General features: G+C 38.8%; 6 protein-coding genes and 1 non-coding gene across 8 annotated transcripts; 5 read left to right on the plus strand and 2 right to left on the minus strand.

The window, feature by feature from the left end:
* Positions 1-393: 393 nt before the first annotated feature.
* Positions 394-3768, plus strand: LOC113731057 (probable amidase At4g34880). Of its 2 annotated transcripts, none has more exons than XM_072079056.1 (5): positions 394-965; positions 1932-2146; positions 2326-2565; positions 2905-3103; positions 3247-3768. In XM_072079056.1, exons 1-5 carry the CDS (start codon positions 489-491, stop codon positions 3601-3603), a joined length of 1488 nt encoding a protein of 495 aa, XP_071935157.1. In that variant the 5' UTR covers positions 394-488; the 3' UTR covers positions 3604-3768. The 2 variants fall into 2 exon arrangements, with proteins under 2 accessions (XP_071935157.1, XP_027111895.1); XM_027256094.2 differs by having other exon boundaries at positions 2338-2565.
* Positions 3769-9645: 5877 nt separating this feature from the next.
* On the plus strand, positions 9646-10164 carry LOC140036111 (uncharacterized). The gene has a single exon (XM_072077390.1). It carries the CDS (start codon positions 9646-9648, stop codon positions 10162-10164), a length of 519 nt encoding a protein of 172 aa, XP_071933491.1.
* Positions 10165-13952: 3788 nt separating this feature from the next.
* LOC113728592 (GDSL esterase/lipase At5g03980-like) lies at positions 13953-15878 on the plus strand. The gene is made up of 5 exons (XM_072077391.1): positions 13953-14238; positions 14683-14889; positions 15015-15175; positions 15277-15561; positions 15678-15878. The coding sequence occupies exons 1-5, from the start codon at positions 13953-13955 to the stop codon at positions 15876-15878; spliced, it is 1140 nt and encodes a 379-aa protein (XP_071933492.1).
* Positions 15879-28872: 12994 nt separating this feature from the next.
* LOC113728593 (uncharacterized) lies at positions 28873-29355 on the minus strand. Its single transcript, XM_027252982.2, has 2 exons — positions 29070-29355; positions 28873-29006 (listed from the first exon to the last, which is right to left on the minus strand). Exons 1-2 carry the CDS (start codon positions 29353-29355, stop codon positions 28873-28875), a joined length of 420 nt encoding a protein of 139 aa, XP_027108783.2.
* Positions 29356-31899: 2544 nt separating this feature from the next.
* LOC113728594 (uncharacterized) lies at positions 31900-33450 on the minus strand. Its single transcript, XM_027252983.2, has one exon. The coding sequence runs from the start codon at positions 33448-33450 to the stop codon at positions 31900-31902; it is 1551 nt and encodes a 516-aa protein (XP_027108784.2).
* Positions 33451-33580: 130 nt separating this feature from the next.
* Positions 33581-33687, plus strand: LOC113733521 (small nucleolar RNA R71). Its single transcript, XR_003459033.2, has one exon. It is a non-coding gene; the product is annotated as a small nucleolar RNA R71 (small nucleolar RNA).
* Positions 33688-37531: 3844 nt separating this feature from the next.
* LOC113728596 (uncharacterized) lies at positions 37532-39713 on the plus strand. Its single transcript, XM_072081383.1, has 2 exons — positions 37532-38495; positions 39322-39713. Exons 1-2 carry the CDS (start codon positions 37574-37576, stop codon positions 39402-39404), a joined length of 1005 nt encoding a protein of 334 aa, XP_071937484.1. The 5' UTR covers positions 37532-37573; the 3' UTR covers positions 39405-39713.
* The last annotated feature ends 32376 nt before the right edge of the window (positions 39714-72089 follow it).

Raw genomic sequence — 72089 nt, forward strand, 5'->3', positions numbered from 1 at the left:
ATCCTTTCGTTCTATTGAAAGTGTCATACTTTCCATTTTAGTATATTCCAAAATAATTTTCAGATTGGAGAAGTTAAAGCACTTTTTAGTTTCTCTTTTCAATATAATCCTTCTTTTTAATCATACGTATATTATCATTCAAATTTAAAATTTGAATTTATGAGGATAAAATTAAAAATAAAAGTATAAAACATCACAATCAAATCATTATTTTTAAAAAGTTGAATTCGCAGACATGACTAAATAATTGGGATGAGTGAGTATCACAAATAATCAACTGTCCAATCACGCTCAGTAATGTCCCGAATGTACCTTCCGTGCTGGATCGGTTGACTTTCTTTGTATCGTTGTACTTCAAGTGTAGTCTTTACTTCAACCTTTGCCAAAGCAACACATCAAAGCAAGATCCGCATTAGATACCACCTTTCTTCACACCATTCAGTATCAATCAAGAAAAAATTTTCTGTGGAAAAAGCACGCAAAAAACAATGGATAGCAGCAATTCCTTTACAATAGAAGAAGCCACCATCCAAGAAATCCACCAAGCATATGCAGAAAACAAGCTCACAACGAGGCAGCTAGTCGATTTCTACTTGCAGAAAATCGACACCCTCAATCCCATTTTGCGAGGTGTGATTGAAGTTAATCCTGATGCGAGGGTGCTAGCAGACAAGGCTGATCAAGAAAGGCAGAAAAATGGCGGTGGATCTCTTGGGACATTGGGAGACTTGCATGGGATTCCAGTGCTGCTAAAAGACGTATTTGGGACCAAAGATGAGATGAATACAACTGCAGGGTCCTATGCTTTGATGGGCTCAAAAGTTGCTAGGGATGCTGGAGTGGTGGAGAAGCTGAGGAAGGCAGGGGCTATCATTTTGGGTAAAGCTAGTATGAGTGAATGGTATAAATTTCGTTCTCTAAGTGGAGTTCCTAATGGTTGGTGTGCCAGAGCCGGCCAAGGAGTGGTAAGTACTAGTCGCATTTATGCTGAATACTAGCATTTCTTTTTTTACCAAAATCTCCCCCTTTATATAGCTTCCCTTGATTTGCATTCCTTTCCATGCCCTGTACTAACTTATGTTCGTTGATGCTCTGCCTGAAAGGCATTGTTACCTTTGATTTCGACTCAAAGTTTATGGAAAAAAATATTAGTGTAAGAGTAAAGGGTTTCAATACATTTACATTAAAATGTTTGTAGCTGGTGTTCTCTTATATGGATAAGTAAAGATCTGTAAGTTGTAGGAGGTTATTAATTTTAAAAACATCGGAAGTTTATCAAGTCTGACATTTTTTTGGCAAAGGGAGAGTTAAAATTTGTGTAAGTCCTAAAATTGGTAATGTGAGGAAGATAGTACTTTGATTTAGTTCATCATCCCAAAATGTACAAGACTGTCTTTTTGTTTTTGTGTATGCACTAGCCAAAGAGTTTTGCGAAAAGAGAATCAGGGCATGTACTATTTTCAAGAATTATTGAAAATGGCGTAGTAGCTAGTATAGTTGGATGAACATTAAGATGGTTCCATGCTGGGACAAGCAGACCAAAGATTCTCTACGAGATTTTAGTGTTCTTAAGCATCTCCAGCTAATCTGGTGTCTAAATTGGGATCTCATGAATTCTTGTTTGATTTGTATCATGCCTAAATTGGGATCTCACGAATCCGACCTGGACAGTACGTTCAAAAGTCAAGGTTGTGAAGATTCCAGCTCAACTAAGGGGTTACACAAATATTTCCCTTGCGATGGCTCATTTTCTTTGACGGCTACTCTGCTATATTTGTTGTCATCTCTTTCAGAATCTTTATATGGATCTTTCCAACTTGTGGATATTAATTTACCTCCTGAATATACAATAAATTCTGTAATCTGATTTTGGATTTAATTAATAACATGGTGAAATCCAGTTAATGTTTTTTTTTCCTGAAAATATGCAGAATCCTTATGTTCACTCTGAAACACCTTGTGGGTCAAGCAGTGGATCAGCAATATCTGTAGCTGCAAATATGGTGGCAGTCTCTTTAGGAACGGAGACTCACAGCTCCATCATCTGTCCAGCGGATCACAACTCCGTGGTAGGTTTCAAACCTACTGTTGGGCTTACCAGTCGAGCAGGTGTCATACCAATGGCACCACGCTGGGACACCGTTGGGTAAACACATGCTTCTAATGCTTCATAAATCTGCAAATTTTTCACTAAAGGATGATTGTTTTGTGATTATGTGATCATGAATCCAAATGTGTTCTAGACTCTAAAATGTGCCTGAGTTGAACAGCTCTCGCACTTACTTTTAACTGAGAACACTCTTCTTATATGGTTTTACAATGCAGGCCGATATGCAGGACCGTGTCAGATGCAGTTTATCTGCTTGATGTGATTGCAGGTTATGATCCAAGAGATGCAGCGACCATTGAAGCTTCTAAATTTTTTCCCAATGGAGGTTATAAACAATTTCTTAGACGAGATGGTTTAAGAGGAAAGAGATTAGGCATTGTTACACATCCATTTCTGGAAAAGATACATGATTCCGCTGAGAGTGCATCCTTCAAGCATCATGTTGACAAAATAAGGTTAGAAATTAATACGGCTATTATTACTGTAGGGATAAATGAAGGAGGCAGTCGTAACTAAATGGCATGCAAATAAAAGAGCACCATGACCGTTTAAACATAAAAACGGCTAGTGATCAGTTAGAAACAACCACCAACAACCTTTATTGTACTAAAAATTAGCAGGCTATTCCTAATTTTATGTCTATGGTCTATAGAGGAGCAATTGCGCTGAAGACTATAAGGGCTACAAGACCCAAACCGCTTGAAATGTTGACATATTTCTATACCTTGGCTGTGATGTTTTCTTGTGCTTCTATATCTGTAAATGCCAACTGAATCTTCTTGAAACTTTTAAAGACAGGAAGGTGCAGTGGTAGCGGATAATCTGAAAATAGCAGATGTTGAGACAATTCTAGAACCCAATCACAGTGGCGAAATATTGGTAATGATGGCTGAATTCAAGACTTCCATTAATGCTTACCTGAAAGAGCTGATTGATTCTCCTGTCAGTTCACTGGCTGACATAATTGCCTTCAATGAGAACAACCCTGAATTGGTATTCCACATGACTTTATGTTGTTATATCATCACATATGCACTATTTCAAATGAGCTTCTTAACTTTTGTGCCTCTGCAATGCTCTTTTCATGCCTTCGTTAGAAGAGTAAAACATTAGTCTGTGTCGCATTTGTATACTAGGAAAAGCTCAATGATCATGATCAGCACACTTTTATCAGTGCCGAAGGAACAGAAGGATTTGGGGACCAAGTGAAGGCTGCAGCGGAGATGCTGGATAATCTTTCTAAAAATGGATTCGAGAAAATGATGCAAGAATATCAGTTGGATGCAATGGTAACACCAGGATCGCGTGGCTGTGCTGTTCTCGCAATTGGGGGTTTTCCAGGAATAACTGTTCCAGCTGGTTATGGAAAGGATGGCATGCCATTTGGGATCTGTTTTGGAGGGTTGAAGGGCAGTGAGCCGAAGCTGATTGAAATTGCTTATGCCTTTGAACAAGCTACTAGGGTACGGAGGCCTCCTCCTTCCTTTGTATAGGAAAAAGCATACATGCATTGATTAGGTTAATCCTGCCACCATCATCTTGAAATTTTTCGAGTGCAGCGTGGAGCGACGCTGATGCTTCCAATTTCCTTTATGAATCTGTCTTTGGATTTTCTAGCATAACCAAAACAGAACTGAAAATCTGGTTGAGACACATAACATGTTGAAAGTATTTAGCCCTTTGATTTTCTATAATCCATGTTGAAGCCAGATAATGTGTGTGCTTTTAATGCTGTTTAACATCAAGTGCTTTGTACTTTCGCCAGGGTGCACTGGCAGTGTCAAGTAGTGAATAACAGAACTGCAAAGAGAAATGATAGCTAAATTTCCCCATTCTCAGCAGTGGGCAAATTTTGAAGCAAGACTTGTTCCCTCATTTGTGTGGTTCCCTTTTGCTTTTGGTTCAAAATTCAGTTCATTTCAACTTGCATTTCATTCTCTCACTATGAGAGCCTTTTCTCTCTATTCTAGAGAGAGAAATCTCCCTTCTGTGGGAGTCGTGCTTTTCTAACAACTTTTCAAACATTCCGTATCTCAACATAACAGATCCTCTTCATCAAATCTCCATTTCTTTTTAGCATCCTTTCTATATTAGTCGCTTCGATTAAGTTCGTCAATCTTCTTTTGATTAGCCTTAACATTTACAGTTGATAGTCATATAACTCATCATTAAGTTCGCGGGTAGTTTTGCTTCGTGTTCGCTGCGGAGATTTCCTCTTTTCTTTGTTGTTTTGTGTCTTCTGTTTGTCTGGTGCTTTTCAGGTTTCTCAGCTAGATTGTTGATCTAGGGGCGTAGCAGTGTGGTCTGGGAGGCGAAGCTTGGAAGGCTGGATAACGGTGACGGTTTCTGAGGCTGAGTTGGTTCTGCAACAATCTGGAATTGGCGGCAGCTTGGACTGTGGAATTTTCGAAGATGGAGCACATTGAAGAGGTAATGAGGAAATTTACTTTATCTGCGAATGAGAAGGAGGGAGTTTGTTTAGGTCTTGAGGATTTGGAAAAAGGCGTGAAGGAATGCAGGTTGAGTCTGATAGGGAGAGTTTGGGGGGATAGAACAGCTAACATAACTGGTATGAGGAGTTTTGCTACTAATGTGTGGCCTCAGTTGAAAAACGTTAAAATTACTGAGATTAAGGTAAATATGTTTCAGTTTATTTTCGAGTCCAGGAAGGATATTGAATTAGTGCTTAGCAAAAGACCTTGGATCTATGATGGCCAGCCTCTGGTGTTACTGGAATGGCAGGCGGATTTAGAGGAGAAAGAGCAGGCGTTTTGTAGGACTTTAATGTGGGTTCAGATTTGGAACTTACCTCTTCACTGGGTAACTAAGGAGGCTGGGCGTAAAATAGGGGGAATATTTGCAGGCGTAAGGGAGGTCATTATTCCTCAGGGAGGGGGTAAGGAAGGTAAACACCTTAAAATTTTAGCTGAAGTGAATCTTAAGGAACCTCTGCCTAGAGGTTCTATGGTTAAAAGTAATGGAGGAACTAGATGGATTGAATTTAAGTATGAAAAATGCCCTGATTTCTGCTTTTGTTGTGGACTGATAGGACATAATGAGCGAATTTGTAACAGGAAAGGGGTTGATGTGGATAGGGAGAATCAGTATGGCAACTGGCTTCGAGCCAGTTTCCCTAGGAGCCCAAGGAAAAAAGGCAGGAATGATGGGGATCAGGAAACATCAGGGAATGGGAGGTATAGATATCAGAGCTCAGATGGGGAAACTGGGAGCCTGCCGTATCCTTTGCTCACCTATACTAATGAATTTCATAGGGGGCAAGGGAAGCCAGATATTGAATCCAATGAGAAGGCAAACTGGGGAACAGCAACTAGGGGGGCCAAGGAGAAGAGTGGAATGGGATGCAGGAGGGTGCGGGGATTGGTGAGGATTTGGTAGGAGGGTTAGGTAGTATGCATGCAGGGCAGATCCTAGAGGAGGTAAAGGAGGTAGCTGAAGTAGTGAAGGGAGGGGACTTGCTGATGTTCAAGGCAGTGGATGAGGGGAGTACAGGGGGGGGATGTAGTGGTAAGGATAAGATGTGGGTTGATGGTGAGAACAATCACTGTGTGCACAAGGGTAGGAATATGAAGGAAGGGGAAAGGGGTGGGAAGGAAGATCAGCAGGACGACCAGGATAATAAAACTAGCAAGGGGAAGTATAAGGTTAGCAAGACATGGAAAAGACTGGTGCAGGAGGTGAGTAAGAGGAGGCCTCTGGCTGAGATTGGAACTGTTCAGAATGGTATGGGAATTGGGAAGAGGAGAAAGGGAATAGGTGGGGATGAGCTGGACAGGAACCTGAGGGAGGTTGATGGCAAGAAGAAAGCCAGGTTGATTGCAGTGAATGAGGATGTGGTGATGCTGACTGAGGTGGTGGAGTCCTCCCTTAATGGGGCTCCCATCCCTCAATGAGAGCTCTAGTGTGGAACTGTCGAGGTGTGGGGAGCCCCTTGACAGTTCCCCAACTTAAGGAACTTGTTCAAGTCCACTCTCCATCTCTGATATTCTTATCAGAGACAAAAAAGAAAAAGACCTTTATAAATAGTGTTAAGCAATGGGTAAGGTTTGATGATCTGTTTGTAGTAGATCCCGTGGGGATTGCAGGTGGTTTAGCTGTAATCTGGAAGAGGGATATACAGGTGAAAAGTATCCTGTTTACTAGTTTTACTATAGAATTACTTATAGGGGATCAGGGAGGAAGTAGGGATTGGTGGTGTGTGTGTGCCTATACTAGCTCAGATGATAAAATTAGGGAGCAGCAATGGAGGGTGCTAGAGAAGAGAACACAGATTTGGGGTGATTGTTGGGCATTAATGGGAGACTTGAATGATATCACCTCTAATGGGGAGAAGTGGGGGGGGGGTAGAATCAGGCCTGCTAGCAGTTTTGATTGTTTCACTGGTTTCATTAATAGGACTGGCCTGATAGATATTGGTTTTGAGGGAGTGCCTTGGACCTGGTGTAATAACAGGGACAATGATGGAGTGATTAAGGAAAGGATTGATAGAGTGATGGGTACTAAGCAGTGGTGTGGAAATTTTGAAAAAGCTAAAGTTACTCATATTGAAACAGAAGCCTCTGATCATTGTGCCTTGGTTCTGGATCTGGCTCCTGTGAATATACCAAGGAAAAGGAGATTTGTCTTTGATAAGAGGTGGATTACACAGGAGGGGGTTAGGGAGGTGATCAAGGAGGCATGGGGGAAGGAGCAGCAGGGGTCTAGGTTGTATAGAATGCAGAATAAAATTAAACAAGTTCGTATGAATCTTCTGCATTGGAGCAAAAAAATGAATCTAAACTCAAAAAAACAGATAGAACAGATTAAAAAGGAACTTAAAGAGGTGCGGGAAAGTCTGTGCAGAGAGGATAGAACAAAGATTATAGGACTAAAGAGGAAGCTGGTGGAGGCTTACAAGAGAGAGGAGGTTTATTGGAGTCAGAAGGCTAGAATTAAATGGCTCCAAGAGGGTGACAAAAATACTAGCTTCTTCCATGCTAGTGTTATGAGCAGGAGGAAGCAGAATAGGATTAATGGGCTGAAAAGGAGAAGTGGGGAGTGGTGTAGGAATGAGGAGGAGGTTAGGGAGGAAATTGTGGACTATTTCCAACAATTGTTCACTTCTGATGATCCAACTGACTTCAATGCTATTTTGGAGGAGATTCCACAGTCTATAACTGCTGATATGAACAGAAAGTTGACAAGGCCTGTCTCGGACCAAGAAATCAGTCATGCTGTAAACTCCATGCACCCAAACAAGTCTCCTGGCCCAGATGGTATGCCCCCTATCTTTTTTCAAAAATTTTGGCCTGATGTCAAATGTGATGTTATTAGTGCAGTTCAAAGCTTTTTTCACTCTGGTCATATCCTAAAGTCTATAAATGAGACTTTGATCAGCCTTATCCCTAAAAATGAGTCATCCAATCTAATTACTGAGTTTAGACCTATCAGTTTGTGTAATGTCACTTACAAGATTATCTCAAAAGTTCTTGTCAACAGATTTAAAACTGTCTTAGACTGCTGCATTAGCTCTTCTCAGTCTGCCTTTGTGCCTAATAGGCAGATTCTGGACAATGTAATAGTGGCACATGAGAGTATTCATTTTTTAAATAATAGGAGAACTGGCAAAGATGGTTATATGGCTATCAAGCTCGATATGTCTAAGGCTTATGATAGGGTTGAATGGGTGTTTCTGGCTAAAATGATGCAACAAATGGGGTTTTGTCCAGTTTGGATTCAGTGGATTTTAGAGTGCATCACTAGTGTCACATATTCTGTGAATGTTAATGGGGAAAAAAGGGGGTTTATCAAGCCTTCTAGAGGCTTAAGGCAGGGGGATCCCCTATCCCCCTACCTTTTTCTGATATGTGCAGAAGGTTTTTCTGCTCTGCTCAGAAGAGCTAATAGACAAGGTAGAATGTCTGGAATGAAGATTGCTAATGAAGCTCCTAGCTTGTCTCATCTCTTCTTTGCAGATGATTCACTGATTTTCTGCAGAGCCAAGGTTGGGGAGGCGGTGCAGCTCATGCAGGTGTTGGAAGAATATGGGCGAGCATCTGATCAGTTGATCAACAAAGATAAATCCTCCATCTTTTTCAGCAAAAATGTCAAAGGAAGGAGAAAGGAAGAGGTGCTTAAGGAGCTGGAAGGCATGAGGGAGGTTCATCAGAGCAAATATCTTGGGCTTCCTATGGTTATAGGAAGATCAAAGAGGCAAGTATTCGAGTTCATCAGACAGAAAGCAGTTAAAAGACTTGGGGGTTGGAAGGAAAAACTTCTCAGTCAAGCAGGAAAGGAGACTTTACTGAAATCTGTCATCCTAGCTCTCCCTGCATATGCCATGTCTTGCTGTAGACTGCCAAAGGCATTGTGCTAGAATGTGTGCTCAGAAATGGCTAAATTCTGGTGGGGACAGAGGGAGGATGAAAAGAAAATTCATTGGATAAAATGGTGTAGAATGACAGACATCAAAGCTGAAGGGGGTCTGGGATTTCGAGACTTGCAGGATTTCAACTTAGCATTATTGGGGAAGCAGCTATGGAGAATTTTGATGCAGCCTAATTTGCTGATGAGCAGAGTTATGAAAGCAAGGTACTTTGGTAGGAAATCTATTTGGAATATACAACCAAAAGGCTCAGATTCTTGGTGTTGGAAAAGTTTATTGAGTGCCAGAGAAGTGTTGGAGGAAGGACTAAGAAGGAGAGTGGGAGATGGGGAATCTATTAAAATCTGGGAAGATAGGTGGCTGCCAGGAATAGAGGATGGGAAGATAAGATCTCAGAGGAAGGATGATAGCAAGATCCAGAGGGTTAGTGAATTGATCAGGGATGGCAAGTGGGATAGAGAGCTGTTGAGGCAGGAATTTGAGGAGAAGGATAGGTTGCAAATACTAAAGATACCACTGAGCTTGGGGAAGGTAATGGATAGGTTCTATTGGGCAAGATCAAGTTCTGGTGTATATTCAGTTAAGACTGGTTATCAACTAATCAAGGAAATGAAGAGAAGATAGTGTCAGCAGGGAGGAACTTCAGAACCAAGCAGTAGTAGGATGCTCAAGTCTCAAAACTGGAGCTTTTTGTGGGGCTTGAGCATGCCAAACAAACTTAAACACTTTATTTGGAAATGTCTACAAGGAATATTGCCAACTAATGCAGTGGTGAAAGGAAAATGTGGTAAGGGGGATCATGAGTGCAAGTGCTGTGGCGATAGCTCTGAGACATTAGAGCATATGTTGTTTCTGTGCTGTAATGCTAGAGCAATCTGGAAGGCGGCGCCATTGAGGTGGGATGGTTTGGAGGAGTTTAGGAATAATTTCTGGCACTGGTGGGAAGAGCTTAGGGGGGCAGTGACTCAAGAGCAAGGAAGGGAACACATAACTCTCACGGTAAACATCTTGTGGCAGATTTGGAAATCCAGGAACAATAAACAGTTCAACAATAGGAGCAGTGAGCCTATAGTGGTGGTTAATAAGGCATTAGTGGATTGGAACGAGTTCCAACTGGCACAAGAGGGGGGGGGCAAAACATGACAATTTGGCAATGGGAGAGCAGGTGAGGGGCAGGAGGTGGGAAGCACCGCAAGCTGGCTGGATTAAGCTCAATACGGATGCAGCTTTGGACCAAAAGAGCAACAAGGCAGGGTGGGGTGTAGTTGCCAGAAATAGCTTAGGGGAATTGGTAGGCGCATGGGCAAGACCAATTGATGGTTGTGCTGAGGCACAGGTGGAGGAAGCTTTAGCAATACGAGAAGCTGTGGTCATAGCTAAACGAATGGGATGGAGGAAAGTGGTGCTGGAATCGGATTGTAAGATAGTTGTGGACAAAATCAATGCAAGGGAGGAGGCAGTCAGTATAGCCACAATTCAGTGGGATATCTGGAGGTTGATGAAAGATTTTGACAAATGTTGCTGTTCCTTTACTAGAAGGAGCAACAACTATGTAAGTCATTACTTAGCAAAGTTTGCTATAACACTTATTGATGTAGCTGAATGGAAGCTTAGCTTCCTAGCGTGGTTGCTTGAGTTAGCTCAAGCTGATGTACAGGAGCAGTTGCTCTGACTCGGTATTTGGCTTTGTTTAATGCAATGTTATCGTTTGGAAAAAAAAAAAAAAACTTGCATTTCTTCTTAATATTATCATGTTTTCTCTTTTCACTTTTTTCAGTCGATTTACAATCTTACTCTCAAAGATCTACATCACGTCATAGAATGTGCTCCAGTCTTACTGTTGGACTAAAGTGTTCTTCCAACAAGAAGATTTCTTTCAATCAAGAATGCATTGGCAAAGAAGTCATTTTGGGAAAATAAAAAAAAAAACACTCCTGCTGTTAGTCAAATAATGTTGACCTTCTAATTTGGGATGATGTCAGCACAAAATTATGATAAAAACCCCAAAATGCCTATCAAAACTCTTAACATTTTTTTTGTTTCTCTTTTTCCTTCTCACAAAAAAATGCCAAAACGATGATATGTTATCACTTGTCACAGCAAGGCTCGCCGAATTAGGCGACTTAAGCAAGACCCTACAATTATCATCATTGTTAAAAAGCCTTGAAGCTTTAATCCCTCATTAAAACATTCTAGGAACAACAAATAATTAATCTCAAAATCACTATAATAACAAAGTGATTATAAGTAAGCCATATTTTCTAAAGGTCTTCAACAAAAGAGTCGTCAAGCTCCACAAGAATAGTAAAAAAAAAAAAAATGCTCATTTGATTCATTGACACAAATTTAAATAAAATTTCCCATTAACAATTAAGGCCCATTAGTTTCGTACCTCCATATTGTCTTATCTATTGTCACATGATTCTTTTAATTTCTTAACATGCCAAAATATCCACACAATCTTCCTCTGTAATGTTATTGATTGAAATTTCAGTATCACTCTTAATTAAATATTAAAGATAGCGAGGGGGCTAACCATTTTATATATATCGCAGCAAAATTATGTGTATATATACGCAACAACAACAGGGAATTTAGTGGACACTATAATCTAGTGGACATGGTTCTAGAGTTCGTCTATGTCAATTGCCATAGCCGGAGTTATTTTTCATCCATTTTCAACTTTTCATGAAACTAAAAAAAAAGATTATGTAGATTTTTTAAACATTAAAGTGGTCATGTATAATATAACAAACTATAGGGGATAAACAGTAATTTACCCCTATATTAGCACATCACAAAACCAATGAATGCACTCACTTTACAAAAAAATACAACAGAGGTGAAAATAAATCGTGAAAAAATAATCGATGAAACAACTGACTACTAAATAAAATTGCTTGTACTTACTGGAATTGAGCTCCAGACAATAATGCCTTTTTGAGTTTGATCCTTTTCGAAACAACTAGTTTTTCGGCCCTATTGGTTATGCTTGGTGGCCCTTGTTTTCTTATAACACTTGTATTGTGTTTAATAATCTCCTGAATCCAGTCCCTCATGCAAGTCGCTGGAAAATGAGTCAACGTTTATGCGAACCTGGGCTTAGCGTACTAATTTCATTAACATCTTCGAGAAAATTATTCCAATGCACAGAGACTATGAAGTCCAGAACAAAAGAAGCGCCACATCTGGAGCCGGAGGCGTTTTATATTTTACAATTTGATCTTTAAGTTCTCAAAGTCTCTAATACGTAGAGGTGAGCAAACGGCACAAATTCAGTGTTTCGGTTAGTTGAATTCGGTTAATTTGATTATTTGACTTATAAAAATCTAAACCGCTTTTAATTTCGAATTGGCTATAACCGAATTCATTTCGCTACCGATTTCGAATTCGGAAATGGTAATGAATTCGGTCTAACCGAATTCATTTATATATATATATATATAAAAAAACTGATGAGATAACCCTGTTATGGTCCTGAAGGAAGTGATTGTGTAATTTTTAATTTACAAATTGGGGCTCCTAAATTATAATACATTCATTATGCTCCTCAATGATTTAAAAATTATTACTGATTTGATCCCCAAATTTATTCATAATTTAACACATTACTTATGTTCTAATCATTTTGTGGTTTAATTGGCATTTATTTGATCACTTATACCTAGAATCCTTAGTCTATGATTTAAGGAACACATAAAAAGTGATTAATTTAAACTAGAATAAACCTTAGACTGTACAATGATTAGTGATAATTTATGAATTTATAATTTGCAATGATTAATAATAAGTAATATTAGTTACAAACTTACAAATTACAATGATTAGTGATAAGTTATATTAGTTACAAACTTATAATTTATTTCAAATCAAAATAAAACTTATTTACTTACATATGTTATTGTGAAAGTCAATACACTAATACATTGATTTGCAATTCATATGCATTCACTTACACTACTTAGTTGTCTTGTCTATACTTAAAGTCTTAAGATTAGTAAATAGAGAATATGAATTTTTATGTTAAATATGTAATGTAAATTTAGAGCATAGAAATACTTGCAAGTTACAGGTTACGCATTCAAATATTCAATAATTCAAACATGAATGATGTATCAAATTACCAATATCTAAATTCTAATTACTAATTATATTTATTGTTTAATATTTAGTATTATACATATATGTATTAATTATTATCTAATTCTAGTCATGTTACTCATGTATAAAATAATAAGTATTATAGTTATGTTATATTGTTATGTATTACTATATATTTGTATTATTATAGTCATATAACAATTAACAAATACTAAAATATGTTGTGCATTATTATATATTATTATTATTATAGGTACATGATAATACCATGTACTAACTATTATTAATAGCGTTTACCTATATAATATAATAATATATTAGTAGTATATACTAATACTAAATAGCATTTATCTATATATTATAAAATTTTATAAACTAATTTGGTATTCGAATATGATAATGCGGTACCCTATTTCATTTTACCGAATTTGAATGTGAAATCGGTTATTACCAAATTCATAATCCCATTACCTATTTCATACCATATTAGAATTCGGTGAATTCGGTACGTATCGAATTTGTACCAAATTATCAAATATCTGATTTTAAATTACCAAATTGAATTTGAATTCGGTTATGAATTCGGTATATACCGAATTTGCTCACCCCTACTAATACGCAGTTGAATTTGCAATTTGATCAGCAGCGGTACAAAACTATATTATTTAACCAATCTTTGAGCCAATATTCCATTCTCTCTTTACCAGAATGAACCAACATTGAACTCGCTTATTTTTTAGATTTACTTCACCATCCAATTAGAATAGATAAAATGTGTACTCGTCGTCAGGATCAAGAGCATCTGGGTCAAAATGTACATCCATTTTCGCCTGAAGAATTAAAAATTTAAAGGTGGGAGGGGGGGGGCATTTTTTTTAGTAATTACAACATGTTGAGCTGGAAAATAATAAAATAATATAGTATTATGTTAGTCAAACTTGAATTACAGGTGGTCTGGAATAAAATGTAGTGTAGTTTGTAAAGAAAAGGTGTTTGTCTCATTACAACTTCTATGCACTTTAATCCCTAGTGGAATTGCACCTTATACTTGAATCCTAGTAGAATTGGTGCTAGATCTGTAAGTTGATCAACAAAAGCAGGATCAGAGACCTTAATCTAAAAACAAGTCAATTCCGTCTAGGAAACTGCTTATTGTATTTTTGTATAGTGCTACTTTGGTTGTATTTTGTTTTGGCTTGACATCTGCAGAACAAATCCAGTTAGGATTCGAATTGTTGATCCAAGTTCCAACAGGTTTATAACACTTTCTCAATCCTATATAATCACATAGCAAGCAACCTTGATAGTACCACGCAGTAATATTACATAGTTAAACTTTTGGTTGTTGTCTGAGCAATAATGGGTGTCAAGGGCACGAGTATTGGTGCTGTTTTCTTTGTTATTGCATCTGCTTTGCTGCTTCTTTCTCTTTCACCATCCACTGATGCTAGTCCTCTCCTGAGTGCCTGCTGTTTTGATCAAGTGTACCAGCTTGGGGACTCCATATCAGACACTGGGAATTTGATCAGGGAATCTCCACTTGGAGCCGCTTTACCTTTCGCCAGAAACCCCTACGGTCAGACCTTCTCCCACCACGAAGCCACCGGCCGTTGCTCTGATGGACTTCTCATGATTGACTACTTTGGTAAATATATATATATATATAAGATTCTTTTGATCTCCCTCTCCCGCTGTTAATTCTTCATAGTATTGCCAACCAACTTGCAATAGCTATTTTTTTATTTGTGTGTGTGTCACAATTCAGGCTATTTTAATTTTTTCTTCGTATGGTTTATTCTTCTTTTGAACACTTGATATAGAGCTTTGCTTTTTATCAACTAACTCCATATCTGATTGTCTTTTCCGCGACAAAATCTGGCAAAGGATTTCTTTCTTTCTTTCTTCTTCTTTTTTTTTGTTATAAATAATTTGCGTGGAGGACGTAGATGCCAATGAGTTGCATGCATAATGGAAAAAATTCGAACTATCGCCGTCTGGTAGATGCCATGTTTATTTAGTTATTTTTTTTTATGTAGGCTATCATAATCACATCCGCTAACTGAATATTTGGATCGTTGTTTTAACACAGCCCAGGCGCTGGGTCTACCTCTCCTGAATCCGATCAAGGATACAAAGGCAAATTTTGAGCATGGAGCAAATTTTGCAGTAGCCGGTGCTACAGCACTATCATCAGCTATTCTCGCTCGTCATCATGTTAGAAATCCAGTGACCAACAGTTCCCTTGACGTACAGCTTCAGTGGATGAAAGATCACTTTCACAAATTTTGCCACAATGGTAGATTCAAATTTTATGTGTCATGCATTCGAATCGTGATAGCCATTCAACTTTTCTCAACTTCTATTAATTTTTTTTTTTTTGGCATGACACTGAATTTTGTCCCTTTTCTTTTTGTTTAACAGATTGTGAAAGGAAGCTTCAAAACGCTCTATTTATGGTCGGTGAAATCGGAGGCAACGATTATAATTATGCATTCCTTCAGTACTTGGATGAGGCTAGAGATACGCTTAGAATTCTAGAGTTGGTACCTCTAGTTGTTGCCAAAATTAAGCATGCTGTTGAGGTTAGCTTTTGCAGGCCCCTCCTCTTCTTGTTAGCACTCTTGCTGCTTTTAATTCTCTTGCTTCTCATTGCTTGTCCTTTTCTTTCAATGCTGTATTTCAGAAAGTGATTAGTTTTGGAGCAAGGACAATAGTGGTTCCTGGGAACTTTCCAATGGGATGTCTGCCAATTTATCTTACAAAGTTTGGGCTGGAAAGCGAAGCAGACGAGTTCGACGAGAATCATTGCATATGGCTATTGAACAGCTTTGCAACTTTCCACAATGATCACCTGAAGAAGGCGATTGCCGAGCTGCAAGAGAAGTACCCATATGTAACAATCGTCTATGGAGACTACTACGCTGCATATGAACAGCTTCTCAATCTAGGTGAAACTGAAGGTATGTTAGTTAGTATTTGCCAGTTTGAATTCTTAAAAGAAATCAATTATTTCCAGTAGGAGGAAGGGGTATCTGAAGCATCCACATCTGGTCATCTAATTTGTTTGTCTTATTAGGTTTTGAGCTACAAAAAGCTTGTTGTGGAGTTGGAGGGCTGTACAACTTCAATGAGACGCGAATGTGTGGATTTCCAGGTGTTAAGGTTTGCCGTGATCCCGATAGATACGTCAGCTGGGATGGAATTCATTTAACACAGGAGGCTTACCGCATGATAGTGGATTGGTTGCAAGCTGATCTTTTCTGGAAATTGCGTTGCCATCATTGAACAATTCTATCAACTTTATCATGTTCTTCAAGCTCCTACAGTAGTAGTACTCGAGTCCCAGTTTGCTTTTTCAGTCCAGTAGCTTAGTTTAGTTTTAGCTAATGGGAAGCTCTTGTGTGACTAATTTCGTCACCAACTGTTTGACCACTTACTTTTATATGAAACTTTTTGAGTTTTTATAATACTGGGTTCAAGATTATGATAATTTTATCTAGTTCTTGGCGAAAAGCTCTGTAAACTGCTACCAATCCAAGCATCAAGGCGTCTAACTTAAGGAGCAAAAGAATCAAACCCACAAATTTTATGTATCAAATGTCAATACTGAAACAAACGCGCCAATAAGCTGATTATCAATGTCCGGGCAGCACTGCGTATTTAATAACAAACCAAACTTTTCACATAACCGACTAATAACTCAAAAAACCCAATCTGCAATCAGGTGTCCTCAACTCTTGAATGAAACACAAAGCTCGGGAATGTAGTAGTGATGTCCAGCAGGAAGCGATGCATCAGATCTTCTGTGTACATGTAACAGAAGTAGCAGATATTCCATTTTACGCTGTTGTAGTTTTTGTATAGTTCCTTAACGAGCATTAATGGGCTTTTTCGTCTCTCCTCTCATTATGTTTGCTTGTCTAGAGAGTAGACGCGTTTTATGGTATGTTTTGGCATATCCGCAAGAAATTGCAGAGTTTCATCAGCGTCATCATGCCATAAACCGAAATACGTGAATCAACAGAACCAAATCTGTTTTTGGCAGAATATACAATGCAAAAATATACTTTGTACCCTGCAAGTGCAATCCAGATAACTAGGTAATGCCTGCATTCTGTTTTGACTTATTGGATCAATATTGTGTCTCAAAAGTACAACCATTCCTGAATTTGTCCAATCGGTATATCATAGCAAGACTAACTAGGAAAAAAGGACCAAACCGTACTAATTATATTGAGGAATGATTTGTATTGTCTGTCAACAGCTGAACCTTGAGTTTGATTTGGCTAAAAAGTGCTTGTCATGCCATTTACTTATATGAGATTGAATCCAAACTTATTCTCAAGTTTGAGCTCAATCAGCATCCATCAAATAAAATAAAGCTTGAATAATATAATTTAATATTTTTTGTCATTTTTAATAAGGCATATAATTGGCATTCTGCTAAGATAATTTAATATTTTGGATGGGGTAAGATTAAACTATGACATTCCACCAAATATTTCACCCTGACTTGTTGCTTGCTGCAACTAATACGCATGATAACATTTCCAGCAAGAGGACGAGCTGAGGCTCTGAATTGGGGGCCGAGGATCTAAAGTAGAATAGTAGGAGTACGAGATTGCCTGTTCATGACTTGTAATAAAACCACACACATGCAACGTTGACATGCTCAGTGGCACTCAGGTCTTCTTTCATGCCAGCATGTCAATCTCTTATACTTGGAAAGCCTTGGGAAGATCGAAGGTGTAGCTGTCTTAGTACTCGATTGCAACTTTGACATGCTCTGATTTCAAGCTCAGCATGCATCTCCTAGACATGGTGACCAATTGAGAACAAATGCTCAAGATACAGGAGTCGGGAGTTTTTTCGCTTGCATTGGTCAGACCAGAAACGATTGGACCTTGGTTCAATGGCCAGTTTGAAACTCTCCCGTCCACTAGGTCAGGATCTAGTACATCACATCGCACATGAAACATATGTGTTTTTTGTTCTTAAAAAAATTCAGATGGTGCAGCAGTGCACTTGTCTAGTCAGATGATTCACCCTCCAATTCTTATACAAGTCTCTTTAAGCTCCCTCTCTTCCATAGAATAGGAGTAGATTAGATAGTTGTCGTTTAAAAAAAAAAAAAAAAGCATTGGCAAGACTAGAGATTGGGCTGTCGTTTGAATTCAACTTTTTGAATTGGGCTCAACATGGTTAAGGTGTAACAGCCCCACTTTCCCCTAAAGCGAACCAAAGGGGTGAGCGGACTGCCTGCCCAGCTCTCGCCAGGACTCACGATGCAGAATAGAGCTATCTAATGCGTTTCGGAACTTACTAAAAGGTAAAATAATCCAAAGTAAAAAATGAAATCCGGAGTCGGCCATGAATAGTGACCGACCCGTCAGAACCCAACCGAAATAGCCAACAAACATTCACATCTGAACTTTAGCGATTACAATCCACAATGACATACATAAGTTTTCAAAAGTTCATACATATACACGGTTTACCAAATCAAAAGAGAAAACGCCTCAAAAGTCCACTTAGGGTTTTAATACATGAGCTATACAAAAGATATGTTCAACTAGCTCAATTTGGCAGCCATTTGTCAAATCCAGACCAAAAGTGTTTATTTTCCTGTAAGGAAAACAAAAGGGAACAGAAAGGGGTGAGCTTGCGCTCAATGAGGTACCGAACAGATAGTATTAAAATCATGGCATTTCACCTTTAACAAATCAGATACACATGTCAGATGTAAAGTAAAGTAACCAATGATTCAAAACAGAAGGATACAGGTGGCTCTCAGGAGCCAAATTTCCAGCGCAGTACTTGATCCAAACCGGTTGACTCTCCGTCAACGTATATAGAACCAACGCGTCCGTAGACCCCTCTTTACACCGAATTCTGTCCACCAAACACCCCTTTACCGGGCCCGCTCACCGTAACCGAACAGAAATGGTAATACTCGAGTATACCCAGAATCAAGGGTCTCAATACCCAAAATCCCCGAACAGACTACCGTGGTTCGTTATCTAATCGTCCAGACCCTTGCCGGCCCGACTCGAATAACTTAGCCACAGGATTGAGCTCATAGGTCACAGAAAGGTCGTTGGACACAATCTTCCAAACGACGTCAGAACAGATACAGATCCAGATACAGATAACAGATTCAGATACAGATACAGATAGCAGATTCAGATACACGTTCAAAATTGGCATATGAACAGACCAGAGAACGAGTGTGATAAAGTACACCCTCGCCTCCATTTGCTCAAAACAGTACTTGGCTTCAATAGTCATAAATCAAGTATTCAAATATTCAGATATTTCACATAAAGGGTAGCAGGCAGTGGTACACTCACCGATTCAACTTCAAAAGTTTCACTTCAGATTGGCCTTAATCGCCAAGAAATCCTAAAATAATCAAAATAAACCAATTGAAGGTTTCATATCCAAAATCGAGTCAACGGAATGCACAAGTGAGACTCGACTACACGTCGTACGCCTTGCCCAAAAAACATACTAATGCAAGGGTGCAAAAACATGATTTTCTTGGAAACAAAAAGAGAACATGAAGACCTAGGGTCAACAACCCAAAAGCCCTTCATTTCCATCAAAAGGCAAATCCAACTTAAAGAACCAAACGGCCTAGAAAATCGGGCAGCACCGTCCCTAAAATTCTTACTTTTCCAGCCATTAAGGCTTCATTATTTCCTCAAATCAGTCCCAACATGTCACACAAAAGTCATTTCATTTCCCAAAAGCCGCTCACTAGGCTCAAAGTAGTACAAGTACAAAAGTTAGCTAGGAAAAGACCGGAATGAGAGCGAGCCCTAAACATGCAAACAAGAACATGGAGACTCGATAACGAGTCATAAAGCCATACCAATCTTAACCCTAATAGGGTTTCATATGCATAAATAAGCATCATAGGCAACCAGAAATTAAGAAATGGCATTAGCTTAGGCCTTAACAAAAAAACAGTTTTCGTCATACTTTTGCGGTAATGACACAAAATGCGCTACGCTTATCGGATGAGGGTGTAAGATCCACCATCTCGAAGCTAAAAGACAGGGCTACAACAATGTAGAAGGCCACTCAATCCAAATCCTAGCACAACTAGGTCAAAAATGCAGAATACCACAACCTGAACCGTAATTGCAGGTTTACAAATCACACAAAACTGTAATTAGTCTATTTCAGTCTACACAAGTCCAAATGCATTGATTCCAAAGGCACATGAAAGCTAAGACATCAAGCTACATTTCATTAGAAGACACTAACAACCAAATCCAAACCAATTCCAGTCAAAACAGACAATTACTATCGCAGTTCGCACATTCTGTTCACCAAAAACAGCAACAGTAAAAACTGCATAACTCACTCTACACTACTCCAAATGCCCTGAAATTTTGCAGGCACGTCAAACTCATCAATACCTACAACTTTCATGTTTTGAGAAAAGTCTAATTCGGCCTCTATCTATGACCTAAAATTTCGGACAGATTAGGGGTTCATGAACCCTAACTTTTCACATTTCATTCCAAATCCAAAATTGATTGCATTTATCATCAATTCACACCTACTAGAGTCAAAGCCCCTTATTACCAACCATCAAAAATAACCACACCATCAAGATCATATGAAACCAGAAAATTCCTCATAAATATAAAACTTCACCAAATCACTTCAAATCAAGAAATAATTCACATAATCCATCACTTTAGCTACTACTAAGCATCACTTAAGCATCATTAGGTGTAGTAGGAAGTTTGAGCATCACTTACCAAGAAAACAAGAGAGAGGAAGTAGTAGGACACCTTAGCTCTCCAAGAAAGCTTCACCAAATCACTCACTATCACTAACTAAAGGGATTTTATGGAGTAATTGCAAGATCAAATGGTTGGATGGTTCACCTTGAGCAAGATTGGAGCTAAAACTTGAAGAGTTTCTTGCTTCCTTTTGGAGAGAGAGGGTCGGCCATATGAGGAGAAGAAATGGTGATTTTTGAGCAATTTTTTCAAGATATTTACTCAATTTGATCAAAAGTCAAAAGTGTGAATAGTTGCCAACAAAGTCCAACCAATGGTTGTGTGACACTTGTCACTCCATTAATGCAATCTTATCACTTCTTTTTCTCTCTCACATCAATCATTTCACACACTCTACTTATCTCTTAACACCCGATAAATTTTACACAGTATCCGAAACTTAACCTTATTGGCCGAATTTTTCCGAACTTTTCGCACTAGTGGGTCCCACGTCCAATATATATTCTTAATTTTCTAAAAACTCTCCAATACTAGAAAAATTATCTAAAAACTATAATTACCCATAAAATCCACCAAGAAAATTTTCTAAGCCAGAAAATGCAGAAAACAAGCAATTAAAGGGGAAAAACCCTAGGAAAATTCTTAGGGCAATACGGGTTCTCACATAAGGTGTCTGAATAGCCGTTCTTCATGTTTTTTTGAATTGCACTCATAGGAAATATTTCTGCACTATGCTTAAACGATAAATTTGGCTCTTAAATTGAATTAAGAAATTTGAATTTCTTTTTTGCTATTTTGATTTTGATTTTTGAGCAAATAATTTGGAATTCAATAGTTAAGAAGTTAGTGATTCCATGATGATATAATTCCAAAAGTTAAATTGATGGATGAATTTCAATACGCACTTATTCAACTCACTGCAGAACCTAAGTCCTCCAAATCCTTTTTTCTCCAATGAGATTTGGGTAGTTTTCCCCGTCAAATGGTGCCCTAATTTTTCCTAATTACTGTCCCTGGTTTGAAGAAAATTGAAGCCAATTTTAAATTTTAAATAAGCTTTGGCTTGTTCTTCCAAAATTGATAGTCTTTCATGCAGAAAAAATTGTTATCCTATGGCACCAACGGAAAAAATTATTAAAATTGAAGACAACACTTGAGGTAGAGGAGGCAAAAATACCCAAGATCGAATGGGTTCCCATACCCATATTTAATTCGGGCGGGATGGCTATAAAAATATGCGATTGAACATTATTGAAAATATACCCAATAATATCCATTTAAAATATATATCTACTTGGGACTCTCTTCAGACTCCCACGAGTATCTATCAAAATAACAAACAGTCTTTCTTTCCCATTTTCTTCAAACCTCAACCAGCCAAATTCTCCAAAGTTCAGTACCCACATCTGAAGAAAGCCCATCACGCTTCCACAAAAAGTCAGCAGACACGATGGAATTAGGGGTGGCAATCGGGTCGAGTTCGGGTTGGCGGGTCGGGTTGAGACCCGGGTATAACAGAAAACCCGCTGACTCGAACCTGACCCGCCAATCCGAAAAGGGTCAGGATACCTGACACGAACCCGAAAATTTCGGGTTGGCGGGTCGACCTGAAATGACCCGAAACTTAATTTTAATTTATTAATTTATCACTGTAATTTCTAATAAAATCAATTTCTCACAAAATTAATTACATAATCAAGTAATAAAAATTTAAATAAATAATTCCAAACCAAATCTAAAATAAATTAAACACCATAAAAGTGTTTTATCCCAAACCAAATATAAAATAAATTAAAACAGTATATAAGTAAAAAATAATATAATATATTATTTGTCCAAATATAATAATTTCAACTTCACACAAGTTAAATAAATTCATTTAGGATTAAGTAATTAATGCCTTTAAAAAAAAGAATAACTTAGTTTAGTTAGATAAATTATTTTTACGTTTATTAAATTATTTTTAATTTGTAAACAGGTCTTATCGGGTCATATCAGGTTACCCACAAGTTGAACCGAAATAGACCTGTTTTCTTTTCGGGTTCATCGGGTTCGACCCGATTCTGACCCGAACTCTCGAAACCTCAACCCAAACCCATTAATTTCGTGTTAAGTTCGTGTCGTGTTTTCGGGTCGTGTCGGAAATTGCCACCCCAAGATAGAATGACCTTAGAATTGGAAAAATTATTAGCTTGGGTCTGGAAGGTTGAGGACTAAAATAACATACATGAGTAGATGGATTGGCAGGTTGTCGAAGCCTGTACAATAATAAAATCAAATCTAATTGCCAGTTAAAATGACCAAAACCCAATTCCAAGTACTGGAGTAGGGACTCTAGGTGTGCAATGAGTTACTTGATTCACCATGTTCCCGAAGAGTTTGCTTGATCCGATATACCCGAATGGGATGGTTTTTTTTCACAAATAACTATAAATTTGTAAACAGGGCAAGTAGGGTCGTATCCTCAGGGATTGGGTATATTTGTCTCTTAAGAAATCCAAAGTAACACAAGGGGTGATTTTGTAGGAACGACGACAATCAAATAAATGTAAATAAGAAAATAAAAAAATAAATAACTAACTAGAAATTAAACAACAATTCACTGAACTCAGAGTAACAATAATTAAAGGCCTAAATCAATTAAAACACGAAAACAATTAAAAATAAAATAAAGTAGGCAACTAAAAGTCAAATAGCAATTCACTAAAATCAAGATAATAGCAATTAAAGATCTAGGCAAGGAATAATTGCAGCAATGGTTCACCTAATTGATCATCGATACACAAGCAATTTCAATTATTTATCAATAAATAGGTTATAACTGCCAACCAAGCGATGGCAGTCAACCCCTCCTTACTGTGTCGGTGATCAAGGTACGCCCGTTAATCACTGCTCTAATTGGAGAACAATCCTAGGTACGCCCGTAAGATTTAATTCCCCAATTGCCTTTCGTATTAGAGGAGCCCTCTTCTAACCAAATAACACACTACCACGGTTATTTCAGATTAGCCCGCGTATCCCCCTGACACAAATCTAATCATGCCAGTTGTCACTAATTCAAAGCAATTAAATAATTACGGATTTAATGCCCTAATTGACAATAGATTATCAGACTAACTAATCATCCGGATCCAAGACAATCAATTAATTAAACAATCATAAATACTGCAATCAAGGGATATGCAAATACTAATAAATAAAAGAAAAAGATAAAATTAAATCGATCTCACATTTTTAGGTGAACCAAAGCCTCCGTCGTTCCTTGACTAGAGTGAAGAAATTAGTTCATATTTAACGAGCAAAACCCATGGAAGATTGCAGCAAGAGTCGCGGCCATTATCACAGAAATTGGGAAAATGCAATTCGTTTGCGCGATGGAGGATAATGAAGCTACAGAGAAGAATTCAATGTTCCAAATCTTCCCTGACATGCGAGGGAAGCAAACCCACTACAAGACGAAAAGCTAAAAGCTAAATAAAAAATACTACAGAGCATAATTCAAGTCTTTTCTTTTGTTCATGACATACGTGAGCTCAATATATCCCAAAGCTCTCCATGGAAAAGTCAACAAAAGCTAGCCTCCAATCTCCTGACATGCGTGGGAACAAGCCAAGAAAGAAAAGTCCACCCCTAAGCTAAAAGACGAAAAACTCAAAAATAATCAGAGAGCTCTCATCATCTGCAATCTTCCATTTTGTATCTGATAGTCTCCTCCTTGCACTGTGCGGCGGCTCCTAGGGAAAACAAGACGTCGGTCCAATGACCGAAAAGGGCTTGTGTCCCTTTTTCCAAAAGTGCCCTTGCAAGCCTTCTAATTTATTTCTTTCCCGATGACTGTCAAAGTAGCAGTGATTGTGGTATTTTTTATCTACTCCCTGAAATAAATGTAAATTACGAAAAGTGAGTAGAATCCAGCAATTAATTCACATCAAGTCAGGTAATAGGAGAAATTAATAATAAAATAAATAGTAAAATTGCAACCTATCAATTCCCCCCACACCTAAACCATGCTTGCCCTCAAGCATAAGAAAAGCACACAGACACCAAAATTTGATAATGGTCATTGCTCTATCTACCAAACTGCCAAGATATCAAGAAAAACCATATATCGAGCACTAGTGATTAAAATCCGAGAAGCATCCCCCCAGTTAGCCTCTAAACCACAAATTCCTTCAATTTCCAAATTAGCTAATCTAAGAAAAAGGAATGGCGCATAACATTTATCAGCAAACAATCCAAATATTAACCAAAGTCTCCATATTAGGTCCATAAATCGGCAAGCTGACCTCTAACACACTAACACAACCTGCACTATTTTTCTTCTTTTTTTTATCACATTTCTATTATTTATTCTTTTTCTCTTTTTTTCCTTTTTTTTTCCTTTTTTTTTCCATTCTTTTTCCCCCTTTTTTCCTTTTATAAAAATAACAACACAAAAAGACTTAGTCTCTAGTCATTAGAGCCTTTTGACGCGAACTCCAATATTTTTAAATGAAGGAGCCCGGTTACTCAGCTCCTATTGCTATCCGACCACGTACTCATAGAAAGTACTACCTTTTGATGCGAGAATCGACACTTTTAGGTGCAGATCCCCGATTACTCAGTAGTAACTAATAGTGGAGTACAATCAAACTTATTCACAGCCAAACAACGCAAAAACGCAAAACAACACTAAAAACAAAAAAATAGGAGCAGCTCGTCTCATTATTGCCAAACATGGAGAGCTAGAGTCAATATTGGACCAATTCACATTAAAACGCCAACAGTCATTCCCTATGCCTAGAAAAGTTAACAAAGAGATCAAAAGAGTCAAGCAGTCCGATATTCACCAAGGAGATGTTTTGGACTCAACCACATTAACTCGATACACTTTTATTTTAAAAACTTGGCAAAAGTAGAGTTAGAATCAACATCCCAACATCAAGTCCAGGTGTTCACATGAGAGATAAGCACCAAAAAGAAAGAAGGAAAATGAGCGACAGATAGACAAATGATGAACTAGAAATAAAACTAAAAACTAAAAACTACTAAAACTAAAAACACTAGCACCCCATTAGACCCCCCCGCACCTATAGGACACATTGTCCTCATTGTGACAAATAAACATCAAAAGTGGGAGAAAGAGCAGCAAACTTCCCTGAAGTCGGGTCAAAGTGGTGGGCGAGGCCGAAATGGAGGAGGAAAACCCGCATGATGCAAAAATTGCGCCAAATTCTGCGCTATGCCGGCTACATTGAGGTCGATGTTGAGCATCCGAGCCTTCAAACTCTGAACCTGCTCCCGGAGTTGTTACCATTCAGGAGCCCTAGGTGGTGGAGGTGGTGGGGCGGAGGTAGACGGTCTAGCAGTGTCCTCGCCCGACCCAGGGAATGAAGAGGGTCCCGCCTGTGTCGAAGGCTGCATACCCGATGCTCGAACTGGTCCCGGAGGGGTAAACTGGTGGAATATTTTGGGCAGGCGCTCGACGACTCCCTTTTCTCTAAGTAGTCCACGTCTAGGCGCTCCATCTCGAATGCCAAATGTAGGTCGTGGTCATCCAGATTAAGAACTCCCAATTGGGTCGCCAAGTGGGTGATGTAGGACCCAAGGATCAGAGGTTTGTTCTTTTTGGTCAAAACAGTCTTGAACTATGCCGCCAATCAATACCCCAAGTTAACCTTGATATTGTTCTTCATACTCCAGATGAAGAAAAACTCAGGTCGAGAGAGTATACCGGAGCTGTCCTTGCGCCCCGAGTAGCTGTAGGCTAAGAATCGCTGAACATATCGGGCACTAGGATCCTTAAGAAAGGAGCTCCTAGACCTAGAAGGGTCGTAGCGGTGCCGATTGACGGACATGTCCTCCCACACATCATGGTAGCGGGAGAGAAATGGCTCTATGTAATCACAGGCACTCTCCGCATACTCCCTAGTCTCAGCATACTCTCTAGTAATAAATCCAAATGCCAGATTGAACTGGGTAATGGAGAAGTTGAACTCCCGACCCATTAGACGGAAATGAATGACATTCGGTATTTCAACGGTGTACCTCGTAGGCAACTCGAACTCAAAGGTGGAGTAAAACTCCCGAATCAGCTCAACAAAAGCAGGGCAAGAAATATCAAAATACGGGCGCCACCCAATGGCGGTGAACATCTGATCAACCTCCTCCCGTATACCGAGGGCAGTCAGAGAGAGTTTATCACAAGATTTACAGGATATGATACGCCTCTCACAGACCTTAACGTATCTCTGCTGATCGGCGGGTCTGGTGAAGGTCAAGTGCCCCCCAAAGTGAGCTGGGGTATCTACCTGAGCACCCCTACCCCTACCCAAGTGGGTTCGAACACTAAAAGAGGAGGGTAGGTTGGTAGGTGTATTCACAGGAATAGAGGCCTGTGGAGGGGGTTGAGACTGAGAGGCCCTAGACCTAGAGGATGATGTTGGTCTCACCATTTCGTCTAACAATAAACGCAAACCAACAAGAACCCAAATATAGAGTTGCTAGCACACAAAGCAAGTAGCACGAGCAGGGCAATAGCAAAGCAGTAGTCCCTGAATATGCACTCAACCACCAACAAATATGAATACCCAGTGCCCAACAGTGAGTCAATTGGGGCAGCAACTGGCACAATTGAATAGAGCAAAAACACAGATAGAGCCCCTCCAATTCAGAAATTGAACACAGCAACCAGGATGTTATCAAGAGGTCGATAAAACACTACTAATGCCAACAAGGAAGTCAATTGCTGAATTAACTCAACCAGAATTTCAACAATCACTACCCTGGCCGAGTTGCCTTCCAATTATCACAGACAATTGAAAAATCCACCCCACCCAAAAACTAAACAATTCCACCTCAAAAATTGAACAAATGTCCCCAGCAGTGCACCCGTAGCAAGAGCCCCAAGGAGTCAACAATCTAAGCAAGAATAGTGCAGAAGCCAACAATAACAACTTAATCCCAAGCTTTCAGCTTCCAATCAGTTAGCCCATAGAGTAGATTAAACCCAGTGAAGTCAAAATACCCACAGAGTCGAGGAAACAATTGCAACAGCTGACCCACAATAATGAAAACCCCAACTATACCAAGTACGAACGCGGAATTGGGAAATGAGTTTCAAATACCTCCACTGACCGATAGGTGAAGAAGGTGGAACTGGTGGCGGCTAACAAAGGGGCAGCTGCGTGCAGTTGACGCTGGGTTAGGCGGCGGTGAAGTAGAGCTGGGGTGGAGGTGAGCTATCCGCGCGGAGAGAGAGAGAGAGATTCGGAGGAAGAGACAGAGGCGGCGTGCGGCAGAGGCGTCGAGCGGTGGGCGGCGGCTGTCTCGCGCGAGGGCCTCTGGGTCTCGGCCAAGGGGGAACGACAGCGCAGAACTGGTCGTCTCGGTAGGGGTGCAAGGAGAGAGAGAGACGGTGGACAGCAGCTCGCGACACACAGGTGGAGAGTCGCGGCGGCGGTCGCCTTGCTGCGTGCGACGCGTGCGCAGTCAGTCGCGGTCGCGCGAGTGACCGAGAGAGAGAGAGAAACGCAAGAAGGGTCTGCGGTGGTGGGGTGAAGCGAGGCGCGCACGGGGACGGCGGACTAGACCAGGGTTGCTAGGGAGATGCGCAGAGCCGCGGCGGCACGGGTGGCTGGCTATCGCGTGCGGCTGAGAAGCTGGGTTGCGCGCGAGCTGGTGGCACGTAGCCGTGGGCAGGAGGCCGCGACTTTGGAGGAGATCGGGTGGCAGCAAGGGCGGTGGTCACCAAGCTGGAGGCGCGCGTTTAGCAGGAAGCGGCGGACCAGCAGGAGAACAGAGTAGAAGAAAGAAAGAAAAGAGAAAGAAAGCAGAAGAAGAAAGAATGAAAAAGAATGAAAAAAGAAAGAATGAAAAAAAAAGAAATTTTTTTTTCTTTTTGGAAATTTAAGCTACGGTGAAAATAAAATTTTGTTTTATTTTTTTATTTGCAAGACCTTATTATTACATAACTTATTTTCGAAATTAAAAATTAGAAAATAATAGAAAATGAATACATAATTTATGTCTTTTTTTTTTGAATCCTTACCTTTCTCGCGAACGTGGCGCGGCACGTCAAGAAGGCACGGGATAAGGAGCTCTTCAGGTCGCTTGACGTGGGCACGTCATGAGAGCAAGAGAGCTCTCTGACCATGAGCTCTTCATGGGACTTGACGCAGGCACGTCATGAGGATCGAAACCCCTTCTGATGATTCTGATCTGGAGTTTCCTATACGTTATGACGCTTGCGCTTCAAAAGGGCAGGAACCCCTTCTGACGCTTCTGATCATGAGCTCTCTACGGGCGCGTCATGAGGGCAGGAACCCCTTTTGACGATTCTGATCATGAGCTCTCTATACGTCATGACGGAAGGACACCTACAAATCATCAAAACGAAAATTGAAATCCGAAATCATTCAAATTCAAGGAAAACATATTTAAACTATCACACGAAATCAAACAAACAATTAAAAGCAACAATTGGGTTGCCTCCCAATAAGCGCCTTTCTTTAATGTCTTTGGCTAGACATGGTAAAGTGTCACTGATTAGGACACGGTGGTGCGTCTAGACTTATTGTCTCCACTTCTCCACTTGAAAAACTTTCATAATAATGTTTGAGACGGTGTCCATTCACCACAAACTTGTTGTCTGTCTTAACACTCTGGATTTCAACTGCACCATATGAAAACACGTGAGTAACAATAAAAGGTCCAATCCAACGGGAACGTAGCTTACCTGGGAAGAGCTTAAGCCTGGATTGGTACAGGAGGACCTTCTGACCAACTTCAAAGGTTTTTCTAGAGATTTGTTGGTCATGAAATACCCGACTCCTCTCCTTGTAAATTAGTGCATTTTCATAGGTTTCGTTCCGGATCTCCTCCAATTCTTGTAAATTCAACTTTCGTTGGGCACCGGCCTCTTCTAAGTTCATGTTGCATTGCTTTATCACCCAAAAAGCCTTGTGCTCGAACTCCACTGGCAGGTGACACGATTTCCCAAATACCAGTGTGTACGGTGACATCCCTATAGGGGTCTTGTAAGCCGTCCGATAAGTCCAGAGTGCATCTTCCAACCTTTGACTCCAGTCCTTTCTATCCGGTCACACCATTTTCTCCAAAATGGACTTAATCTCCCGATTCGATACCTCCGCTTGACCATTGGTCTGAGAGTGGTACGACGTTGAGACCCTTTGGAGTACACCATACTTGCAAAGCTATGGTTTTGTTGCAGAAGTGTGTTCCCTTATCACTGACAATAGCTCTTGGCATTCCAAATCGCACAAAAATATTAGACCTAATAAAATCTGTAACTACTTTCGAATCATTAGTCCGGGTGGCCTTGGCCTCCACCCATTTAGACACGTAATCGACTGCCAACAAAATATACACAAAATCAAAAGAGGTAGGAAAAGGTCCCATGAAATCGATACCCCATACATCAAAAATTTCAACAAAAATTAACGGGACTTGGGGCATCTGATCTCTACGGGCTATATTACCTACCCTTTGACAACGGTCACACGACTTACAAAACACTTAAGCATCCTTAAACAATGAAGGCCAATAAAATCCACTTTCCAATACCTTATGAGCAGTTCTCTTAGGTCCAAAATGACATCCACAGGCAAAAATATGACAAAAAGTTAAAATCGATTGAAATTCCGCTTTACTTACACACCTCCTCATCACTTGATCTGCACATCTCTTCCATAAGTACGGGTCATCCCAGATAAAATATTTGGCGTCGCTCTTCAATTTATCCCCCTTCGATTTCGGCCAACCTGCAGGAAAATTACCCGTTACTAAATAATTGACTAAATCGGCATACCAAGGCAATTGAGACTTTAAAGAAAATAGATGCTCTTCAAGGAATGCATCCTTCAATGGTTCGTTCTTCTCCCCAACTGGTATGCGACTCAGATGGTTGGCTACTAGGTTCTCTGAGCCTTTTTTATCCCTTATCTCCAGGTCAAATTCCTGTAGTAGCAATATCTACCTGATGAGCCTCGATTTTGCATCTCTCTTGGTCATTAGGTACCTTAATGCTGCATGATCAGAAAATACAATTACTTTAGCACCTAACAAATATGACCTGAATTTTTCTAAAGTAAAAATAACCACAAGAAGCTCCTTCTCAGTAGTGGAGTAATTCAACTGGGCCCCATTCAAAGCGCGGGATGCATAGTAAATGACGTGAGCCGCCTTTCCCACTCTTTGGCCCAACACAGCCCCTACAGCATGGTCACTGGCGTCGCACATAATCTCGAATAGCAAATTCCAGTCAGGAGGCTGGATGATCGGGGGTGAAGTCAACAGCTTCTTCAAAGTGTCGAAAGCTATCTCACACTGGTTATCGAACTCGAAGGTCACATCTTTTTGTAAAAGTTGGAACAACGGGGCTCCAATCTTTGAGAAGTCCTTGATGAACCTTCGAAAGAAACCTGCGTGGCCAAGAAAAGAGCGCACTTCCCGCACACTCGCGGGGTAAGGTAAAGCAGATATAATGTCTATTTTAGCTTTATCAACTTCAATACCTTTAGAGGATACAATATGCCCTAAAACTATCCCGTACTCAACCGTAAAATGATATTTTTTTCAATTAAGCACAAGATTAGTCTCTATACACCTCAATAAGATCAACCTCAGGTTATCTAGACATGTATTAAAACTATCACCATACACACTGAAATCGTCCATGAAAACCTCAATTATTTTCTCAACATACTCAGAAAAGATGCTTACCATACATCTTTGGAAAGTTGCAGGTGCATTGCACAACCCGAATGGCATCCGTCTATACGCAAAGGTCCCGAATGGGCACGTGAAGGTCGTCTTCTCTTGATCCTCCGGTGTAATTGCTATCTGAAAATATCCTGAAAATCCATCCAAAAAGCAATAGTAAGCTCCACAAGCTAAGCGTTCAACCATTTGGTCAATGAAAGGAAGAGGGAAATGATCCTTTTTGGTGACGACATTTAGCCTGTGGTAGTCAATACACTGCCTCCATCCAGTGGGTTTGCGCACTGGCACGAGCTCACCCGTTTAGTTAGCCTCTACCGTCACTCCTGCCTTCTTTGGGACTACCTGGACCGGGCTTATCCAAGGGCTTTCTGATATCGGAAAGATGATTCCCACATCTAACAGTTTCAAAATTTCTTTCTTCATCACTTCCATCATGAGGGGATTGAGCCTCCTTTGAGCCTGCCGTACAGGTTTAGTATCATCTTCAAGTCTAATCCGGTGCATACAGATGGAGGGGCTGATCCCCTTGATGTCTGCGATGGTCCAACCTATCGCCTCTTTATACTCTCTAAGAACTCGGATCAGTTTCTCCTCCTGGGTTTTTGACAGTACTGATGAGATAATCACCGGGAGTGTTTCGTTGTCACCCAGATACGCATACTTCAAGTGCTCTGGTAAGGATTTCAACTCCAATTCAGGTGCCTGCACCACAGATGGTAGTACCCTTCGGTGAGGTTCGGGAATGAAAATTGGAGAGACTTCATACCTTTTGTTATGGTTGGCAATGAGTGCAATGCCCCTATTGTGCATTTCAGATCTTCACTCTACTCCACCTCAGGAGTTGTCTCCAACTCGAGGTGCTTGGTTAAAGCAACTTCTAACTCATCCTTGCCAACGGTTTCAAACACTTCCTGCACCGCAAGGTCAATAGCACTCACAGAGAAAACGGAGCTAAAGTTGGAGTTTGAGGGGTATTTCATAGTATCAAAAATATTAAAATGCACAATTTTTCCATCAAACTCCATGGACAAGGTACCCTTATTAACATCAATTTTCGTTTGTGCTGTGCTCATAAAGGGTCTACCTAATAACAAATGTGAGGGATCGGGTGAGTGATCATCATCCATATCAAGTACATAAAAATCAGCTGGAAACACCAAATCATTAACTTTTACCAACACATCTTCAACCAACCCATCAGGATATGTATTAGTTCGGTCAACTAATTGAATGATTATCTCAGTTTCTTTTAATGGACCTAGTTTTAGAGGAGCATAGATAGATTTAGGCATGATATTAATTGATACTCCCAAATCCAACATGGCCCTTCTAATCACAGTGTTGCCTATCCTACAGGGAATAGTAAACATACCTGGATCCCCGCACTTTGGTGGAAACTTTCTCTGCAGGACTGCTGACACATTTTTCCCAACAATGACCCTTTCATCTCCCCACAACCGCCTTCGGTTGACACACAAGTCCCTTACGAATTTGGCATATTTCGGTACTTGTTTGATTGCGTCTAAGAGGGGGATATTAATCTCTACCTTGCGAAACACCTCCAGGATCTCCTTCTCCTTATCCCGCTTCTTCGATTTTTCCAGCCTGCTAGGGAAAGGGGGCGGGTTAGTTTTAACTGTAATTATTGGGTCTGGAAGTACCTTTTGATCTGCACCATTGCTGTTCTCCCTCTCAATCTCATTTTCGATCTTTTTCTCATCTTTGTCCTTAGGGATCACAGGCTCAGGTCCCAGAATTTCCTTCCCGCTCCTTAGGGTCATCGCGCTTACATTTTTTGGGTTCAATTCAGGCTGAGACGGCAATTTACCTTGCACTTGGGACTCCAAGCGGTTGATTGTTTTGGCCATTTGATTCATCTGATTTCTTATGTTCTGCCTCTCGGAGTCCGTCTTTTGTTGATTAGCAAGTAGTTGCTTCATCATCTCCTCCAAAGATGGACCAGAGCTCGGGGGCGGAGGTGGTCGGGATTGGTGTTGCTGCTGGTACCCTGGTTGCTTATTTGGCACGAAATTATTCTGCCTGTTCCCTCCATAGCTGAGGTTAGGGTGGTCCCTCCAACCAGGGTTGTAGGTACTTGAATAGGGGTCATAGGACCGTCTTGGCGCGGGCGCGTGACCTGCCATGTTCACTTGCTCTGCACCCTCCTCTTGCATCATTGGACACATGTCTATAGAGTGACCCATACCAGTGTAAATCCCATACACCTTGGCCTGTGATGCATTTCCTACAGCCAATTGCCTAACAAAAGAAGTCGACTCAGTTAGCTGCTGCTGGATAGAGGATGTCTCTACCTCATTCACCTTGCGTATTGGGACATCCTCCCTCGTACTGAATTGCTGTGAATTCTCTGTCATTCCCTCAATTAACTCTCATGCTTTTCGAGGGGTTTTGTTTACCAATGCCCCTCCACTTACAGCATCAATTATGCTCCTGTCCCTGAAAAGAAGCCCCTCATAAAAATATTGTATGAGCAATTGCTCACTTATTTGGTGCTGGGGGCACTTGATGCACAACTTCTTGAACCGCTCCCAATACTCATAGAGTGACTCCCCTGGGTGCTGCTTGATCCCGCAAATTTCTTTCCTTAGACTTGCAGCCCTGGACGCAGGAAAATATTTATCTAAAATTTTTTTCTTTAATTGATCCCACGTGGTGATACTACCTGGTGGTAGGTAGTACAACCAGTCTTTTGCTGAATCCTTCAGGGAGAAGGGGAATGCCCTCATTTTTATCTGCTCTTCTGTGATTCCCGGGGGTTTCATACTATTGCACACGACATCAAACTCCTGCAGATGCTTATACGGCTCCTCACCTGCTAAACTATGAAAAGAAGGTAAAAAATGAATTAGACCCGATTTCAATTCAAATGAAGTGTTATCACTCAAACTCGGGACAGTAATGCATAAAGGCTGCTGAGTTAAATCATGAGTAGTCAACTCCCTTAATATTCGTGTATTAGCCATAGGGACTTCTTCTTGCTCCGAGTCACTCGAAGTGTCACCAAACGAATCTGCTGGTTCAACTTCTGGCTCAGGTCTCTGAGATGTAGCACTTGAGTGCTCTTCTCTGAGTTGTCTGGTCTTTTTTCTTGTTCTACGCGCAGTCTTCTTTACCTCGGGGTCAAAAATTAATTCACCTGTACGAGAAGAACGAGGCATACACTCGAAAAGCACCAGAAAATTAGAACAAAAATGAATTTAAAAAGAAACAAATAACTGACACCAGTCCCCGGCAACGGCGCCAAAAATTGACAGGTTGTCGAAGCCTGTACAATAATAAAATCAAACCTAATTGCCAGTTAAAATGACCAAAACCCAATTCCAAGTACTGGAGCAGGGACTCTAGGTATGCAATGGGTTACTTGATTCACTCTGTTCCCGAAGAGTTTGTTTGATCCGATATACGCGAATGGGATGATTTTTTTTCACAAATAACTATGAATTTGTAAACATGGCAAGTAGGGTCGTATTCTCAGGGATTGGGTATATTTGTCTCTTAAGAAATCCAAAGTAACACAGGGGGTGATTTTGTAGGAACGACGACAATCAAATAAATGTAAATAAGAAAATAAAAAAATAAATAACTAACTAGAAATTAAACAACAATTCATTGAACTCAGAGTAACAATAATTAAAGGCCTAAATTAATTAAAACACGAAAACAATTAAAAATAAAATAAAGTAGGCAACTAAAAGTCAAATAGCAATTCACTAAAATCAAGGTAATAGCAATTAAAGATCTAGCCAAGGAATAACTTCAGCAATAGTTCATTTAATTGATCATCGATACACAAGCAATTTCAATTATTTATCAATAAATAGGTTATAACTGCCAACCAAGCGATGGCAGTCAACCCCTCCTTACTGTGTCGGTGATCAAGGTACGCCCGTTAATCACTGCTTTAAATTGGAGAACAATCCTAGGTACGCTCGTAAGATTTAATTCCTCAATTGCCTTTCGTATTAGAGGAGCCCTTTTTCTAACCAAATAACGCACTACTAGGGTTATTTCATATTAGCCCGCGTATCCCCCTGACACAAATCTAATCATGCCAGTTGTCACTAATTCAAAACAATTAAACAATTATGGATTTAATGCCCTAATTGACAATAGATTATCAGACTAACTAATCATTCGGATCCAAGACAATCAATTAATTAAACAATCATAAATACTGCAATCAAGGGATATGCAAATACTAATAAATAAAACAAAAAGATAAAATTAAATCGATTTCACAATTTTAGGCGAACCAAAGCTTCCTTCGTTCCTTGACTAGAGTGAAGAAATTAGTTCATATTTGACAAGCAAAACCCATGGAAAATTGCAGCAAGAGTCGCGGCCATTATCACAGAAATTGGGAAAATGCAATTCGTTTGCGCGATGGAGGATAATGAAGCTACAGAGAAGAATTCAATGTTCCTAATCATCCCTGACATGCGAGTGAAGCAAACCCACTACAAGACGAAAAGCTAAAAGCTAAATAAAAAATACTACAGAGCATAATTCAAGTCTTTTCTTTTGTTCTTGACATACGTGAGCTCAATATATCCCAAAGCTCTCCATGGAAAAGTCAACAAAAGCTAGCCTCCAATCTCCTGACATGCGTGGGAACAAGCCAAGAAAGAAAAGCCCACCCCTAAGCTAAAAGACGAAAAACTCAAAAATAATCAGAGAGCTCTCATCCTCTGCAATCTTCCATTTTGTATCTGATAGTCTCCTCCTTGCACTGTGCGGCGGCTCCCAGGGAAAACAAGACGTCGGTCCAATGACCGAAAAGGGCTTGTGTCCCTTTTTCCAAAAGTGCCCTTGCAAGCCTTCTATTTTATTTCTTTTCCGATGACTGTCAAAGTAGCAGTGATTGTGGTATTTTTGATCTACTTTCTGAAATAAATGCAAATTACGAAAAGTGAGTAGAATCCAGCAATTAATCCACATCAAGTCAGGTAATAGGAAAAATTAATAATAAAATAAATAGTGAAATTGCAATCTATCAATTTTGTTGTGACTTAAATTTTGGTGATCAACAGAATTTTATCTATTTAACATCACTTAGTTGCAGTTCTTTTGAAGGATGCTTACAGTCAGCATGAACTAAAAAAAAAAAAAAAAATTCATCCACTTACTTATATGAAGATAGTCTTTTGTGAATTTCGTATCTAGTAAATTTTATTTAGTTAGAAAAAATTATCTCGCAATATGTAAAGATATATAGAGAGGAGTGTAAAACTTTTACATGGTTAAATAAACAAACTAAATGATATAAAAGAAAAAGCAATATTGAGGTATTCGATTGAGGAGGGGGAGGGATGTTTTGGGGGAAGGAGTATAAAGGTCTCGAATTCGAGTTATTCTACTTGTACTAAAAAGAAAGAGGTATTTGATTGAGGAAAAAAGAAATTTTCTTAAAAAAAATAAAATGGGATTTATTAGATATTTGGGCGGCATCAAAATGGGTTTAGCCCATTTTAGTTCCGCCCATACTGGTTCCAAGACCAAAATGGAACTATTTGGATATAACCCATATTTTGTAGTTCCAATTAAGTTTCGCCCAAATCGAGGTATTTAGTTGAGGAAAAAATAGTTTTTTAAAAAAATAAATAAATAAAATGGGATTTATTGGGTGTTTGGATGGGATCAAAATGAATTTAGCCCATTTTAATACTGTCCATACCGGTCCCATGACTAATATTTTGGGCTTTCAGTAAAGTCCCGTCCAAATCTCGCCATCCCATCCATTGGCTACCTCTAATTTGAGGACAAAAACAAATTAGCTGGGACAAAATTTCCATTCAACAAAAATTTCAAGAGCTAAGTATTCTTGTACATGTTAATTAATGAACCAATTTACTCTTAAAACTAATTGCAGTAAATATCACACTGATGTTAAGCGAGTACATGAGCAAATATTCTCTTCTTGAAGTAGTTTTCCAAGCAAAGGGTCAATCAAGAAATAACCAAAATCCCGTGCATTTAATTTTTCCACACATTCCACGCGTTAGTTTTGGAGTATTCATATCGGTCATGATCTGAGTCTTTCCACAATTCAAGAACTTAATGTTTAGGAAACTTCAAGCCCAAACCCATCTCCACGTTTGTCCTTTTTTTCTCTACTCTGTCCAATATTCCGTGTTCTTTGCACTATTTTTGAGTGCTTTATTCTTGATAGAGCTCACACAACAATTCAAATCAAAGTCATTCATCCAACAAAGTCTCCCTTCACGTTCACCTTCAATGAAAGTAGTGGTGCGTTTTCGAAGACTGGAAAAACAATTTTCTACAACCTCTTATTGACCAACTCACATATGAAGGAAATAAAAATGTGATTTGCAAAACGTCTTTAAGAGTCTTCGGAGCCTTTGGAGACTCCAAAGACAGTTCTCAAACACATCAGCGTCCATATAGAGCTGAAGAGTGTCATTAAAATCCCCAAATTTTAACCATCCCTCTCTTGCATATACTGTCACGTTAGCGATTATGATGGGCATGGCAAAAACAGGCAACTTCCTGTTTCTTCTTGCTGTCCTGCTATGCTTTCCTGTGGTTCCCTTAGCCAACATCAAGCGCAACATTTCCACGGATCTATCTGCGCTGCTTGCCTTAAGATCCAATGTCTTGGATCCTACACATGAATTATTGACAAAGAATTGGACCACGAGAATGTCAGTCTGCAACTGGCTTGGTGTCAAATGCTCTTCTCGCCACCATCGAGTAGTCGCTTTGAATATGTCTTACATAGGCCTTCAAGGTAGCATTCCTCCAGAAATAGGAAATCTTTCCTTTCTCAATTCATTTGATTTCCGATACAACAGCTTCACAGGTCGTTTGCCTCAGGAGATGGCCCGTCTGCGAAGACTCAGATACATTAATCTCAGCTTTAACAAATTTAGTGGAGAGGTCCCTTCATGGTTCGGCTTTCTGCCTAATCTTCAATACTTGTTCATCGCAAATAACAGTTTTACGGGTAGCCTTCCCCTTTCCCTGTCTAATGCATCAAAGTTGGAGGTCTTAAATGTGCAGTTCAATCAACTGCAAGGTAATATACCCCAAGAAATTGGTAATCTTGGCAAGCTGAAGATCTTGAATCTGCAAGGTAACCAGCTTACAGGGTCTATGCCGCCAGCCGTTTTCAACATTTCATCGTTGCAAAGACTGTCTCTGACAAGCAATAGTATTAGTGGTATTCTTCCCGTAAACATGTGCTTTAACCTTCCAAAAATTCAAGCCATTTTTCTATCGACAAACCAATTTTCAGGCCAAATTCAGTCCAGGTTCAAGAATTGCTCAGAGCTTCAAGTTCTTGCACTGAGCATCAATAAATTCAGTGGAGCAATACCACGAGAAATTGGAAACTTAACCATGTTAAGCAAAATCTCATTGGGAGATAATTCCTTCCAAGGTTTGTTACTAAATATCAGCATGTGTCATTTTGCGTTGTTGATTTTTCACAGAGATTCTCACATCAAATATCAGCATCAAATATTGTTTTGATAATTTACACGTAAAAGTTATTTTCAAAGTTTAAAAAAAGGGGAAAAGAAACCTCCCCAAAACCCGGACTGTTAATGGAAGTACGTAGAGAAAAAGTATAAATGTGCAAATATTTATACGGGATTTATTTTAGAAAATAGCGTTTTCCACCCTTATAAGAAAGGAAGTCTGGAAAAAAAAAAATTGCATTAGCATATTGTCCATCTACTTCAATATTCGTAAGCATTGCACATGATTGGGGGGTGATTTAGGCAAGCTAGAAAATTTAACGTCTAAAGTGTTCAAAGTTAAAAAAGGGGCTGTAAAATAGTAATAATTGGTGACATAAGGGTGTAAAACTTGTATTTGAAAGTGCAAAATGAGAATTAACAAAATATAAATTCAAAATGAAATTAGGTCTCTTTATGATAGTAATGTACTTGTGTTAACATCTGCTTTTATAATCATAGATTTCCGCTAGAGCCTCATATGGGGTTAGAATTTACAAACAAGTCCACGAAAGGCCTCTTGGCCAAAGTGGAAACATGCAGTTGCCTTTCATTTGTCTTGAATTTCCGAATTTAGCACACGAGGTTTACTTGTTTCTATCTAATTATATAAGAACTGCTGACAACGTAATTAATTTTCATTCTTGATTCTTAAAGTACGGCTATTATTCTTAAAGGAGTTCTCTGGCAAGCTATATGTTTTCCCTCATAAGATTTATTTTTTTTCCTCGTGTGTATAATGAACAGGTGAAATTCCGCGAGAGATAGGCAATCTCCTCAATTTGGAGATATTAGAGGTCGGATATTCTTCACTCACTGGTAATTACTAATCATCTCGATTCTCAGCTTTGATTACATTTCATCAGCTTTCCGTTTCTTCCAACTCTAGTGGTCGAGATAATTGATTGCTCAAGATCTCGATTTGTAGGGTGAATACAATTTCTTGGTTCTGAGACAATTTAGGTTGGATGTTGAGTTTTGATCGTTCATATCGAAATTCTAAACCTTAGAGGTGGCAATGACGAAAAACACTTTTAACTGTAGTTTGCACGAATTTGAGTTTTTAAAACATTTTTGTCATTAACTCCATCAATCCCAACCTTTTGTTACTTTTCGATAATACGAGTATAAAATTAAATGTTTTGGTTATGACATTAGTGCTTTCCTTTCCAGTTTTGTCCTTCAAAATTAAAATTTTAAATTTGAATATGGCATGACATAGGATAAATGAATGACAAAACTGTTAAACACATCGTAGATAGTTTTGAATTTTTTAAGATGATAAAAAGTAAGGATAAATTACATATAATTCCTTTGTGTTTTCATCTATTATTGTTACATGTGATCCCTCTAAAGTTTCAAAATGTCCACTTTATCTCTTATGATTTTATATAAAGTAGAAACTAGACGAAAAATAGCATATGTAACGTTGTTAGGTGACATATTGATGGTATCCTTGCTTAAATGCTAAATCAATTGATGGCTTATCCACCTTGTATAAAAGTATAGGAGAATTATCTGGATAAATGCAAAAATTATAGGGGGTGAAGTGGATATTTATATAAACCATTAGGGAATTACATGGTTATTAAGATTTTATCACAAGCCTTTTATAGTGTGTTGGATATAAACGCTGTAATTCATTGCACATTCTAACTATTTTTCACTTTACATAAAATCATAGAGGAACTATTTTAAAACTTTAAAGGGGTCATCTAGCATTCTGTAAAACCTTAGGAGGTAATAAATAACTTATCCAAAAGTAATAGTCCACGTGCCCAAAAGTAATAGTCCTCGTAAGTTGTCTTGTACAATTGGAAACACACCACAGACACTGAGAAATGATTCATTCATTTGCTGCTCAACAAGTTCATGTTTTCACGGAGAATTCTTGCAGCCATCAGTTGTAGTTTACCAACACATACATATGATTATGGATTCTGAAGTACTGGCAAATTGGAGGTCCAGTCCCGGAAGAAATTGGCAATCTTCAGCAACTAGAGACCTTGATATTCACTTCAAATGCCTTGAGCGGTTCAATTCCCGCGTCCATATTTAACATCTCATCTCTAGTAGTAATTTCATTCACCTCAAATAACCTCTCAGGGAGCCTTCCTCCTGGTCTAGACCAGAAGCTACCAAATCTACAAATGTTGTATCTTGGAAATAATAAACTTACCGGTGCTATTCTTGATTCCATCTCAAATGCTACGGTACTTGACACATTGGAACTTGGCAATAACCAATTCACTGGTTCCATTCCAACCTCGTTAGGCAACTTGAGGTTCCTTGAGACCCTTGGTCTTGATAGAAACTATTTCACCTCCAATTCGCCGGCAGAGTTGAGCTTTCTTTCATCTTTGACGAATTGTAGAGGTTTAAAAACTTTGTCCATGTCGTTGAATCCTCTGAAAGGAACTCTTCCCTCTACAATAGGGAATTTTTCCAGTTTGCTCACATTCTTTTATGCAAGTATTTGTGAAATTGAAGGCAACATTCCACCTGAAATTGGTAATCTAAGTGGCCTATCAGTCCTCAGTGTTGGCGACAATTACTTGACTGGACCACTACAAATGACGTTCAATGGACTGTTGAACCTGCAAGCTTTGGACCTACAAGGTAACCAAATTCTAGGGAATATTGCTGACACATTTTGCAATTTCAGGAAACTGGGCATATTGCATTTGAGTCGAAATCAGTTCTTTGGTATGGTGCCAGAATGTTTTGGAAATATTACATCACTGAGACAACTGTACTTAGATTCCAATGGGTTCAATTCAAGTATACCTGCAAGTCTAGGAATCCTGAAGGATTTGTTGGAGCTAGACATTCATTCAAATTCTTTGAGTGGTTTCATACCGACAGAAATTGGAGATTTGCGGGCTGCATTGTACATGGACTTGTCAGGCAATAGATTTTCAGGCAATATTCCCGCAACACTTGGTAACCTTGAGACCTTGATCAACCTCACCCTGGCACATAATGAATTACAAGGGCCAATTCCAGCAACATTTGGCAAATTGGTAAGCCTGGAATTATTGGATCTATCTCATAACAACCTCTCTGGAGAGATTCCAAGACCATTAGAATCACTTTCACGGTTGCTACACTTAAATGTGTCCTTCAATAAGCTACGAGGAGAGATTCCCTCAACTGGTTCTTTCGTGAACTTCACAAATGAATCATTCATGTCAAATGAGGCACTCTGTGGTGGTCCTCCTCATTTGCACTTCCCTACTTGCCCTTCTCCTCGGGGATCAAGGATGAAAAGCTTGCGCTTAGCCGCTTATGTCTTGCTACCGAGTGCATTCTTAGCTTTTGCTTTAATTAGCATTGCAATACTGTTCATGAAAAAGAGAAGAAGAAACCAAAGTACTGCTCAAGCAGATTCACCTCCAGCAATAACACCTGAATGGATTTCTTACTATGAGCTTCAACATGTAACCAATGGCTTTAGCGAGAGCAATTTACTTGCAGTGGGAAGTTATGGTTCAGTTTACAAAGGGATGCTCAGGAATGGAAAATTGTCGGCCATAAAAGTTTTCAACTTGCATTTAGAAGGAGCATTCAAAAGTTTTGACACTGAGTGTGAAGTTCTGCGTAATCTTCGCCACAGGAATCTGGTTAAAGTCATCAGTAGTTGTTCTAACCCAGATTTTAAGGCTCTAGTCTTAGAATATATGCCTAATGGAAGTCTTGAGAAATGGTTGCACTCTGACAACTATTTCTTGGATTTTGTCCAAAGATTAGACATAATGGTGGATGTAGCAGCTGCATTGGATTACCTTCATCATGGCTACCCGTCACCTGTAGTCCATTGCGATCTAAAGCCCAGTAATGTTCTTCTGGATGAAGAGATTACTGGTCATGTGAGTGATTTTGGCATTGCAAAGCTATTTCATGGGGATGAAAGTACGAGACAGACAAAGACACTCGCAACAATTGGTTATATAGCACCGGGTAATTTAAAGTTTTTGCAACAAGTTGATAGACAAATTGATATATTCATACTATTTGAGTTCTAACTTTGTAGTATACTAGTAATAACTTACGCGCTTTGCACGTGAATATATTTTTTCAAAATATAAAATCTTTAATATACTAAATTTCTATGTAAAATTTTGATTGTTGGCATAATATAATCCAAGAAACTATATAATAAATAAAATTAAGCAACTGACAGTGGTACAAAATGTTTATTACATACAAAATAATTACAAATTTATTGTGCATTCTACAGTTATAAAAACTTTGAAAATGAAAGATTATCATATTTAAACTAAGTTTTTATTATAATATTGACTAAGAAACCATATGATAAACAAAATTAAACAATTGTTAGTTATACAAGACATTTATCATATACACAGCAATTAAAAGTTTATTGTGCATATTACAATCACAAAAACTCTGAAAATGGAATTGTATCATTTCTAAACTAAGTTGCTGCATATTTTATTTGAATTATGATAGTAAGAAGGAGAAATTTTGTATGTTGTATCAAACTAGTGCATGGAACAAAACTTGTGCACAATATATACTCAAACATTCTGATTAGGATACAACAAAATTTTATTAATTTCAGGAGTTGTAAATCTTTTCTATTATATATATATTTTGTATAATTATTGACAACTTTTTTTGAGAATTTTCTTAGACAATATGACATAATGTAGTGTATTTAATAATCAATTTCACCTTTTGTTTTCTCATTTATTTTTATAACCTTTTGTCTTCTTATTAATTATGATTTTCTTCTAAACCAATATGTATGTAATATATAGTTTACTTTAATTATCACACATAACAATATAATAATTTGAGATAATTTTAACACATACAATAATTGGAGATGTGGGAAATAATTGGTGAATATAATTGTAAATGGACAGTTTATACTTTTAATAACCAACATTTTTGAGATGTAATTTTGTTGAAACTTTTCATTTCTCTTTTTTTTTTTTGTCAAAAGGCATGATAATAACTCTAATTAGTGTCATATTGAAATGCAATAACTCTAATTAAAAGATATGAGGGTAATTTAGACAAAACAAAGATTAATATCAAAATATCCTTACACTCTTATACTCCCTATTTTCAAGACTCATCATACTTTTAATATAGTAATGATATATAGGATGGATCTTTACTCGTGCCTATCTTGCTTTGCTCTCCCCAGGAAGTAGAATAGTGATTCATATTATGATTTTCTTTAGGGTAAAATACATAAAACCCCCCTGTGGTTAAGGAAATTAACATGAAATTTTCTTATTGTTTAGAAACACCCACTTAACCCCCCTGTGCTTTGGACTTCTTTGGATTTTACCTGCTAACCGGCTGGGAAGCCGGTAATAACATGAAATATGTAACGACCCCATTTTCCCCTAAGGCGAACCAGAGGGGTCAACGGGCCGCCTGCCCAGCTCTCGCCAGGACTCGGTCAAACACTACAGTTCTCCAATAAACTACAATATAAATCTCGGATACCTACATCAACTGCACCAGGAATTACATATCACAAACACAGCGGAATGTACACGCACGTCCAATCAATTAATACAAACCCTAATACTACGCTATTACACAAGAGGCAATCCAAATACAAACCGTACACGGTAATCCATCCATTCAAATTTCAACCAGTCACCCTCGCTCAACTATTACAAAAACGGATCCAAATCTAAGCTATACATTAGACATGCCATTCAGGCACACAACTAAAGAAAATACAAGCGCTTCCTTTGCCTCGATTCCTGTGGGGAGAAGAAAACATTTGGGGTGAGCTAGAAGCTCAGCGAGTGAACAGTAAAAACAGTAATCAAATAGTCTTATCAGTAGTGTATTTCAATGCTATCATGGATTAACGGTCCAATGTGCAAATAATGCTCTTTAGAGCCCGTGAAATCCCTTGTACTCAAAATCTAACACTCCCTTAGATCAAGTAATCAGATAAACAGAAACAATGAGCCATCGTGCTCCAAAGAATGCATACACAGTAGTGGAGACGTTGATTCTGAGTACAAGATTTTCCCAAGAACTCATTAAAGCCAAAATGTTATGGCACACACACATACACAATGATATGCAATCGTGTAATCAATGCAAGAATTAATTCAAAAGTAACTTTTGGAGAAATAGTTAAGGTTCACTCACCAACCACGGCACACGAACCTTTTTCCAGCATACATCCTTGCCTTGATCAAGTCTAGATAACAAATAGCATGTCAAATAAAAGGCATTCTAAAACTAACAAGTTCCTGCCACCTTTTGGCATTTTAATCACAATTGAAAATACGCTTATCCGATTAACACGAATCTTATGGCATTTGGAAGCTAAGACATATGCCAACATTTCTTATGAAGACTTCCAAAGTCAAAATGTACAATTTCAGGGTCAAATATCGAAATCTAGGAGAAAGAACGAAAACTGTCATAAAACAGGGGTTACGGGGCAGTCATGGGTATTTCGGTCAATTCACAAGCCACAGTACTCCAATCAATCTGAAATTTTGCAGGCAAGTAGTCAACTCATATATCTACAAGTTTCATGTTTTAAGCAAAAGTTGATTCGGTCTACAGGACAGAGAAAAGGACAGTCCAAGTTCAGTCCAGAAACAGGGAAAAACTGAAATTACTCTTCTTGCACCAACCTTTGCACATGACTATCACTAATCACAATTAAGGCTAGAAATCCCCACTTAACATGAGACTAGCCTATACCAATCATGTACATGCCAAAACAAGGATGAATTAACTTAAACAAAGTTTATCAATGTCCCTAATATGGAACTTAATCCTCCTAATATCCAAATCACAAGAATTTCCATAAAATGAATCAAGATCAATTCAAATTCAAAACAAACACATACTCGCAAAAATTGGACGGCATAACCCCTAAATTTTGCACATTTCCATCCCACCATTCAATACCAAATACACCTCAACGCAAGCCCATTTTTACATACAATTTATAGGCTAGTACATTTTTACATTTTTACATACCCCTTCAATCAAGCCAATTAGAAGCTTATAAGTCACCTTGGGAAAAATCCCTAATTTGAAACCCTAGAAACCGGAAATTACACTACAAGCATAAATTTTCTGTAATCGATCACAATTAATGCATAAGAGCTTCATTGAACACCATTTAAAGCTATCAATCCAAGGCTAATGAACCATAACCATATTAAATCAGAAAATTCCCAATAAATCAGAAATCTACCATAATTTCTTTCAACCCATATAATACTCCACAATACAACACATTTAAACATCACAAACCCTAAATTAACCAATATTAGAACCAAAGGAAACTTGTTTATCTCACTTACCTCAAATTCAAGAAAACTATCAAGGTAGAGCTTCCCATCCAAATTCAACCCACCAAAAGCTTTAAACCATCCTAGTGAGCCCGTGTGTGAAATATCTTCCAAAACCATCGGTGAAATCGCAAGATTTTGGTAGAAATTGAAACTAGAAAATTGAAGAGGTTTTTCCTCTCAAAGCTCACGGAAGAACCAGGGAAGAAAATGAGATATTTTGGTTGTAAAAGTGGAATAAAAAGGGAGCAAACAGCCGGTCAAAGCTTCTGACCGGCTGTGCCACGTCAGAATCCGGCCGGATTCTTGGCCGGATTCAAGGCAGTGGCTGATCAAAAATTTTTTCAAAACGGCTGGGCAATCCGGCCAGCTATCCGGCCAGAAACTGGCCGGATTTCCGGCCGGATTTGACCCCCCCTTCACATTTCAAAATTTTTTCGTTTCTTAACCGAGCTGAAAACCTGTTTTACTCCACTCGTCCAACAAAAGATCCATCAAATAAAAACCCTAATTTTCGGGGCGTCACAATCTCCCCTCCTTAAAACAATGTCGTCCTCGACATTCTATCTCATATAAATCCGGTCAAGATATCGCTCAGAAACCAATCAAGCATTAGATTTCAATCTACTCCAACTTGTATTCACCAGGTCCAAGTTGTTTTCTCCCAAAGTCAGTTAAATACTAGAAATCATTCCAATCTCACTTATCACAATTCATGATCCAGTAAAGCATGGCTTATTTAATAATCACTTATCAGGTTCAAGTATTACATCTCACGCCAATCCGACTTATCAATCAGTCATGATCCAACAGGGAATTAATCGTGTAACCAGTTAAAACAGGCAAAAGGCTTGAAGTCGGACGTAAAGTCCCAAGTATTTGGAAGAAATTCAGGATATAGCGAAGCTTCAAATCAAAATTCATCCCTGGTGGTGCTGGACAACACAACAAGCTAGCACAACGGCTATGCTTCACCAAAGAATTTCAGTTCAGTAAGTTGGCCCTGGTGGTGCTGGACAACACAACAAGCTAGCACAACGGCTATGCTTCACCAAAAGCCTCAGTTCAAGTATTGGTCCCTGGCGGTGCTGGACAACACAACAAGTTAGCACATCGGCTAAACTTCGCCAGAGAACCTCAGTTCATGTATTCGTCCCTGGCGGTGCTGGACAACACAACAAGTTAGCACATCGGCTAAACTTCGCCAGAGAACCTCAGTGCAAGTATTCGTCCCTGGCGGTGCTGGACAACACAACAAGTTAGCACATCGGCTAAACTTCGCCAGAGAACCTCAGTTCATAATTCCATCTCTGGTGGTGATGTACAACACAACAGGCATGCCTCGCCAGAAGAATGGCGGTGCTGGACAACACAACAGGCAATGCCCCACCAGAGAGGTTCAGTTCAACCGCTACAGAAGAGTAGTAGCCGGTCTACAACCATATGAGTACGAGTAAGTTCACGAGTAGGGTAACAGTAGAGTTCAAACAAATAGGTTCAAAACAGGACGGAATATTTCAGGTTCATGAAGCACAAATAGAAAGAGGTTCAAAAGCAGGGTCAAATGCTTTAGGTTCATGGAGCACCAGTACAATTAAGAACTCACTCGTCTACTTATGCCCAGCAAATCACATTCTTAAGCAGTCACAAGATTCAAGTTCACATTCCATATATTCAGTCAAATTAGGTCCATCAAGGTACGTAAGGCACACTAGCCTAAACAGGTTCAAGCCTCAAGTAAGCTCAGTCTAATCGGTTTCAGGCAGTTCGAGTTCTCTTATTAACCCAGTACAATACTTTCGAAGTTCAAACTTCCTAAGGTTGTAATATTGGCACAGAACCAACCATAACATATGTTGCGCACAAGAAAATTTCACCAAGTTTCCGACTAAATTAATCCATTATACACTAGTCCTGCTACCATACCTAATAGAAATCTATAAGTGCAGGAAAAGGACTAAGCAGGAAAGAACTTAACACGTAAACCAGTTGCAAAAACATTTAAAATCAGGTCATGATTTATTACATGTATCAAAAGTTATAACCTGAGTTAAAAGTCACAAAATAAAGCCAATATGTCAGATTTTGTATATAAACACCGAGGTACCATAAAAGATAAAAGCATATGTAAGCCAGATACAAACGTCTCACGATGTGGACCACCCTTCCTAGGTCTTCCAAATGGTCCAATTATTGCTCATTTCAATCAGATCACATGCCTTTACGACATTAGATCCAAGAAATCCATAACACAAGCCGAAGTCAAAGGTTATCCATGTCGAAGTTCAAAATGCCATCATCTCCAAGAATAACCAATCTTAGGTTCTCTAGTACAGTCGCAAGTTCCCAGTTCAAACCCAAGAAATGAATACACTTGCTAACTAACGTGCCAAATGGAACCCAAGTCAATTCACACTAACTTCGTACTCTTGAATACAGGCACTCTATATCTCGAAGTTGCCTCAATCCGTACATTTAAAATTGGTTCACTTTTCTTGAAAGTCAAGAATTTTAAAACATAAGATGAGTGTTTCAAGTAATCAAAATCTTATCAAGTTCAGGATTTACATTATTAATCATAAACTTGCCATTCTCTCGAAAATTCAGGGTATATAGTTCTTCGTGTAAAGCATGGACAATTGCAAGTGTGAGAATACACCAACATACAATCAAGGGGAAAACTAAGTTTAGCAAATCGTAACCTTGTATCCACCCATCATGTACAAAATTCAATAACTCATCAGTTATTCACCAATTTTCAAATTTGAAATTCAAGTAAAAGTCACATTTTTACCAAAATCGAAAATTACACATATTTAAGGCATATATATCCCATTTCCAATCATTGCTTACAAATAAAACTAGTACATCCTAGTTTTCTTCAAAATCCCAAAACAAAATTTCTGTAGAAGGTATGTGGGCGGAAAAATGCATTTTACTCCGTTGGTACCTTTTATCTCAGTTCAAAATCATTACTCATAAAATTTGACTATCACATCTCACCTTTTATCCATGGCCATGGCCAATACTAGGAATCACCTCAATTCCTTCCACACTTACAAACATAATAGCATTCAAATTCGTCCAATCTTTCACTAGTCATCTAATTCCTCAGTTTTTTTTTCAAGTCCCAAATAAGGAATTCTCAAACAATCAATTTCTTTGTACCACTAGGATACAATAGCTCCTCGTTCACATAATATTCAAATTAATCTCACAGTCAGACATCCTAAACTTTAACTCTAAGATACGCTACAGAGATCTGAGGCCTAGGCTCTGATACCAATTGTAACGACCCCATTTTCCCCTAAGGCGAACCAGAGGGGTCAACGGGCTGCCTGCCCAGCTCTCGCCAGGACTCGGTCAAACACTACAGTTCTCCAATAAACTACAATATAAATCTCGGATACCTACATCAACTGCACCAGGAATTACATATCACAAACACAGCGGAATGTACACGCACGTCCAATCAATTAATACAAACCCTAATACTACGCTATTACACAAGAGGCAATCCAAATACAAACCGTACACGGTAATCCATCCATTCAAATTTCAACCAGTCACCCTCGCTCAACTATTACAAAAACGGATCCAAATCTAAGCTATACATTAGACATGCCATTCAGGCACACAACTAAAGAAAATACAAGCGCTTCCTTTGCCTCGATTCCTGTGGGGAGAAGAAAACATTTGGGGTGAGCTAGAAGCTCAGCGAGTGAACAGTAAAAACAGTAATCAAATAGTCTTATCAGTAGTGTATTTCAATGCTATCATGGATTAACGGTCCAATGTGCAAATAATGCTCTTTAGAGCCCGTGAAATCCCTTGTACTCAAAATCTAACACTCCCTTAGATCAAGTAATCAGATAAACAGAAACAATGAGCCATCGTGCTCCAAAGAATGCATACACAGTAGTGGAGACGTTGATTCTGAGTACAAGATTTTCCCAAGAACTCATTAAAGCCAAAATGTTATGGCACACACACATACACAATGATATGCAATCGTGTAATCAATGCAAGAATTAATTCAAAAGTAACTTTTGGAGAAATAGTTAAGGTTCACTCACCAACCACGGCACACGAACCTTTTTCCAGCATACATCCTTGCCTTGATCAAGTCTAGATAACAAATAGCATGTCAAATAAAAGGCATTCTAAAACTAACAAGTTCCTGCCACCTTTTGGCATTTTAATCACAATTGAAAATACGCTTATCCGATTAACACGAATCTTATGGCATTTGGAAGCTAAGACATATGCCAACATTTCTTATGAAGACTTCCAAAGTCAAAATGTACAATTTCAGGGTCAAATATCGAAATCTAGGAGAAAGAACGAAAACTGTCATAAAACAGGGGTTACGGGGCAGTCATGGGTATTTCGGTCAATTCACAAGCCACAGTACTCCAATCAATCTGAAATTTTGCAGGCAAGTAGTCAACTCATATATCTACAAGTTTCATGTTTTAAGCAAAAGTTGATTCGGTCTACAGGACAGAGAAAAGGACAGTCCAAGTTCAGTCCAGAAACAGGGAAAAACTGAAATTACTCTTCTTGCACCAACCTTTGCACATGACTATCACTAATCACAATTAAGGCTAGAAATCCCCACTTAACATGAGACTAGCCTATACCAATCATGTACATGCCAAAACAAGGATGAATTAACTTAAACAAAGTTTATCAATGTCCCTAATATGGAACTTAATCCTCCTAATATCCAAATCACAAGAATTTCCATAAAATGAATCAAGATCAATTCAAATTCAAAACAAACACATACTCGCAAAAATTGGACGGCATAACCCCTAAATTTTGCACATTTCCATCCCACCATTCAATACCAAATACACCTCAACGCAAGCCCATTTTTACATACAATTTATAGGCTAGTACATTTTTACATTTTTACATACCCCTTCAATCAAGCCAATTAGAAGCTTATAAGTCACCTTGGGAAAAATCCCTAATTTGAAACCCTAGAAACCGGAAATTACACTACAAGCATAAATTTTCTGTAATCGATCACAATTAATGCATAAGAGCTTCATTGAACACCATTTAAAGCTATCAATCCAAGGCTAATGAACCATAACCATATTAAATCAGAAAATTCCCAATAAATCAGAAATCTACCATAATTTCTTTCAACCCATATAATACTCCACAATACAACACATTTAAACATCACAAACCCTAAATTAACCAATATTAGAACCAAAGGAAACTTGTTTATCTCACTTACCTCAAATTCAAGAAAACTATCAAGGTAGAGCTTCCCATCCAAATTCAACCCACCAAAAGCTTTAAACCATCCTAGTGAGCCCGTGTGTGAAATATCTTCCAAAACCATCGGTGAAATCGCAAGATTTTGGTAGAAATTGAAACTAGAAAATTGAAGAGGTTTTTCCTCTCAAAGCTCACGGAAGAACCAGGGAAGAAAATGAGATATTTTGGTTGTAAAAGTGGAATAAAAAGGGAGCAAACAGCCGGTCAAAGCTTCTGACCGGCTGTGCCACGTCAGAATCCGGCCGGATTCTTGGCCGGATTCAAGGCAGTGGCTGATCAAAAATTTTTTCAAAACGGCTGGGCAATCCGGCCAGCTATCCGGCCAGAAACTGGCCGGATTTCCGGCCGGATTTGACCCCCCCTTCACATTTCAAAATTTTTTCGTTTCTTAACCGAGCTGAAAACCTGTTTTACTCCACTCGTCCAACAAAAGATCCATCAAATAAAAACCCTAATTTTCGGGGCGTCACAATCTCCCCTCCTTAAAACAATGTCGTCCTCGACATTCTATCTCATATAAATCCGGTCAAGATATCGCTCAGAAACCAATCAAGCATTAGATTTCAATCTACTCCAACTTGTATTCACCAGGTCCAAGTTGTTTTCTCCCAAAGTCAGTTAAATACTAGAAATCATTCCAATCTCACTTATCACAATTCATGATCCAGTAAAGCATGGCTTATTTAATAATCACTTATCAGGTTCAAGTATTACATCTCACGCCAATCCGACTTATCAATCAGTCATGATCCAACAGGGAATTAATCGTGTAACCAGTTAAAACAGGCAAAAGGCTTGAAGTCGGACGTAAAGTCCCAAGTATTTGGAAGAAATTCAGGATATAGCGAAGCTTCAAATCAAAATTCATCCCTGGTGGTGCTGGACAACACAACAAGCTAGCACAACGGCTATGCTTCACCAAAGAATTTCAGTTCAGTAAGTTGGCCCTGGTGGTGCTGGACAACACAACAAGCTAGCACAACGGCTATGCTTCACCAAAAGCCTCAGTTCAAGTATTGGTCCCTGGCGGTGCTGGACAACACAACAAGTTAGCACATCGGCTAAACTTCGCCAGAGAACCTCAGTTCATGTATTCGTCCCTGGCGGTGCTGGACAACACAACAAGTTAGCACATCGGCTAAACTTCGCCAGAGAACCTCAGTGCAAGTATTCGTCCCTGGCGGTGCTGGACAACACAACAAGTTAGCACATCGGCTAAACTTCGCCAGAGAACCTCAGTTCATAATTCCATCTCTGGTGGTGATGTACAACACAACAGGCATGCCTCGCCAGAAGAATGGCGGTGCTGGACAACACAACAGGCAATGCCCCACCAGAGAGGTTCAGTTCAACCGCTACAGAAGAGTAGTAGCCGGTCTACAACCATATGAGTACGAGTAAGTTCACGAGTAGGGTAACAGTAGAGTTCAAACAAATAGGTTCAAAACAGGACGGAATATTTCAGGTTCATGAAGCACAAATAGAAAGAGGTTCAAAAGCAGGGTCAAATGCTTTAGGTTCATGGAGCACCAGTACAATTAAGAACTCACTCGTCTACTTATGCCCAGCAAATCACATTCTTAAGCAGTCACAAGATTCAAGTTCACATTCCATATATTCAGTCAAATTAGGTCCATCAAGGTACGTAAGGCACACTAGCCTAAACAGGTTCAAGCCTCAAGTAAGCTCAGTCTAATCGGTTTCAGGCAGTTCGAGTTCTCTTATTAACCCAGTACAATACTTTCGAAGTTCAAACTTCCTAAGGTTGTAATATTGGCACAGAACCAACCATAACATATGTTGCGCACAAGAAAATTTCACCAAGTTTCCGACTAAATTAATCCATTATACACTAGTCCTGCTACCATACCTAATAGAAATCTATAAGTGCAGGAAAAGGACTAAGCAGGAAAGAACTTAACACGTAAACCAGTTGCAAAAACATTTAAAATCAGGTCATGATTTATTACATGTATCAAAAGTTATAACCTGAGTTAAAAGTCACAAAATAAAGCCAATATGTCAGATTTTGTATATAAACACCGAGGTACCATAAAAGATAAAAGCATATGTAAGCCAGATACAAACGTCTCACGATGTGGACCACCCTTCCTAGGTCTTCCAAATGGTCCAATTATTGCTCATTTCAATCAGATCACATGCCTTTACGACATTAGATCCAAGAAATCCATAACACAAGCCGAAGTCAAAGGTTATCCATGTCGAAGTTCAAAATGCCATCATCTCCAAGAATAACCAATCTTAGGTTCTCTAGTACAGTCGCAAGTTCCCAGTTCAAACCCAAGAAATGAATACACTTGCTAACTAACGTGCCAAATGGAACCCAAGTCAATTCACACTAACTTCGTACTCTTGAATACAGGCACTCTATATCTCGAAGTTGCCTCAATCCGTACATTTAAAATTGGTTCACTTTTCTTGAAAGTCAAGAATTTTAAAACATAAGATGAGTGTTTCAAGTAATCAAAATCTTATCAAGTTCAGGATTTACATTATTAATCATAAACTTGCCATTCTCTCGAAAATTCAGGGTATATAGTTCTTCGTGTAAAGCATGGACAATTGCAAGTGTGAGAATACACCAACATACAATCAAGGGGAAAACTAAGTTTAGCAAATCGTAACCTTGTATCCACCCATCATGTACAAAATTCAATAACTCATCAGTTATTCACCAATTTTCAAATTTGAAATTCAAGTAAAAGTCACATTTTTACCAAAATCGAAAATTACACATATTTAAGGCATATATATCCCATTTCCAATCATTGCTTACAAATAAAACTAGTACATCCTAGTTTTCTTCAAAATCCCAAAACAAAATTTCTGTAGAAGGTATGTGGGCGGAAAAATGCATTTTACTCCGTTGGTACCTTTTATCTCAGTTCAAAATCATTACTCATAAAATTTGACTATCACATCTCACCTTTTATCCATGGCCATGGCCAATACTAGGAATCACCTCAATTCCTTCCACACTTACAAACATAATAGCATTCAAATTCGTCCAATCTTTCACTAGTCATCTAATTCCTCAGTTTTTTTTTCAAGTCCCAAATAAGGAATTCTCAAACAATCAATTTCTTTGTACCACTAGGATACAATAGCTCCTCGTTCACATAATATTCAAATTAATCTCACAGTCAGACATCCTAAACTTTAACTCTAAGATACGCTACAGAGATCTGAGGCCTAGGCTCTGATACCAATTGTAACGACCCCATTTTCCCCTAAGGCGAACCAGAGGGGTCAACGGGCTGCCTGCCCAGCTCTCGCCAGGACTCGGTCAAACACTACAGTTCTCCAATAAACTACAATATAAATCTCGGATACCTACATCAACTGCACCAGGAATTACATATCACAAACACAGCGGAATGTACACGCACGTCCAATCAATTAATACAAACCCTAATACTACGCTATTACACAAGAGGCAATCCAAATACAAACCGTACACGGTAATCCATCCATTCAAATTTCAACCAGTCACCCTCGCTCAACTATTACAAAAACGGATCCAAATCTAAGCTATACATTAGACATGCCATTCAGGCACACAACTAAAGAAAATACAAGCGCTTCCTTTGCCTCGATTCCTGTGGGGAGAAGAAAACATTTGGGGTGAGCTAGAAGCTCAGCGAGTGAACAGTAAAAACAGTAATCAAATAGTCTTATCAGTAGTGTATTTCAATGCTATCATGGATTAACGGTCCAATGTGCAAATAATGCTCTTTAGAGCCCGTGAAATCCCTTGTACTCAAAATCTAACACTCCCTTAGATCAAGTAATCAGATAAACAGAAACAATGAGCCATCGTGCTCCAAAGAATGCATACACAGTAGTGGAGACGTTGATTCTGAGTACAAGATTTTCCCAAGAACTCATTAAAGCCAAAATGTTATGGCACACACACATACACAATGATATGCAATCGTGTAATCAATGCAAGAATTAATTCAAAAGTAACTTTTGGAGAAATAGTTAAGGTTCACTCACCAACCACGGCACACGAACCTTTTTCCAGCATACATCCTTGCCTTGATCAAGTCTAGATAACAAATAGCATGTCAAATAAAAGGCATTCTAAAACTAACAAGTTCCTGCCACCTTTTGGCATTTTAATCACAATTGAAAATACGCTTATCCGATTAACACGAATCTTATGGCATTTGGAAGCTAAGACATATGCCAACATTTCTTATGAAGACTTCCAAAGTCAAAATGTACAATTTCAGGGTCAAATATCGAAATCTAGGAGAAAGAACGAAAACTGTCATAAAACAGGGGTTACGGGGCAGTCATGGGTATTTCGGTCAATTCACAAGCCACAGTACTCCAATCAATCTGAAATTTTGCAGGCAAGTAGTCAACTCATATATCTACAAGTTTCATGTTTTAAGCAAAAGTTGATTCGGTCTACAGGACAGAGAAAAGGACAGTCCAAGTTCAGTCCAGAAACAGGGAAAAACTGAAATTACTCTTCTTGCACCAACCTTTGCACATGACTATCACTAATCACAATTAAGGCTAGAAATCCCCACTTAACATGAGACTAGCCTATACCAATCATGTACATGCCAAAACAAGGATGAATTAACTTAAACAAAGTTTATCAATGTCCCTAATATGGAACTTAATCCTCCTAATATCCAAATCACAAGAATTTCCATAAAATGAATCAAGATCAATTCAAATTCAAAACAAACACATACTCGCAAAAATTGGACGGCATAACCCCTAAATTTTGCACATTTCCATCCCACCATTCAATACCAAATACACCTCAACGCAAGCCCATTTTTACATACAATTTATAGGCTAGTACATTTTTACATTTTTACATACCCCTTCAATCAAGCCAATTAGAAGCTTATAAGTCACCTTGGGAAAAATCCCTAATTTGAAACCCTAGAAACCGGAAATTACACTACAAGCATAAATTTTCTGTAATCGATCACAATTAATGCATAAGAGCTTCATTGAACACCATTTAAAGCTATCAATCCAAGGCTAATGAACCATAACCATATTAAATCAGAAAATTCCCAATAAATCAGAAATCTACCATAATTTCTTTCAACCCATATAATACTCCACAATACAACACATTTAAACATCACAAACCCTAAATTAACCAATATTAGAACCAAAGGAAACTTGTTTATCTCACTTACCTCAAATTCAAGAAAACTATCAAGGTAGAGCTTCCCATCCAAATTCAACCCACCAAAAGCTTTAAACCATCCTAGTGAGCCCGTGTGTGAAATATCTTCCAAAACCATCGGTGAAATCGCAAGATTTTGGTAGAAATTGAAACTAGAAAATTGAAGAGGTTTTTCCTCTCAAAGCTCACGGAAGAACCAGGGAAGAAAATGAGATATTTTGGTTGTAAAAGTGGAATAAAAAGGGAGCAAACAGCCGGTCAAAGCTTCTGACCGGCTGTGCCACGTCAGAATCCGGCCGGATTCTTGGCCGGATTCAAGGCAGTGGCTGATCAAAAATTTTTTCAAAACGGCTGGGCAATCCGGCCAGCTATCCGGCCAGAAACTGGCCGGATTTCCGGCCGGATTTGACCCCCCCTTCACATTTCAAAATTTTTTCGTTTCTTAACCGAGCTGAAAACCTGTTTTACTCCACTCGTCCAACAAAAGATCCATCAAATAAAAACCCTAATTTTCGGGGCGTCACAATCTCCCCTCCTTAAAACAATGTCGTCCTCGACATTCTATCTCATATAAATCCGGTCAAGATATCGCTCAGAAACCAATCAAGCATTAGATTTCAATCTACTCCAACTTGTATTCACCAGGTCCAAGTTGTTTTCTCCCAAAGTCAGTTAAATACTAGAAATCATTCCAATCTCACTTATCACAATTCATGATCCAGTAAAGCATGGCTTATTTAATAATCACTTATCAGGTTCAAGTATTACATCTCACGCCAATCCGACTTATCAATCAGTCATGATCCAACAGGGAATTAATCGTGTAACCAGTTAAAACAGGCAAAAGGCTTGAAGTCGGACGTAAAGTCCCAAGTATTTGGAAGAAATTCAGGATATAGCGAAGCTTCAAATCAAAATTCATCCCTGGTGGTGCTGGACAACACAACAAGCTAGCACAACGGCTATGCTTCACCAAAGAATTTCAGTTCAGTAAGTTGGCCCTGGTGGTGCTGGACAACACAACAAGCTAGCACAACGGCTATGCTTCACCAAAAGCCTCAGTTCAAGTATTGGTCCCTGGCGGTGCTGGACAACACAACAAGTTAGCACATCGGCTAAACTTCGCCAGAGAACCTCAGTTCATGTATTCGTCCCTGGCGGTGCTGGACAACACAACAAGTTAGCACATCGGCTAAACTTCGCCAGAGAACCTCAGTGCAAGTATTCGTCCCTGGCGGTGCTGGACAACACAACAAGTTAGCACATCGGCTAAACTTCGCCAGAGAACCTCAGTTCATAATTCCATCTCTGGTGGTGATGTACAACACAACAGGCATGCCTCGCCAGAAGAATGGCGGTGCTGGACAACACAACAGGCAATGCCCCACCAGAGAGGTTCAGTTCAACCGCTACAGAAGAGTAGTAGCCGGTCTACAACCATATGAGTACGAGTAAGTTCACGAGTAGGGTAACAGTAGAGTTCAAACAAATAGGTTCAAAACAGGACGGAATATTTCAGGTTCATGAAGCACAAATAGAAAGAGGTTCAAAAGCAGGGTCAAATGCTTTAGGTTCATGGAGCACCAGTACAATTAAGAACTCACTCGTCTACTTATGCCCAGCAAATCACATTCTTAAGCAGTCACAAGATTCAAGTTCACATTCCATATATTCAGTCAAATTAGGTCCATCAAGGTACGTAAGGCACACTAGCCTAAACAGGTTCAAGCCTCAAGTAAGCTCAGTCTAATCGGTTTCAGGCAGTTCGAGTTCTCTTATTAACCCAGTACAATACTTTCGAAGTTCAAACTTCCTAAGGTTGTAATATTGGCACAGAACCAACCATAACATATGTTGCGCACAAGAAAATTTCACCAAGTTTCCGACTAAATTAATCCATTATACACTAGTCCTGCTACCATACCTAATAGAAATCTATAAGTGCAGGAAAAGGACTAAGCAGGAAAGAACTTAACACGTAAACCAGTTGCAAAAACATTTAAAATCAGGTCATGATTTATTACATGTATCAAAAGTTATAACCTGAGTTAAAAGTCACAAAATAAAGCCAATATGTCAGATTTTGTATATAAACACCGAGGTACCATAAAAGATAAAAGCATATGTAAGCCAGATACAAACGTCTCACGATGTGGACCACCCTTCCTAGGTCTTCCAAATGGTCCAATTATTGCTCATTTCAATCAGATCACATGCCTTTACGACATTAGATCCAAGAAATCCATAACACAAGCCGAAGTCAAAGGTTATCCATGTCGAAGTTCAAAATGCCATCATCTCCAAGAATAACCAATCTTAGGTTCTCTAGTACAGTCGCAAGTTCCCAGTTCAAACCCAAGAAATGAATACACTTGCTAACTAACGTGCCAAATGGAACCCAAGTCAATTCACACTAACTTCGTACTCTTGAATACAGGCACTCTATATCTCGAAGTTGCCTCAATCCGTACATTTAAAATTGGTTCACTTTTCTTGAAAGTCAAGAATTTTAAAACATAAGATGAGTGTTTCAAGTAATCAAAATCTTATCAAGTTCAGGATTTACATTATTAATCATAAACTTGCCATTCTCTCGAAAATTCAGGGTATATAGTTCTTCGTGTAAAGCATGGACAATTGCAAGTGTGAGAATACACCAACATACAATCAAGGGGAAAACTAAGTTTAGCAAATCGTAACCTTGTATCCACCCATCATGTACAAAATTCAATAACTCATCAGTTATTCACCAATTTTCAAATTTGAAATTCAAGTAAAAGTCACATTTTTACCAAAATCGAAAATTACACATATTTAAGGCATATATATCCCATTTCCAATCATTGCTTACAAATAAAACTAGTACATCCTAGTTTTCTTCAAAATCCCAAAACAAAATTTCTGTAGAAGGTATGTGGGCGGAAAAATGCATTTTACTCCGTTGGTACCTTTTATCTCAGTTCAAAATCATTACTCATAAAATTTGACTATCACATCTCACCTTTTATCCATGGCCATGGCCAATACTAGGAATCACCTCAATTCCTTCCACACTTACAAACATAATAGCATTCAAATTCGTCCAATCTTTCACTAGTCATCTAATTCCTCAGTTTTTTTTTCAAGTCCCAAATAAGGAATTCTCAAACAATCAATTTCTTTGTACCACTAGGATACAATAGCTCCTCGTTCACATAATATTCAAATTAATCTCACAGTCAGACATCCTAAACTTTAACTCTAAGATACGCTACAGAGATCTGAGGCCTAGGCTCTGATACCAATTGTAACGACCCCATTTTCCCCTAAGGCGAACCAGAGGGGTCAACGGGCTGCCTGCCCAGCTCTCGCCAGGACTCGGTCAAACACTACAGTTCTCCAATAAACTACAATATAAATCTCGGATACCTACATCAACTGCACCAGGAATTACATATCACAAACACAGCGGAATGTACACGCACGTCCAATCAATTAATACAAACCCTAATACTACGCTATTACACAAGAGGCAATCCAAATACAAACCGTACACGGTAATCCATCCATTCAAATTTCAACCAGTCACCCTCGCTCAACTATTACAAAAACGGATCCAAATCTAAGCTATACATTAGACATGCCATTCAGGCACACAACTAAAGAAAATACAAGCGCTTCCTTTGCCTCGATTCCTGTGGGGAGAAGAAAACATTTGGGGTGAGCTAGAAGCTCAGCGAGTGAACAGTAAAAACAGTAATCAAATAGTCTTATCAGTAGTGTATTTCAATGCTATCATGGATTAACGGTCCAATGTGCAAATAATGCTCTTTAGAGCCCGTGAAATCCCTTGTACTCAAAATCTAACACTCCCTTAGATCAAGTAATCAGATAAACAGAAACAATGAGCCATCGTGCTCCAAAGAATGCATACACAGTAGTGGAGACGTTGATTCTGAGTACAAGATTTTCCCAAGAACTCATTAAAGCCAAAATGTTATGGCACACACACATACACAATGATATGCAATCGTGTAATCAATGCAAGAATTAATTCAAAAGTAACTTTTGGAGAAATAGTTAAGGTTCACTCACCAACCACGGCACACGAACCTTTTTCCAGCATACATCCTTGCCTTGATCAAGTCTAGATAACAAATAGCATGTCAAATAAAAGGCATTCTAAAACTAACAAGTTCCTGCCACCTTTTGGCATTTTAATCACAATTGAAAATACGCTTATCCGATTAACACGAATCTTATGGCATTTGGAAGCTAAGACATATGCCAACATTTCTTATGAAGACTTCCAAAGTCAAAATGTACAATTTCAGGGTCAAATATCGAAATCTAGGAGAAAGAACGAAAACTGTCATAAAACAGGGGTTACGGGGCAGTCATGGGTATTTCGGTCAATTCACAAGCCACAGTACTCCAATCAATCTGAAATTTTGCAGGCAAGTAGTCAACTCATATATCTACAAGTTTCATGTTTTAAGCAAAAGTTGATTCGGTCTACAGGACAGAGAAAAGGACAGTCCAAGTTCAGTCCAGAAACAGGGAAAAACTGAAATTACTCTTCTTGCACCAACCTTTGCACATGACTATCACTAATCACAATTAAGGCTAGAAATCCCCACTTAACATGAGACTAGCCTATACCAATCATGTACATGCCAAAACAAGGATGAATTAACTTAAACAAAGTTTATCAATGTCCCTAATATGGAACTTAATCCTCCTAATATCCAAATCACAAGAATTTCCATAAAATGAATCAAGATCAATTCAAATTCAAAACAAACACATACTCGCAAAAATTGGACGGCATAACCCCTAAATTTTGCACATTTCCATCCCACCATTCAATACCAAATACACCTCAACGCAAGCCCATTTTTACATACAATTTATAGGCTAGTACATTTTTACATTTTTACATACCCCTTCAATCAAGCCAATTAGAAGCTTATAAGTCACCTTGGGAAAAATCCCTAATTTGAAACCCTAGAAACCGGAAATTACACTACAAGCATAAATTTTCTGTAATCGATCACAATTAATGCATAAGAGCTTCATTGAACACCATTTAAAGCTATCAATCCAAGGCTAATGAACCATAACCATATTAAATCAGAAAATTCCCAATAAATCAGAAATCTACCATAATTTCTTTCAACCCATATAATACTCCACAATACAACACATTTAAACATCACAAACCCTAAATTAACCAATATTAGAACCAAAGGAAACTTGTTTATCTCACTTACCTCAAATTCAAGAAAACTATCAAGGTAGAGCTTCCCATCCAAATTCAACCCACCAAAAGCTTTAAACCATCCTAGTGAGCCCGTGTGTGAAATATCTTCCAAAACCATCGGTGAAATCGCAAGATTTTGGTAGAAATTGAAACTAGAAAATTGAAGAGGTTTTTCCTCTCAAAGCTCACGGAAGAACCAGGGAAGAAAATGAGATATTTTGGTTGTAAAAGTGGAATAAAAAGGGAGCAAACAGCCGGTCAAAGCTTCTGACCGGCTGTGCCACGTCAGAATCCGGCCGGATTCTTGGCCGGATTCAAGGCAGTGGCTGATCAAAAATTTTTTCAAAACGGCTGGGCAATCCGGCCAGCTATCCGGCCAGAAACTGGCCGGATTTCCGGCCGGATTTGACCCCCCCTTCACATTTCAAAATTTTTTCGTTTCTTAACCGAGCTGAAAACCTGTTTTACTCCACTCGTCCAACAAAAGATCCATCAAATAAAAACCCTAATTTTCGGGGCGTCACAATCTCCCCTCCTTAAAACAATGTCGTCCTCGACATTCTATCTCATATAAATCCGGTCAAGATATCGCTCAGAAACCAATCAAGCATTAGATTTCAATCTACTCCAACTTGTATTCACCAGGTCCAAGTTGTTTTCTCCCAAAGTCAGTTAAATACTAGAAATCATTCCAATCTCACTTATCACAATTCATGATCCAGTAAAGCATGGCTTATTTAATAATCACTTATCAGGTTCAAGTATTACATCTCACGCCAATCCGACTTATCAATCAGTCATGATCCAACAGGGAATTAATCGTGTAACCAGTTAAAACAGGCAAAAGGCTTGAAGTCGGACGTAAAGTCCCAAGTATTTGGAAGAAATTCAGGATATAGCGAAGCTTCAAATCAAAATTCATCCCTGGTGGTGCTGGACAACACAACAAGCTAGCACAACGGCTATGCTTCACCAAAGAATTTCAGTTCAGTAAGTTGGCCCTGGTGGTGCTGGACAACACAACAAGCTAGCACAACGGCTATGCTTCACCAAAAGCCTCAGTTCAAGTATTGGTCCCTGGCGGTGCTGGACAACACAACAAGTTAGCACATCGGCTAAACTTCGCCAGAGAACCTCAGTTCATGTATTCGTCCCTGGCGGTGCTGGACAACACAACAAGTTAGCACATCGGCTAAACTTCGCCAGAGAACCTCAGTGCAAGTATTCGTCCCTGGCGGTGCTGGACAACACAACAAGTTAGCACATCGGCTAAACTTCGCCAGAGAACCTCAGTTCATAATTCCATCTCTGGTGGTGATGGACAACACAACAGGCATGCCTCGCCAGAAGAATGGCGGTGCTGGACAACACAACAGGCAATGCCCCACCAGAGAGGTTCAGTTCAACCGCTACAGAAGAGTAGTAGCCGGTCTACAACCATATGAGTACGAGTAAGTTCACGAGTAGGGTAACAGTAGAGTTCAAACAAATAGGTTCAAAACAGGACGGAATATTTCAGGTTCATGAAGCACAAATAGAAAGAGGTTCAAAAGCGGGGTCAAATGCTTTAGGTTCATGGAGCACCAGTACAATTAAGAACTCACTCGTCTACTTATGCCCAGCAAATCACATTCTTAAGCAGTCACAAGATTCAAGTTCACATTCCATATATTCAGTCAAATTAGGTCCATCAAGGTACGTAAGGCACACTAGCCTAAACAGGTTCAAGCCTCAAGTAAGCTCAGTCTAATCGGTTTCAGGCAGTTCGAGTTCTCTTATTAACCCAGTACAATACTTTCGAAGTTCAAACTTCCTAAGGTTGTAATATTGGCACAGAACCAACCATAACATATGTTGCGCACAAGAAAATTTCACCAAGTTTCCGACTAAATTAATCCATTATACACTAGTCCTGCTACCATACCTAATAGAAATCTATAAGTGCAGGAAAAGGACTAAGCAGGAAAGAACTTAACACGTAAACCAGTTGCAAAAACATTTAAAATCAGGTCATGATTTATTACATGTATCAAAAGTTATAACCTGAGTTAAAAGTCACAAAATAAAGCCAATATGTCAGATTTTGTATATAAACACCGAGGTACCATAAAAGATAAAAGCATATGTAAGCCAGATACAAACGTCTCACGATGTGGACCACCCTTCCTAGGTCTTCCAAATGGTCCAATTATTGCTCATTTCAATCAGATCACATGCCTTTACGACATTAGATCCAAGAAATCCATAACACAAGCCGAAGTCAAAGGTTATCCATGTCGAAGTTCAAAATGCCATCATCTCCAAGAATAACCAATCTTAGGTTCTCTAGTACAGTCGCAAGTTCCCAGTTCAAACCCAAGAAATGAATACACTTGCTAACTAACGTGCCAAATGGAACCCAAGTCAATTCACACTAACTTCGTACTCTTGAATACAGGCACTCTATATCTCGAAGTTGCCTCAATCCGTACATTTAAAATTGGTTCACTTTTCTTGAAAGTCAAGAATTTTAAAACATAAGATGAGTGTTTCAAGTAATCAAAATCTTATCAAGTTCAGGATTTACATTATTAATCATAAACTTGCCATTCTCTCGAAAATTCAGGGTATATAGTTCTTCGTGTAAAGCATGGACAATTGCAAGTGTGAGAATACACCAACATACAATCAAGGGGAAAACTAAGTTTAGCAAATCGTAACCTTGTATCCACCCATCATGTACAAAATTCAATAACTCATCAGTTATTCACCAATTTTCAAATTTGAAATTCAAGTAAAAGTCACATTTTTACCAAAATCGAAAATTACACATATTTAAGGCATATATATCCCATTTCCAATCATTGCTTACAAATAAAACTAGTACATCCTAGTTTTCTTCAAAATCCCAAAACAAAATTTCTGTAGAAGGTATGTGGGCGGAAAAATGCATTTTACTCCGTTGGTACCTTTTATCTCAGTTCAAAATCATTACTCATAAAATTTGACTATCACATCTCACCTTTTATCCATGGCCATGGCCAATACTAGGAATCACCTCAATTCCTTCCACACTTACAAACATAATAGCATTCAAATTCGTCCAATCTTTCACTAGTCATCTAATTCCTCAGTTTTTTTTTCAAGTCCCAAATAAGGAATTCTCAAACAATCAATTTCTTTGTACCACTAGGATACAATAGCTCCTCGTTCACATAATATTCAAATTAATCTCACAGTCAGACATCCTAAACTTTAACTCTAAGATACGCTACAGAGATCTGAGGCCTAGGCTCTGATACCAATTGTAACGACCCCATTTTCCCCTAAGGCGAACCAGAGGGGTCAACGGGCTGCCTGCCCAGCTCTCGCCAGGACTCGGTCAAACACTACAGTTCTCCAATAAACTACAATATAAATCTCGGATACCTACATCAACTGCACCAGGAATTACATATCACAAACACAGCGGAATGTACACGCACGTCCAATCAATTAATACAAACCCTAATACTACGCTATTACACAAGAGGCAATCCAAATACAAACCGTACACGGTAATCCATCCATTCAAATTTCAACCAGTCACCCTCGCTCAACTATTACAAAAACGGATCCAAATCTAAGCTATACATTAGACATGCCATTCAGGCACACAACTAAAGAAAATACAAGCGCTTCCTTTGCCTCGATTCCTGTGGGGAGAAGAAAACATTTGGGGTGAGCTAGAAGCTCAGCGAGTGAACAGTAAAAACAGTAATCAAATAGTCTTATCAGTAGTGTATTTCAATGCTATCATGGATTAACGGTCCAATGTGCAAATAATGCTCTTTAGAGCCCGTGAAATCCCTTGTACTCAAAATCTAACACTCCCTTAGATCAAGTAATCAGATAAACAGAAACAATGAGCCATCGTGCTCCAAAGAATGCATACACAGTAGTGGAGACGTTGATTCTGAGTACAAGATTTTCCCAAGAACTCATTAAAGCCAAAATGTTATGGCACACACACATACACAATGATATGCAATCGTGTAATCAATGCAAGAATTAATTCAAAAGTAACTTTTGGAGAAATAGTTAAGGTTCACTCACCAACCACGGCACACGAACCTTTTTCCAGCATACATCCTTGCCTTGATCAAGTCTAGATAACAAATAGCATGTCAAATAAAAGGCATTCTAAAACTAACAAGTTCCTGCCACCTTTTGGCATTTTAATCACAATTGAAAATACGCTTATCCGATTAACACGAATCTTATGGCATTTGGAAGCTAAGACATATGCCAACATTTCTTATGAAGACTTCCAAAGTCAAAATGTACAATTTCAGGGTCAAATATCGAAATCTAGGAGAAAGAACGAAAACTGTCATAAAACAGGGGTTACGGGGCAGTCATGGGTATTTCGGTCAATTCACAAGCCACAGTACTCCAATCAATCTGAAATTTTGCAGGCAAGTAGTCAACTCATATATCTACAAGTTTCATGTTTTAAGCAAAAGTTGATTCGGTCTACAGGACAGAGAAAAGGACAGTCCAAGTTCAGTCCAGAAACAGGGAAAAACTGAAATTACTCTTCTTGCACCAACCTTTGCACATGACTATCACTAATCACAATTAAGGCTAGAAATCCCCACTTAACATGAGACTAGCCTATACCAATCATGTACATGCCAAAACAAGGATGAATTAACTTAAACAAAGTTTATCAATGTCCCTAATATGGAACTTAATCCTCCTAATATCCAAATCACAAGAATTTCCATAAAATGAATCAAGATCAATTCAAATTCAAAACAAACACATACTCGCAAAAATTGGACGGCATAACCCCTAAATTTTGCACATTTCCATCCCACCATTCAATACCAAATACACCTCAACGCAAGCCCATTTTTACATACAATTTATAGGCTAGTACATTTTTACATTTTTACATACCCCTTCAATCAAGCCAATTAGAAGCTTATAAGTCACCTTGGGAAAAATCCCTAATTTGAAACCCTAGAAACCGGAAATTACACTACAAGCATAAATTTTCTGTAATCGATCACAATTAATGCATAAGAGCTTCATTGAACACCATTTAAAGCTATCAATCCAAGGCTAATGAACCATAACCATATTAAATCAGAAAATTCCCAATAAATCAGAAATCTACCATAATTTCTTTCAACCCATATAATACTCCACAATACAACACATTTAAACATCACAAACCCTAAATTAACCAATATTAGAACCAAAGGAAACTTGTTTATCTCACTTACCTCAAATTCAAGAAAACTATCAAGGTAGAGCTTCCCATCCAAATTCAACCCACCAAAAGCTTTAAACCATCCTAGTGAGCCCGTGTGTGAAATATCTTCCAAAACCATCGGTGAAATCGCAAGATTTTGGTAGAAATTGAAACTAGAAAATTGAAGAGGTTTTTCCTCTCAAAGCTCACGGAAGAACCAGGGAAGAAAATGAGATATTTTGGTTGTAAAAGTGGAATAAAAAGGGAGCAAACAGCCGGTCAAAGCTTCTGACCGGCTGTGCCACGTCAGAATCCGGCCGGATTCTTGGCCGGATTCAAGGCAGTGGCTGATCAAAAATTTTTTCAAAACGGCTGGGCAATCCGGCCAGCTATCCGGCCAGAAACTGGCCGGATTTCCGGCCGGATTTGACCCCCCCTTCACATTTCAAAATTTTTTCGTTTCTTAACCGAGCTGAAAACCTGTTTTACTCCACTCGTCCAACAAAAGATCCATCAAATAAAAACCCTAATTTTCGGGGCGTCACAATCTCCCCTCCTTAAAACAATGTCGTCCTCGACATTCTATCTCATATAAATCCGGTCAAGATATCGCTCAGAAACCAATCAAGCATTAGATTTCAATCTACTCCAACTTGTATTCACCAGGTCCAAGTTGTTTTCTCCCAAAGTCAGTTAAATACTAGAAATCATTCCAATCTCACTTATCACAATTCATGATCCAGTAAAGCATGGCTTATTTAATAATCACTTATCAGGTTCAAGTATTACATCTCACGCCAATCCGACTTATCAATCAGTCATGATCCAACAGGGAATTAATCGTGTAACCAGTTAAAACAGGCAAAAGGCTTGAAGTCGGACGTAAAGTCCCAAGTATTTGGAAGAAATTCAGGATATAGCGAAGCTTCAAATCAAAATTCATCCCTGGTGGTGCTGGACAACACAACAAGCTAGCACAACGGCTATGCTTCACCAAAGAATTTCAGTTCAGTAAGTTGGCCCTGGTGGTGCTGGACAACACAACAAGCTAGCACAACGGCTATGCTTCACCAAAAGCCTCAGTTCAAGTATTGGTCCCTGGCGGTGCTGGACAACACAACAAGTTAGCACATCGGCTAAACTTCGCCAGAGAACCTCAGTTCATGTATTCGTCCCTGGCGGTGCTGGACAACACAACAAGTTAGCACATCGGCTAAACTTCGCCAGAGAACCTCAGTGCAAGTATTCGTCCCTGGCGGTGCTGGACAACACAACAAGTTAGCACATCGGCTAAACTTCGCCAGAGAACCTCAGTTCATAATTCCATCTCTGGTGGTGATGGACAACACAACAGGCATGCCTCGCCAGAAGAATGGCGGTGCTGGACAACACAACAGGCAATGCCCCACCAGAGAGGTTCAGTTCAACCGCTACAGAAGAGTAGTAGCCGGTCTACAACCATATGAGTACGAGTAAGTTCACGAGTAGGGTAACAGTAGAGTTCAAACAAATAGGTTCAAAACAGGACGGAATATTTCAGGTTCATGAAGCACAAATAGAAAGAGGTTCAAAAGCGGGGTCAAATGCTTTAGGTTCATGGAGCACCAGTACAATTAAGAACTCACTCGTCTACTTATGCCCAGCAAATCACATTCTTAAGCAGTCACAAGATTCAAGTTCACATTCCATATATTCAGTCAAATTAGGTCCATCAAGGTACGTAAGGCACACTAGCCTAAACAGGTTCAAGCCTCAAGTAAGCTCAGTCTAATCGGTTTCAGGCAGTTCGAGTTCTCTTATTAACCCAGTACAATACTTTCGAAGTTCAAACTTCCTAAGGTTGTAATATTGGCACAGAACCAACCATAACATATGTTGCGCACAAGAAAATTTCACCAAGTTTCCGACTAAATTAATCCATTATACACTAGTCCTGCTACCATACCTAATAGAAATCTATAAGTGCAGGAAAAGGACTAAGCAGGAAAGAACTTAACACGTAAACCAGTTGCAAAAACATTTAAAATCAGGTCATGATTTATTACATGTATCAAAAGTTATAACCTGAGTTAAAAGTCACAAAATAAAGCCAATATGTCAGATTTTGTATATAAACACCGAGGTACCATAAAAGATAAAAGCATATGTAAGCCAGATACAAACGTCTCACGATGTGGACCACCCTTCCTAGGTCTTCCAAATGGTCCAATTATTGCTCATTTCAATCAGATCACATGCCTTTACGACATTAGATCCAAGAAATCCATAACACAAGCCGAAGTCAAAGGTTATCCATGTCGAAGTTCAAAATGCCATCATCTCCAAGAATAACCAATCTTAGGTTCTCTAGTACAGTCGCAAGTTCCCAGTTCAAACCCAAGAAATGAATACACTTGCTAACTAACGTGCCAAATGGAACCCAAGTCAATTCACACTAACTTCGTACTCTTGAATACAGGCACTCTATATCTCGAAGTTGCCTCAATCCGTACATTTAAAATTGGTTCACTTTTCTTGAAAGTCAAGAATTTTAAAACATAAGATGAGTGTTTCAAGTAATCAAAATCTTATCAAGTTCAGGATTTACATTATTAATCATAAACTTGCCATTCTCTCGAAAATTCAGGGTATATAGTTCTTCGTGTAAAGCATGGACAATTGCAAGTGTGAGAATACACCAACATACAATCAAGGGGAAAACTAAGTTTAGCAAATCGTAACCTTGTATCCACCCATCATGTACAAAATTCAATAACTCATCAGTTATTCACCAATTTTCAAATTTGAAATTCAAGTAAAAGTCACATTTTTACCAAAATCGAAAATTACACATATTTAAGGCATATATATCCCATTTCCAATCATTGCTTACAAATAAAACTAGTACATCCTAGTTTTCTTCAAAATCCCAAAACAAAATTTCTGTAGAAGGTATGTGGGCGGAAAAATGCATTTTACTCCGTTGGTACCTTTTATCTCAGTTCAAAATCATTACTCATAAAATTTGACTATCACATCTCACCTTTTATCCATGGCCATGGCCAATACTAGGAATCACCTCAATTCCTTCCACACTTACAAACATAATAGCATTCAAATTCGTCCAATCTTTCACTAGTCATCTAATTCCTCAGTTTTTTTTTCAAGTCCCAAATAAGGAATTCTCAAACAATCAATTTCTTTGTACCACTAGGATACAATAGCTCCTCGTTCACATAATATTCAAATTAATCTCACAGTCAGACATCCTAAACTTTAACTCTAAGATACGCTACAGAGATCTGAGGCCTAGGCTCTGATACCAATTGTAACGACCCCATTTTCCCCTAAGGCGAACCAGAGGGGTCAACGGGCTGCCTGCCCAGCTCTCGCCAGGACTCGGTCAAACACTACAGTTCTCCAATAAACTACAATATAAATCTCGGATACCTACATCAACTGCACCAGGAATTACATATCACAAACACAGCGGAATGTACACGCACGTCCAATCAATTAATACAAACCCTAATACTACGCTATTACACAAGAGGCAATCCAAATACAAACCGTACACGGTAATCCATCCATTCAAATTTCAACCAGTCACCCTCGCTCAACTATTACAAAAACGGATCCAAATCTAAGCTATACATTAGACATGCCATTCAGGCACACAACTAAAGAAAATACAAGCGCTTCCTTTGCCTCGATTCCTGTGGGGAGAAGAAAACATTTGGGGTGAGCTAGAAGCTCAGCGAGTGAACAGTAAAAACAGTAATCAAATAGTCTTATCAGTAGTGTATTTCAATGCTATCATGGATTAACGGTCCAATGTGCAAATAATGCTCTTTAGAGCCCGTGAAATCCCTTGTACTCAAAATCTAACACTCCCTTAGATCAAGTAATCAGATAAACAGAAACAATGAGCCATCGTGCTCCAAAGAATGCATACACAGTAGTGGAGACGTTGATTCTGAGTACAAGATTTTCCCAAGAACTCATTAAAGCCAAAATGTTATGGCACACACACATACACAATGATATGCAATCGTGTAATCAATGCAAGAATTAATTCAAAAGTAACTTTTGGAGAAATAGTTAAGGTTCACTCACCAACCACGGCACACGAACCTTTTTCCAGCATACATCCTTGCCTTGATCAAGTCTAGATAACAAATAGCATGTCAAATAAAAGGCATTCTAAAACTAACAAGTTCCTGCCACCTTTTGGCATTTTAATCACAATTGAAAATACGCTTATCCGATTAACACGAATCTTATGGCATTTGGAAGCTAAGACATATGCCAACATTTCTTATGAAGACTTCCAAAGTCAAAATGTACAATTTCAGGGTCAAATATCGAAATCTAGGAGAAAGAACGAAAACTGTCATAAAACAGGGGTTACGGGGCAGTCATGGGTATTTCGGTCAATTCACAAGCCACAGTACTCCAATCAATCTGAAATTTTGCAGGCAAGTAGTCAACTCATATATCTACAAGTTTCATGTTTTAAGCAAAAGTTGATTCGGTCTACAGGACAGAGAAAAGGACAGTCCAAGTTCAGTCCAGAAACAGGGAAAAACTGAAATTACTCTTCTTGCACCAACCTTTGCACATGACTATCACTAATCACAATTAAGGCTAGAAATCCCCACTTAACATGAGACTAGCCTATACCAATCATGTACATGCCAAAACAAGGATGAATTAACTTAAACAAAGTTTATCAATGTCCCTAATATGGAACTTAATCCTCCTAATATCCAAATCACAAGAATTTCCATAAAATGAATCAAGATCAATTCAAATTCAAAACAAACACATACTCGCAAAAATTGGACGGCATAACCCCTAAATTTTGCACATTTCCATCCCACCATTCAATACCAAATACACCTCAACGCAAGCCCATTTTTACATACAATTTATAGGCTAGTACATTTTTACATTTTTACATACCCCTTCAATCAAGCCAATTAGAAGCTTATAAGTCACCTTGGGAAAAATCCCTAATTTGAAACCCTAGAAACCGGAAATTACACTACAAGCATAAATTTTCTGTAATCGATCACAATTAATGCATAAGAGCTTCATTGAACACCATTTAAAGCTATCAATCCAAGGCTAATGAACCATAACCATATTAAATCAGAAAATTCCCAATAAATCAGAAATCTACCATAATTTCTTTCAACCCATATAATACTCCACAATACAACACATTTAAACATCACAAACCCTAAATTAACCAATATTAGAACC

Source organism: Coffea arabica, chromosome 2e (assembly GCF_036785885.1).
Source record: "Coffea arabica cultivar ET-39 chromosome 2e, Coffea Arabica ET-39 HiFi, whole genome shotgun sequence".
NCBI lineage: Eukaryota > Viridiplantae > Streptophyta > Magnoliopsida > Gentianales > Rubiaceae > Coffea > Coffea arabica.

Bases quoted from the DNA above. Each gene is read 5' to 3' on its own strand.
- LOC113728596 (XM_072081383.1), top strand. From the start codon at position 37,574: ATGATGGGCATGGCAAAAACAGGCAACTTCCTGTTTCTTCTTGCTGTC. The intron at 38,496-39,321 runs GTTTGTTACTAA...TATAATGAACAG, and splicing joins GGGAGATAATTCCTTCCAAG to GTGAAATTCCGCGAGAGATA.
- LOC113731057 (XM_072079056.1), top strand. From the start codon at position 489: ATGGATAGCAGCAATTCCTTTACAATAGAAGAAGCCACCATCCAAGAA. The intron at 966-1,931 runs GTAAGTACTAGT...GAAAATATGCAG, and splicing joins CCAGAGCCGGCCAAGGAGTG to AATCCTTATGTTCACTCTGA. The intron at 2,566-2,904 runs GTTAGAAATTAA...AAACTTTTAAAG, and splicing joins CATCATGTTGACAAAATAAG to ACAGGAAGGTGCAGTGGTAG.
- LOC140036111 (XM_072077390.1), top strand. From the start codon at position 9,646: ATGGGAGAGCAGGTGAGGGGCAGGAGGTGGGAAGCACCGCAAGCTGGC.
- LOC113728592 (XM_072077391.1), top strand. From the start codon at position 13,953: ATGGGTGTCAAGGGCACGAGTATTGGTGCTGTTTTCTTTGTTATTGCA. The intron at 14,890-15,014 runs GTAGATTCAAAT...TTTGTTTAACAG, and splicing joins TCACAAATTTTGCCACAATG to ATTGTGAAAGGAAGCTTCAA. The intron at 15,176-15,276 runs GTTAGCTTTTGC...GCTGTATTTCAG, and splicing joins AAATTAAGCATGCTGTTGAG to AAAGTGATTAGTTTTGGAGC.
- LOC113728593 (XM_027252982.2), bottom strand. From the start codon at position 29,355: ATGTCACCGTACACACTGGTATTTGGGAAATCGTGTCACCTGCCAGTG. The intron at 29,007-29,069 runs GTAAGCTACGTT...CATATGGTGCAG, and splicing joins CAGGCTTAAGCTCTTCCCAG to TTGAAATCCAGAGTGTTAAG.
- LOC113728594 (XM_027252983.2), bottom strand. From the start codon at position 33,450: ATGACAGAGAATTCACAGCAATTCAGTACGAGGGAGGATGTCCCAATA.